Below are 72,089 nucleotides of genomic sequence, written 5' to 3'. Positions count from 1 at the left end.
TATTTGCTGTTATTTATGTTTTTGTACAAAAAATTCGTTGTTGTATTTTGTAATGTACAATGGACTGAACATATGAATACTTGGGGGACAGCATGAATACTTCCACAGAATCAAAATACAATATAAAAATAAGAACCTTTTTGAGTATCAAGTGTTCAGGTTAAATAGGAAAAAATAAAATAAAATACTAGATAAAACAAACGAACTAGCGGGAGCCATTGATATGCCACTAGCGGTCAGTCGGGCGGCGGGGTTCTTGTTCGCGTTGTCCTATGTCCTACTTAAAATTCGACATTCACAAATATTTGTTATAGACTCCCTAAACTACAACAAAATGAAGTAAAATCAGGTTGATTTAAAACAAAAGATGATAAAAGCTTGACCCGATATTTTCAACCTAAATGTGTATAAATTTGACCACAACTGTGTGACCGATCTCCCAGATGTTATGGAGATGGAATGCCTCTTAACCCACCCTTCCATTGATCTTATTGGGCAAATTGGAATAAGATCCCTAACTCTATTCACACACTTACACTTTCTCACATCACAAAAACTCCAACAAAATATTTATAGTTCCATAATTAAATTTCTCATTTTATTCATATAAAAAATTTAGATTTACTAAGCATATTATTATTGAAAATTAAAATATTTATTCCTAATAATTCATTAAAAATCCGTTCAGGAATATATTTCAATATAGAATAACAACTAAATTTCAATTATTCAAACAATGAACAATTTTTATAACAATAAAGAAATAATTTAATAAATGTGTAACAATATAAACAAATTTAATAAAATTCTTTAGGGCTGTACTAATATATTTATATTGTAGTGTAAATAAGTAACAAAAACAAGATCAATAAATGCATTGCTTAATGATCATTAAGAAAAAAAAGATCGTTGAAAAAATAAGAAGAAGGTCGCACAAAAAAGAATAACAAAATATATTATTTTATTGCTTTAATAAAAGCATGTTTAGGTAACACCTAGCCCTCGAATGACGGTATTAATTGAATATTATTTAGTAAAATTTTAATTGAATAGCAATATCATTGTTGTTGTTACTTTTTTTCTCACTTTTTAAATTAAGATATATGCAAAACAAAAAAAATTCCGAAAACTATAAAATTCACTCACCAATTTAGGGTATCTGGAGCTGCTGAATGTTGAGGCCTCGACAATCCGCTGCAGATTTCTTAAGACAAATTAGGTTGAAAGTTAAATTTTTGTTTTGCATGTACAAATTATTTCCATAACGTTGATTAACACTAATTTACTTAAATAGACACTTATTATAATGATGTTTTTGAGCTGTGATATAAATGTGCAATATTAGTTAAGGTTTCCAAATCATGTTTTGTTTTAATTTATAACTTTTTAGAATTTTGAATAGGTTTAAGAATAGTTTATAGTATTTGTTTTAACATAGTTTAGTGAATTTTAGATTTTAAGATGTTGAAATTTTAACTTATTTATTATATTTTAGAATTGAATCATATTTTTTATATTTGTTGTTATTTAAAGATATTTATTGCCAAATTGTTTTTTTTTTAATCAAACTATGATTTGAAAAACTTAACACTTACTTGATAATTTTATAATTTTAATTGATTTTGTTTTAGATGGATTTGATTTGAGACTGATTTATGACCAATACGATGAATTCATTTGGATTCAATATTATTCTTCATGGAATGTTTGAATATTTTAATATAAATTTATCTGATGATTCTCACTTTTCTTGATTTTGGTTTTTATTTGAAATTGGATCTTCACAATAATTCTGGTTTTAACACATGGATTTCTTTATGAACTTCTCTATTTATGGACTATTGCAAAATAAATCTAATGTTGTAGAAATTGATCTTTGCTTAATGACGATTTGTGTTTTTTATTCTTTCTTCCTCTTTTTTCTATTTGAGTACACAAAACTCATATATGCAAATTTCGTTTTGATACATTTTTGGGTTGCAATAAAAAAATGGTACAGTGGTGGCTTGGGCAATATGTCCACCACTGTATATTAGGGTTTATAAAATGTTCCTTTCTTTGGATGTTTTATTCTGTTCAACAATTTAATCTTCCAGAATTCAATAAATGTGTGAAAAATTTTCAAGGCGTTTAGCAATCACTTGAATGGATTTATCGATTTGAGTTGTATTATAAAAAGATGTAGTTAATTAATGTCCTTTAAGGATATTAAACAAAAATTAAAAAATTTTTATTTAACTTTATTTTAGATGTTTCTGTATTGAAGTTCGAGTTAGAAAAGAAGGAAACAAGTTTTTATAAAGACAAACCATGCTTTGGTTTATGAAAGTGTTCGGAAAAATATTAAAATCAACGCAGATTTGAGTATGAGTTTCTATGCGTTTTAGTGCGTTCTTATGCGTCAGGTGGATAATGCAGTTTTCAAAGCTGCTAACTAGTTGATCAGTGTTAAATACAACAGTGTGAGCTAAAATATCACTGTTAAATTTAAAACACATATTTAGAAATATTAACAACTTATTTTTAAGCGAAATAAATGTTCATCAAAATAATCAAAATAATTTAACAAAAACAAAATGAATAATTTCAACTTTATCAGCTAAAATCCATATGTTTATAAGAAAAAAAAAAAAATATGTAACAACATCATAAGCAAATTGTAACAAAATTAATAATCGTATATTACAATTTTCAATTTAAAATTACAATAGAAATTATTAGGATAATCGAGTAATTTTAAATTAAACCTCGATTAATTATTTGCTCGATTAACAAATTAAACCCGAATAATTGAATACCCTAATACACAGTCAAAAAGTTTAGAAAACCTTTTTGTGAGAACACATATTTCAATTACTTTAAGATATAGTTTGAGGTCCTGAATGTGCACAGACAAAACAGATTCGTAGTAGCAACCCAATTTGTTGCCAATCGAATGAGGCTGCCTTAGTGACTGAATTTTACAGTTGTGGCAACAAAATTTTAGAAGTGGTAACAAAAGTTTTGTTGCTTTTACCGAAATTCTTCATTATGTACTGATATTCTGTTGCTAGAACCGAAAAATTCTATGTGTGCAATTGAATCATTCGATTGACAACAAATTCGGTTGCTACTACGAATCTGTTTTATCTGTATGTGTATTGAATATTTAAGACAGTTTTAACACGGCAAACGTTATACCCTATGTATAATTTGTTATTATGAGTTGTTACATTTGCTCCCACCAAATACAAGGAATTATCTTAGTGCCATGGATATTCTGCTGGCTGGCCGGGCTTCATATACGATCTCTTACGCTTCGGATAATTGTAATAGATCCAGTTTTTATCGCAAGTGATTAATCCTGCTGCTCCCAAACATTTTGAAATTGCTACTTGAGTAGCTCTCAATGAACACTTTCACCATAAGCTTTGGTGATCAATCAGTGTGCTTCAGCGCCACCATTTTTACAAATTAACCCTCCGGCGGGTGAGAAGGTCCCTGGGGAACTTTTTCATTTTCAAACTGAAATCACTCCTTGATGGTCCCGCCCCCACATGTATTCCAAGGAAATTTTATCTAGAATCGTTTTAAAAAATCAAAGTAATCCGACCAATAGTTTAGTTTCTATTGAGATTTAAATGTGTTTAGTACGGGAACGTGTGAAAAGGTACTTGTACTGAAATTTCAACAATAGTTTTTTAGGCTTTTTTCATATAAAACTCATAAAAATTTTTTTTTTCTAACATTCATTATACATGTATAATTAGTAAATAATAATAAATAAAAACAAAAAAAAATTTAAAAAATGCGTTTTCATGCGTTGTCAGTACAAGGTCCCTGTGGACCTTGTACTTCTTATAATGGCAATTTCTCCTCAACCGTCGGAGGATTAAAGAAGTAAAGCTAAACATCGCAAAAAAACATTAAAATTAAATATGTATAAGTTATTAAAAAAAATCCCCGTTTAAAAGATACGCCATCTAATAACTGCCATATAAAATCAAAAAAGTCCAATATAAATGCCACCCTAATATACATACATAAGTGTGTATTTACATTACACATGCATACATACATATTTGCATAAATGAAAATATTTCACTAAAAGATTATTTATAATAGGGCAAAATATTTTTGCACGTCACAAAATGCATACATATTTACCTGCCAATAAACAAACAAACGTCACCAATACACATACTAAAGGGGTTTTCAGTAAAGGCGGGTCAATGTTGAAATGTATTTAAAAAAATTATGTGCGACAGGTATTCACGAAATTTCTTTATATTATGCCATTATATATGGAATTTAAAATGTCTTTGTTATATGACCAATTATCAGGGATTCTGCCACATAGATCCGATTAAATTTGAACGAAGGCCTTTACTTTGTTAACTTTGAGGGCATCGATCAATTTCAGCTTATTAGCAGAGAAATATATGGGCAATTCCACGAGAATGACAACCACAACTGAAAAACAAAATTTTACTATCTGAAAGTATTCAGGGCTTATTACAATATTTTAAGGTCAAAAATAATCGTATAAACTGACTTTATTTAATTTTTTAATTTAATTGGTATGTTTTAGGCTAAAATTGCGGCGAAAACTAAGCTTCCAATTAGCATGTAGTATGAAATGAATTTGACTCTGATTGTTCTTTTACAATTATCAAATTGTTTATTGAAACCGAATTCCGTTTTATATCACGTACGATATATCCTTATTTCACTCAATATTTTGGACAGTGTTTCGAAAGTACTTATTATTTTTTTTTAAATTTAGTACCCTCTTAATGAAACATAAAGTCCAAATTACCAAACACCAGTCTGCAAGTTTTTTAATTAGATAAGGATGCAACTTAAATGTTTTTGGTATCTGTAATAGTTTAGAAGCCATAATAATACCGAATTTACCCCCTAAATCATGGAATTTCCAAAAATTTCTTCTTAGTGGATCTACATAGGGAGAGGGGATCATATAGAACCTACAAAATTTTTAAAAATATTTAAAATTCAAATTTTTAAAATTTTGGATTTTCCCCATATGTAGTTCCTATATATTTGTAATTTCTTTTTTACTTTCCTGGACACATAAGTAAATACCTATGTACATACATAGTTATTCTTATTTGACCCAATATATATATGGGGACATATTTTTACACATTCACTTTACTTTTGCTCACAGATATAAACATTTATAGTTCTCATCATGGTTAGTGGCCATTCCACACTTGTGCAGACGCACACATGTAATTCTTTATAAAGTGGACCTTTAGAAAAAAATGAAAAATATGTTGACCTTAATCACACATAAACTCTTTCTTTTTGCTTTCTTTTTTTAAATATATACACTCACATACGTCTACATGACTACATGCCAGCGGTAAAAAGAAAACATTAGAGTGGCCTTATAAATGGCCTCCCTAATGAACGAACTACTCATAAAAAAATTCAGTACAGAATTAACTTTTAAAGTGGCTACAATCTAGATTAGTTAGAGACACTTATGTGAAAGTTGTTTTCACTCTTAGTACATGGGATATATAAAGTAACCAATTGACTTATTTTCAATGCAGTTTTGACAAGAAACGGGTTTTTTAAAAAAAAAGCTGACAGACATTTCTCAAATTGTTAACAGTTTTAATCTAGGTATTTTGCACGCATGAACCTTGAGTCCATATAAAAACTCAACTTTTTTCAAGATACAGTTTTCCTTATGAAGGAATTTCTGGAGTAAAAACTAATTGCGTATCATCTTCAAAAAGAAGACTGTCGGCCTTGCAATTGTAATAACAACTAGATCTTTATAAAAACAGGAGCCTTTCCAACGAAGGCCTTCAAATTTTACCCTTGTCTCTTATATTTATATTATTATTTGTAATTCTTTGGTTCTATATGAATTTATATAGAAACATACATACACATAGTCACAGTGGCTCTTTATTTTAAATTTATTATTTAAATCATAAAAGAAACTTAATGTTAGTGGTGTAAAACTCATATCCATCATTAAGGTAGCCACATTTACAATTTATTATAGTAAATTGCCACCACTAAATTATTTGTCAGGTTTTTAACACAATGCTTGTCTGCTTTGGTCTGATTTATTACAGCATTAGATCACTGAAATTTAAATAATCTAAGTAGTTAAGAGAAATGTGGTAATATGACAAGGTATGAGAAAGTATGTGCAATTTTCTTATTACTGTAATTTTCAATAGCCTGTATTTCTATCAAAAAAAGTTAACTCAGATAAATATAAACTAAGCATTTTAGGCCGCATTCAATTTACATTTTCATGTTCGTGAAATTTGGAAATAACAAATTCATTTGGTATGAATAAAAATAAATTACATTGGCCATATAGTTAGGATTTTATATAAGATAAACCTTTTAAATAATTAAACCATAAAACTTCATTATATCCTGATTGTTTGTCAATTATAATGAATTTTAATATTTCCATATATTTTCCATTGTAATATTTTTTATTTAGCCCACTATGCCATTAAGGGTTTTAACCCGTTAACGCCGAATGGGTAGAAAAATACCCAAAAATAGAACAATTTCAGAAAAATTCTAGAAAATTCTAGGAGAGCGAAATCCAAAAATAGCCCACTTTGCTAAGCTACAAGTACGATTTTGTGGATTGGCATATATGTATGTATTCCAAAGCATATAAAACATGAATTTCATTTTTCAAAAAAAAAATAGTTTTTTTTTAGAAAATGACTGTATAAAACTTGACTGTATAAAACATCCGTAGAAAAATAACCAGATAAAATTTGTCTCGGCAATATAAATTCCCTGAGTAATGTCAGTGTAAATTTTCATCAAAATCGGACAACGGATTAGAGGGTCAGGCATTAATGGCTTAACATTTTTTTTTTAAATAAATGTTCTCTTTTTTAAATTTATTAGTAAAAAAATTTGATGACAAACTAATTTTTTGGTGAAAAAAAATCGGGTTAAAAAATGTTTTTCCCGATTTTGATATTCACCGTTGCAAAGGTCTTTGAAATATCTATCAGTACATATCAATGTTGTCTATATTAATATAATCCAGATATAGATAAAAAACCGAGATTTTCCTTGTCTTTTTTTTATATTTCAGCCATTTGCTGGCCGATTTTCTCGATTTTAAATAGCAAGCGAACCGGGTCCGGTGATTCATGTATGTAAGTTATTTGAAAGCTATGGAAGTATAGCGATAAAGAATATATATGTATACTTTGTTTGGTCGCAAATGAAAAATGTAGAAACTACAAATGGACTGAAAAACTTGTATATACCATAGCCACTCATAGTGAAGGGTACAATAACTCTGCCGAAAATCATGTTTTGAAAAGTTATGTGACATAATGAAAAACTACAGTAACAAGTTTGGCACTGTTGTTTTTTTCCAAATAAACTAACATAAACATAATCTTAAAACAAAAAGAAAAGCAATCAATTAATACTTGATATTTATATGTTATTTATGCAATCTAGGTTGCTGCTTTTAAATTGAAAACAAAAACTTGTTTCCAGTTAAATACGATTAAGTGATATATTTAGATCTACTTATTGCATTGCAATTTCCTTCAATCTTTTAAAACTAAAATTATTTACTGTTTACTAGATATACATATTTTATTGATGACATTCATTATCATTTAGATTATAGCAATGATTTGTAAAAGTTGAAATCTGATGAATGTTACCATTTCAAGAGAAACTTAAAACTTAAAACCCACTGTCTATAATTATGGGTGTGTGTTAAGAAAATGAAAGTATGTATGTATTTGAAAAATGTTGTGCCCACATTTAGTTAAGTGTAGTTTAAAATAAAATCTTTTTTCTTCTAATTTTTATTGAGATAACAGAAGTTAATTATAAAACATAAGGAGTACATATGTGTAAACATTGCTTTTATACCCTTCACCAAAAATATGAGGGGTATTCAATTTCCTTCAAATATTCTTTGTTGATAATAAAATTTGGAAACTTCTTGATTTTAGGAATATCAGTCCATATTTGATCATAGCCCCATATAAGGTCCACTTAAAATCACTTAAATAAACATTATTCTAAAACAAATTTCAGAATAAGTTTGAAATTCCACATGTACACATCTACATTAGGGATATAACTTTTGACATTTTTTGCAAATATGCAAATTGGCATATTGCTCGAATTTTTTAATGCTCGAATAGAGCATTAAAAAAAAAAATTTTAAATAAGGGAGAAGAGAAAAAAAAATTTGGTTTATTTTAGAAATTGGTGTTGGTGCGTGATGTTTTTGATTCCAAATGACCTAAAAAAATAATTTTCATTACTAATACCAGAGTTTAAAATTACTACTATATTAGTCAAAAAATTGCAAAAAAAATCATAATTTTACATGAAAACTGCAACAAATATTTAACAAGATAATATTTCATTGTATACATACTAAAAATATAAATACTATTTTCCAATTCCATATATGCACAAGCTTCATGGTAGAAATATTTGTCGCAGTTTTTCCAAAAATATTTTGCCTTACAAAATATTTTACGTTGGAGCTAGAAGACAAAATGAAAATTTTGCATTTTTAAATCTTTTGCTGCCTATTTTTGGTTAGCAAAAACAAATGAAATTGCTTGTGTATAATATACAAAAAAATTACTACAAAAACATCATACATGCAAACAAATTGCAGCGTGAAAACCATAAACTGCAAACGATATGCGCAGTGAAAAATTCAAACAATGAAAATATGGAAGATGCTAAAAGTAGACTGCCAAACCATACGAAGTTGAAAAATGTAAAATACGAAATTGTGCAAAGTTAAAAATGTTTAAAGCGAAAATGTTTATTTTTAAAATATTTCCGCCGCATATATGGTTTTGTTTTGCCGCATATAGTCATTGAGTAGAAAAATGTGAAAAAAACTATGAAGTTGATTTGGGTGTACAAAATAAAAATTGTATTGAAATGTGTGTTAATAAAGAATTTTAGTGCAATAAAATAGAAGTTTTATTTTTTGAGGTATGTAATTGTATGTATTGTGAAAGATAAATTAAATTAAATAAGATTCTGGACAAAGGATAGCTATTGAATTTTTTGATTGATTGGCTTTTTTAATACGAATTCAAATGTATTCATGCTGGTGGTAATAGGAGTCCAGAAAAATTAGTAAGAAAAAAAATAATTTTGTATGTAAAGCGGTTAAAAAAGGATATATAATGCAACAACAAAATGTGACAACAACAGCCAAATACCATAAATAACAGGATCATTCATTTTATGAATAAAATCTATCATAATAAAGTGTTGTACATTCAAATGTTTCCTTTCGTAAAATTTGCAACAGGAGAACAAACAAAAAAATAAGCAGCATAGAAAATAATTGTGGAAGAACAATTTTATGTGTAAGATATAATGCAAAAAAGGCACAGGTATAATTACAACAGTAGCAAAAGGAAATTAACTGCAACAACATCAACTTATACACACAAGTAGGTAATTATGATATAAAATTGCTGGATGTGTGTACATACAACAACAATTTATGCAAAAATCATAAACAAATACATAAATAGGTTCAGTCGTGATCGTGAGTGATTTTGTAGCAGGAGAAAAAAGGATTTTACCACCAGCATGAATACATTTGAATTCGTATTAAAAAAGCCAATCAATCAAAAAATTCAATAGCTATCCTTTGTCCAGAATCTTATTTAATTTAATTTATCTTTCACAATACATACAATTACATACCTCAAAAAATAAAACTTCTATTTTATTGCACTAAAATTCTTTATTAACACACATTTCAATACAATTTTTATTTTGTACACCCAAATCAACTTCATAGTTTTTTTCACATTTTTCTACTCAATGACTATATGCGGCAAAACAAAACCATATATGCGGCGGAAATATTTTAAAAATAAACATTTTCGCTTTAAACATTTTTAACTTTGCACAATTTCGTATTTTACATTTTTCAACTTCGTATGGTTTGGCAGTCTACTTTTAGCATCTTCCATATTTTCATTGTTTGAATTTTTCACTGCGCATATCGTTTGCAGTTTATGGTTTTCACGCTGCAATTTGTTTGCATGTATGATGTTTTTGTAGTAATTTTTTGTATATTATACACAAGCAATTTCATTTGTTTTTGCTAACCAAAAATATACATATATTTAGGCAGCAAAAGATTTAAAAATGCAAAATTTTCATTTTGTCTTCTAGCTGCAACGTAAAATATTTTGTAAGGCAAAATATTTTTGGAAAAACTGCGACAAATATTTCTACCATGAAGCTTGTGCATATATGGCATTGGTTTATAGTTTGTATATTTTCAGTATTTGTGCACATTAATATGAAAACGATTCATATTTATTGCGCAGTCGGTAGTCAAATGTAAAAAACGTTTAACTAATTTTAAACCCTGACTAATACAACATTGACGTGATGGCCGTGACGGTGGTATGCCAAAAATTTCGCCAAAATTAGTTATATACCTAATCTACATACCTAATTGTTTAAAGATCGGCCCATAATTGGCTATAGCACCTATGTAAGGACCAATTCCGAAAAATTCATTAACAAAAAAAACATCTACACAAATCAGTTGTACTGCAAAGATTATAGTACTAGATTTTGTGACGCTCAATCAATAATTGGTTGAATCGTTAAAAAGTTTTGGATTAAAATAAATGAAAAACTTTGTTCGACTCCTAATAACATAGAAATGCATGAATCTTATAAAGTGAAATTTAACACTAATATTTTCTAGTAATAAAAAAGTTTAAACTACACAAATCGGGTGAACCAGAAAATGAACAGCAATCGGTGGCCGTATTATATTGTGGTGGTGGGTATATAAGATTCGGCCCAGCTGAATATAACTCTTTTACTTGTTCCTACTAGTCTGGTTACGCAGAACTAAAATAAAAAAAAATTTAGACAGTAAAATGCATTCATGCTAAGAGAAAATAGGTTACAGTGAGAATTAAAATAATTTACTAATTTAGTACGTAATTTTAAAGCTTTCAATTATTGTAACAGCTGAAATAATTTTACAATATTTATTCTAGAGTTTGCGAATCGATGTCAGGTCCATTACATTATTATTATGAAAGTATGACATGAACACGTAAAGTTCATAAACCGCAGTATGTAGTGAAGTAGAGATGGCTGAATAGTTCCAAACAGTTACATGCTGGTCATATGTTCGCTACTGTCTATACGGCACCACAATGAATTAAGCTCCTTGCTCCATTATGATCTCAGTTGTGCCAGAACGACTATAATTTTATGAGTGTGAGTCTTCTCGGCGTCTGCTACTGGTCAAGTGGGAACCTCGAAGATGTGATGAAAATGTTAGTATGACTCCTCCGATGATTTACAAGAACTGTTATTATAACGTTAACATAACGTTAGTGCCCTGAGTGATAAAACCATTCATGATGAAGAATGTGTTTGAAGATTATTAGGAATCATAACGTCTCTTAATTAGCCGAAAAACAGACTAATGTAGGTAAAAACTGCAATTTTAATTTTCAAATGCGAATATCTCGGAAAATACATATCTATATATAAATATCGTTCAAATCGAATCGATAACAAAACTTTCGCATAATTTTTCATATACCCCAGATAGCTTGATGAGGGGCCCTGAATCAAATTCAAAACCCAAATAACAAGCCATGTGAAATTTTATTAATATTGGACTATCCGTTTAGAAATTACAGATTAAATTCCACTTTTTTTGGAATTTCCCCACTGTGCAATATTGTGTTGTCCTATAAATCGCATTCAGACATTATGAAATCCCTCCTTGGAGGACATTGCAGTTGAAGTGCAATATGGATGTCACAACAAATCTTCGTTGTGAAATCGATGGTGATAGTGACGAAGGCTATTGTTGCTGCGGTAAGTATTTTAGGTGCTGCCCATGAGGTGGAGTTGTGTAGTTTTGGTATAAGATGATGACGATATCGAAGATTCCGATGAAAAATATAGTAGTTGGCAGCATAAATCAAACTAATTTTCCGACCAATGTGGAACAGTCTCTGAGGTGACACAAGTCCAACTGAGAGTTTTATATTCTATTGGTTCTAGTGTTTGATGTTCAAAGCTGTACTCAGATTAATATTGCCATTACATTTACTTATTGCTGACAGTTTTGCTCTCAACTGTAACTAAAGTTTTCATGTCATACTTTTAATTTTTCTATTCTATACTAAAGTACATACAATAAAAGAAATTCTAAAAACAAAAATAATGTCAAGTTAAAATTAAAGTTTTTTTAAAATTCGGCAAGTACAAACATACCCTCATATGAAAGGACACAAATTATATTTTTTTATGTTTGAGTGTGTGAGTATATAATAGTATTGGTTTACCAAGAAATTAAGTAGAATTTTAATTGTTTATGAGCATGTATGTATTTAGATAACATTTAGATACATACAAATATCTACAATATGTGTAAATGCATTTGAATGTATTTTATTTCCTATCTTTAGTTTTCTTTTTTTTCTCTGGCCTGTTTTTCTTTCCCTCTTTCTTTTTTTAATTAAATCCATTGTTTATTTGGTTTTTGTTAGAAATTTTGTCAATTGTTTGATTAAATGGTTTTACATTTGAATGCCTGGTACAGGATATTATAAATGGGATACATTTTCTTTAGCCTCAGATCATTTGTTTTAGTTGAATTGAATGTGGAGTAAAATATTGCAAACAGAAAAAGAAAAAAGATAAATGTCATAGATTGCTTAGCAAATGACTTGAGTAATGAATGTTGCAATAAAGATAATTGATACTTTGGAAAAATTCTATGAAATTTTTTTTAGAAAATTTATTAGAAAAATATTTATTTGATATCTTTTAAAGGTTAAATGAATATTTCCTAATATGCTGAAAAGTTATAGTTATGTGAACAAATTTTTAAAATTTTTAATATGCTTATAAATTTTAGTTAAAATTATTCGAAAATTAATATACTGTAATGACATTTTCCAAATGCATGCAAACCATACATGTGCGAGAATGAAGAGACTGTTTTCAAAATATTTTTTTTTCCGATAAACATGCAAAAATTTAAAATAATTTCGAAAGAAAATAGAGATATGTTTTCGTCAAATTACAGATACACAGAAACAGATTATAATATACAAAAAATATTTCATTAATATAAATTCATGACAATTGTAAGAATTTTTTCATATGCATTCCTTTAAAACAAAATACTGAAGGCTTCTATAAAATTACACTAGCTTACCAGGTTTTTGGTCATATACGGGTTTGTTATTTTAGGCCTTCTTACTTCGAGAAAAATATTCAAAAGAATCCAATACGACTAAATTCCGATTCATTCATATAGTTTCGTATAAATGTATCTAAATGTCTCTACTCTACATCGAGTTTTAAAAACCACTTTTTTATATTTGAAATTATGTTGTCCATCTCTAAGAGTTAGGCATGAACAATTATTTTACTGATTGGTAATTTTTTTCACAACAAATAAGTGAACAAGTTTGATCTTTTAACTCAGTTGTTTATTTATATTCTGAGGTTTTTGACTGAACTAAATGCTCAAACGATTTCTCTATGAATGTTTTGCAGACAGTGAACAAAATGAACATGAATGGAAACTAATTTTGCCAATTATTAGCATGATTTTTAATAATGATGAAAACACAAATGTAATTTAATAAATTTCAAATAACTAAATGGCATTTAAAAGCATTGAACAGTGTGAAATTTTGTATATACTTAAGAAGTTGCCCATATAAACATTAAATTTTGAAATTTTCTTTTAATGTTATTAAAAGTAAATTAAAAAATTAAATTTTCTTTAATGTTAAATATAAACCAATTTTTCTGGAAACATGGTTGTACGTTTATCTTGTTGATAAAAAAATATTATGGTTCTTCTAGCTAAATGCAAACCAACCCATTAGGGAACCGCCATCGAAAATTATCAAATATTACCAGAAGTAAATAAATATTGTATCGTCTAAAAAAAACAAAAAATTATACTTTCTTTTATAGAAAAAATATTGAAATTGATACCTGATGCCAGTTAGTTATCGTGTTCGTTTTCTACCACATTCCAATTGATTGTTCTTTGATGGATCTTAATTGTGTCGTATTCAAACCCAATTCTATCTTTATCATATAAATGCTTCGTACAGTGTTTGAAGCCGTTCTTTAAACCTTGCGAGTTCCACTCACAAAAATGACTTTGATAAATTTTTTAATGTAATTTTCGCAATCTTTTAAAAGTTCTACAAAAATACCAATTATCAAGCATTGTTTGTAAATATAATGACATTAATCTTATAATCTGAACTAAGAGTGAATAAATAAGAGAAAATGACTCTTATTAGAACAATGTTTGAGCAGCAAGTTTTTAATCAAAGAACGAGTTTTAGAGAAAAGTGATTTAAATTTCTAAGATTTTTATTTTATCTTTAACATATTGAAAAACTTGCGTATGAATGTTATTTATACTTAATACTAGCTGACCCGGTGCGCTTCGCCACCCCAATTAGAAGAAAGAAATAGTACTATTAAGTCTCCCGCTCAATCCAGTGCACATAATCTTTATTTCATGTTTCTAAATTCACTGTTGAAGAAATTACTAAAAGTACCATTCGAATAAAGAAATACTACCAAAAATTCTACCCTAGAATCCTAACTCACTTAGGACCATATATGCTTAATTTCATGATTCTAAGTCCATTGTTATAGAAATTTCAAAAAAGTATCATTAGAATCCTAACTCACTTAGCAAGATATATGTTTAATTTCATGTTTCTAAGTCCATTGTTATAGAAATTTCAAAAAAGTACCATTAGATTAATGAAAAAGTATCATGAAGTATCCCCTTGAATTTTCACTCACTTAGGACCATATATACTTGTAGTTTTCCACTTACTTGGGCCCATATAAGCTTTATTTCATGTTTCTAGGTTCATTGGTGAAGAAATTACAAAAAGTACCATTAGAATAAATAAAAATTACCAAAAAGTCTCCCCTTAGAATTCTCACTCACTTAGGACCATGTACGCTTAATTTCATGTTTCTAAGTCCATTATTATAGAAAATTAAAAAAAGTACCGTCATAATAAAAAAAGTACCATGAAGTATCCGCTTGAATTTTCATACACTTAATTTCATATCCATTATTATAGAAAATTCAAAATGTACCATTAGAATATAGAAAAAGTACCAAAAAGCAGTCACTTGTGGATTCCCACCCAATCGGGCCCATGTAAGCTTTATTTCATGTTTCTAGGTTCATTGGTGAAGAAATTACAAAAAGTACCATTCAAATAAAGAAAAAGTACCAAAAAGTCTTCCCCTAGAATTCTCACTCACTTAGGACCATATATGCTTAATTTCATGTTTCTAAGTCCATTGTAATACAAAATTCAAAAAGTACCATTAGAAGAATGAAAAAGTACCTATAGTTCAGTTCTCATGGTACCTAAATATAATCCCTTATTTCAACACTAACTTCACTCAAATACATATCAGCTAACTTTAATGTCTAAGTGAAATAATTTAAAATATTAAAAAGGTACCATTAGGAGAAAAGTACCAATTTTCCTTTTCCTCCTTGAACACCCCTCAAATTTTGAAATTTAAAAATATTTCATTTTGCAAAAGTTGTTTATGCTACAGACATGTCTCAATCGATTAAAATCTGTGTTAATGAGCCCAATAATAAATATGTTTTAAAAAAGTACCAAACTGTTTACCCGGATTTGGCCTAAAATACACCATGGCACTCGAGTTCCAAATAACAACCTGTTAGTTAATTTTTGTATGAATCCAGGAACCAATGTTAAAAAATTTATCAAAATCGGCTTAATAATTTGCAATAAAATGTATTTTCCCGATTTTATCCCCTTTTTGGTACTTTTTTATCCCCAATGCGGTGGTAAAATAATTTTCTGTATCGTGGTGGGAGCTCATAGTAAAATATTCGAATGTCTATGTCAAATTATAGAAAAACATATTTTATGAAAAAGTAAAAAAATTAACACAATTTTTATCCCTTATGGGTTCGAATTTCCAAAAAGTACCAAACTTATATTTTTTATTTTTTGATAAGTAAAGAATACGATTTAAATTTTGTGTTTATTGGTTTAAAAGATACATAGGGTGCCAAAAAAGTACCAAAATGCAGTTTTTACCCCTTTTCTCCCATAAAGAGTTCGAATTTCGAAAAAGTACGAAGCACCTGTCAGATTATTTTTTAAATGGAGTAAAATGCAATTTCAAGTTTTTTTGTATCTTTATTAGTTTTGAAGATATAAGATTACCGGATTTACTCGTTTTTACCCTTTTTTACCCCCTAAACGTTCGAATTTCCAAAAATCCCTTCTTAGAGGATCGTTTTGGGGAGGGAGGAACCCACAGTTAAAATTTCATGATTCTAGCTTCAGTCGTTTGGGCTGTGGGATGATGAATCATTCAGTCAGTCAGTAACGTTACTCTTTTATATATATAGATAAATAACTCATACGTCACGTTTGCAACAAAAATATTTACGGAAGCTATACACACTACGTATAGGTGATTTTTATATGAAAACAACTATCTGGAACTAATATCAATTTATATGGCGAGAATAATATTTTTTGTATTTTCTAGCACAGTTGTAATTATTCATGCCCAGTGATAAATTGAAATTAATAAGATATTTACAAAGTTCAAGCATATTAAATATTTAAATCAAATAAAATGATAATCAAGCACATAAAAATTGATGAACTCCTAAACAATAACAATATTATTATCATTTTAAAAACATATAGGAAATATTAAAATAACTACTAAAATCTCATTTTATAACTTTTACAAACAATTCCTATTATTTAAATATGATATTATCCATTGCTATTCATTAACCAACAAATTAAAAACTTAAAAACACCTAAAATTCGAATTACAAAACTATCGAATGAAAAAAAGTATTCAAACTCACTGCTATCCATGCCATTGAATGTCAGAAAGTAACAAATATTTATTAAAATATAAACAACAAACAATATATTGTCTATGCATGCATAAAATAATTACAACTTTCCGAACATCCAATGAATTGGAAACAAAAATCGGTTATAAATCTCACCATAAACATTTATTTTATTTATTTTGCTTTCAAAAATTGCTTCCGGTAGTAAAGTTAACATACATAAATGTACCTACATAACAGACATGGATGTTATTTTATTTTTTTTAATGGACAAAGGGCTTAAGGTAAATTGTTAAAACAATATTTCGCATTTTCGTACAATTTTGTTTTGTAATTAAAAATAAACAACACACATCTAAAACAAAATGGAATATTTGAATGTGAAATATAAAAGTGTATAATCGATGGAAAATTTCGATTTATAGCTTTCACTATTTCACAGTCATGTCAAGGTAGTAATTATGCCTATTTTCGACTCATTAAAATTAATTAAATGACCGAAAGTTACAATTACACTATGCTGCTAAATAAAATATATAACCACAATATATCCTTCAGTTACACAAACAATGAAGAACTTTTACAAATAATTTAAAATCTACAGTTGAATAAGTGTTTGCTGTAGCACAGTGTTTTTAATTATTTTTTAGCGGTCACTAAGATTAAATTATTCAATTGAATTTCATTATTATATGCAAACTGTTTCTGAGAATTCCCCTAAACTATACTACTGAAGCTTAACTGGTTATGTAAATACTATCATAATTCCTTATTATGGCTTTAAGCTGGTTTATAAGGCATTATTAACCTTAACCACCGCATTTACACCTACAGATTTATGTGGACCTATCTGCTATGTACATTGTTCAATTAATGATAATTGTAACTTGTCAACACACACAAACTCAGCCAGACATACCGGGATACATAAATAAAGATACATTTTATGTACGAATATGTGAATTTGCACTACAATGCCATGACATTATAAATACATTAAAGTCAACTTTTTGTTGTTTTATGAAATCGTAGTATTTTTCAAAATTACACAAAATAAATTCTTAGCATTACAGAATGCACTTTAGAACAAAAATCGTTCACACATGAAAAACATTCCAGTAACGTATTTGTACGACGAGCATGAGTATTGCATACAGCTGCTATTGTATTTGAGTATAGATGGATAAATACCTCTGCAGACATACGTATGTACACTAGAGTGCTCCAAAAAAACGAAAATGCGAATTTTGACCGTCCCCGCCCTAGAATTATTCTATGTATTGTAGAACCACGTTCCGTAATATATTAGGACAATAGGATAACGTTAACTGGTGGCGCAACGGCCCTAAAGTTTGGAAATGCATTTACAAGGGGAAAAAGTTCATTTTTTCCAGTTTTTGCAAAAATTTTGCTACTAACAAACTACTTTTACAATTTAATATAAAAAAATCGAAATGTGGACGTAATGAGATATAAAATACAAAAATTGGTTAAAATATGTTAAAGTTATTAAAAATTCGCCAGGCCATTAATGTGTCTCAGGCCACTAGAACAAGAAATGTAGGAACAAAATTAACATATTTCGAGAAAAATTAAAATAAAAGCTCATTTTTACTTAAAATATGTCCATATTTACTTGTGTATGAGTTTTTGTCTTCGTAGGATACCAATAACCTATTCGCAGGAATGACCAAAAAAAATATTTTTTTTTAACGGCTGTTTCAAAACTCAATTTTCAAATTTTTAAAAATTTTGTTAAACAAATTTCAGATTTTTCGATCATCACATTGGGATTTATTGAGATCAAAATAGGGAATAAAAATATGAAAAAATTATGTCAATACCTCTTACAGTTTTTCCGTACCTGCGATTTAAATTTTGCGTTTTTCAAGAAAAACTAATTTTTTGTCCATATTTAGGCGAATAAGCCCAATTTCCTTACTGTTATACATTTTAAGTAAAACTTATCCATAGTATTATAATCCTGGTAATTTTAAATATGGTCTGAAAGTTTTATTAAAATCGGAAAACGTTAACCTTTAAATCGTGAAGGTCAATGGTCAAATTTTTCAATATTTGGAATTTTTAATGAAAAGATAGCGAAATGTTATATGTTTTTGGGCCGATTTTAATGCAACTTAAGGAAAATATAACATAAAGTCCAGAATTTAAAATAACAGCACAAAAATGGCAATTAACCCTTAGCAGCACTTGGGGTCCAAATTACTCTCAACTTTTTAAATCACGAAAAACACAACCATTTGACCCCAAGTCCTCTTAAAGGTTAAAATTAATTTTTGCACTGTTGTTGTAAATGCTATACCCCAATATATATTTTCCTCAAGTTTCATGAAAATCGACACAAAAATATATAACATTTCGCTATCTTTTCATTAGAAATTCCAAATATTGAAAAATTTGACCTTCACGATTCAAAGGTTATCGTTTTCCGATTTTGGTAAAACTTTCAGAATATATTTAAAATTACCTGAACTATAATATTCTGAATAGCTTTTACTTAGAATTTATAACAGTAAGGAAATTGGACACATTCGCCAAAATATGGCAAAAAAATTTGTTTTTTCCCGAAAATCACAAAATTTAAATCGCAGGTACGGAAAAACTGTAAGAGGTATACAAAATTTTTTCATATTTTTAATCCCTATTGTAATCTCAATAAATCCCAATGTGGTGATCAAAAAATTCTGAAAATTGTTTAACAAAATTTTGAAAATTTTGAAAATGGAGTTTTGAAACTGCCGTTAAAAAAATTCCATTTTTTTGGCGATATTTTCGAATATGTTAATGATATCCTACGAAGACAAAAACTCATATATAAGTAAATATGGATATATTTTAAGTAAAAATAAGCTTTTATTTTAATATTTCTCAAAATATGTTAATTTTGTTCCTACATTTCATGTTCTAGTGGCCTGAGACACGTTAATGGCCTGGCGATTTTTTAATAACTTTAACATTTTTTAACCAATTTTTGTCTTTTATATGTCATTAGAACGACAATTACGTGTACATTTCGATTCTTTTAAACTAAATTGCAAAAGTAATTATTTAATGGCAAACTTTTTACAAAAACTGAAAAAATTTCATTTTTTCCCCTTGTAAATGCACCTCAAAACTTCAGCGTCGTTGCGCCACCAGTTAACGTTATCCTATCATCCTAATATTTTACACAACGAGTTTCTACAGTACTTAGAACCATTCTAGAGGAAGGGACGGCCTGTACCTAGAAAATTTTTTTCTTCCATACAATATTGGAGCACTCTAATTTACACATGGTCATTGATCTGTATGTTGCATGTAACTACACGTACATGTGGTTTTATTTAACGATTTATTTCCAAAGCGACATAGAAACAAACAAAAAACATAAAGCGAAGGTTTTATAGGAAAACTCTGCCAAATAAAGGGGTAAATAGGATTTATAGCTAAAGCATGATGACCACAAAACATTAACCTTTACATGACCAAGTCAGTCGAAATGCACGTATGTGCGATTTTATTGTTTTGTTTGTTATAAATAATAATGAAATTACAACCAAAGTATTTGGTAGTGTACTAAAAAAATATTGAATATTATGTATATTGCAAATAAATACACTCAAGTAATTATGATAGTAGAGAAAACAACCATCAAACTATGAATAACTTTGTATACAAATTTGATACAGAAATTGGCAAGATTTTAAAAGATTATGTTAAAACAATAGCTCACAATTTCATAAAAATCACATGAATTTTAATATTTCTAAAAAAATAATTTTCCACATTCGAAACATGCCTTAATATTTGGCACTTTATATAAGTCAACACATGAAGTTATTTGAGTGCAATAACTGCATTCAAACACAAAAGTCCAATATTTACAACATGAACGTTTTTTTTTTTGTTCGACCAGGTATTACGACAAAAAATTACTTAAAACAACAGTATTTGCAAAACAACAAACTAAGCTAACATACTGACGTAACACAAAATCATAGAACTCAATTCATTGTCTTTATTAGGAATATACCGATTACACAGGGAAACAAAATCGAAAAAATTTTGGAGGTTTTTTAAACCACTACACATTTATGATGTATTCTAGTTCCAGTAGTACAAATGTGTTCCAAATTTAAAATTCTATGGAGAGGTTTTTTTAAAAAAAAAATTAAGTAAAATTGTGATTTTTTTAGATGTTTCTCCACATAATTACTGAAAAGCGTTTAGTTCGATATTATGCTAACTCAAAAATGGTTAGTCCGATATTATTAAAATACACTTAGAAAACTTTAGATTCACATAAACTTTAATCCGTTTATATATTGCGTTTTAATCTGCTCAGTAGTTTCGAAGTTATAATAACAAATTTAAGCAAAAAATATATTTTTTACGTGAAAATAGCTAATTTTTTTGTTTTAAAAACTCATGAAAAATCGAAAACGGCTGATATTGTTCAAGTTTATTGCTTTGTCGAAAGCCACATATAATAGCAACACAATGAGATATTGGTCATAAAAAGCCATTGTTTCTTTTCGAATTTATTCACAATTAGGGCAGAAGGGGGACCATACACCACTTTTTTTAACGATCTCAAATTAAAACCACAATATATATCCCTAATTAGTTTCTTGTTTCGGATACTTAGAAATGTTCGCTTTAGTTTTGATCATTCCAATCTTGCCTATCTCATCTTAATATACATATTTTTTAACATTTCTATTATATTTACCCTACCCATGGGGTAAATACGCCATAGGTATGGGGCAGTTGTGTCGTTTGTAAAATAAGACAAAAAAAATAAAAAACTGTAAACGTATTTTACATTTTTATACCTTAATTCACAAAACAAAGTATAATAAACTGGATATTAAAGGCCATATTCATAAACGAATCTTTATTTAATTTAAAATCATATTTTGTATGGAAATTTTGCTTTAAAACATTGCTTAAATTTAAAATTTTTTACGTGAAAATAGCAAATTTTGTTGTTTTGAAAAAATCATGAAAAATCGAAAACGGCAGGACTTGTTCAAATTTATTGCTTTATTGCAAAGCCATATGTGATGGAATCAAAATGAAATATCGATCATAAAAATCGATGGATTCTTTTCGAATTTATTCACAATTATGTGAAATGTAAACCTAATTTTGGAAAAACATGTAGCGGCTGATTAAGTGGACCAAATTAGTCGAATGTTTTAAATTCTTAGATGTTACTCCATTCTTAACTAAAACTCTACAGTTGAAAAAATTAATTAAACTGCAACATAGAGAAGGACTGTCAGAAACAATAGTTATCTGAATTATTTTTTTAATTTTTGTAACGAGTGAGTTTTGCATCTCACCTTCTCATGTGCTTACAAGCATGTACTTTGAGTGGAAATTTTTACATTATTTAAGAAAAATATTAATTTTCTTTAAATCGACGACATCTTAGCAATCATTAATCCTAATGACATGGATGTGATTATGTCAAAATTAGACAATTACCATCCGTTGATAACAAAATAGCTTATCTGGATACTAGACTACACCGTGAGAACGAGCAAATTTATTTTGATTGGTACGGCAGGGAAACAGCATCTGGCAGAATCATGAATTTCTATAGTACTCAGCCTAAAAATCGAATTATCAACACGGCTAGGAATCTAATTAATAGAGTACTTACCATCAGTGATAAAAAATACCATGACAAGAACATCACAACCATTTACAAAATTCTGGGAAAAAATAGTTTTCCTAAAAATCTAATAAGGACACTAATAACAGACACTAAAACGAAAATTAGATATGAAAACAGAAACATCATGACAAATTCTGATACCGAACAGAAAAAAATTTACAGTGTACAATATGTACCAAACTAACTGACAACAAAAACATAAAGACAACAATTAAATCACGGAACATATGTTTTGCATACAAACCCAATAAGACAATAAGTGCAATATTTTCTAAAACGAAAACACCGATTGACAAACAACAACAAAGTAATGTTGTGTATGAAATTCAATGCAAGGGAAAAGACAACAAAAATTGTGAACTCATATATATAGGTACAACAAAGAGAAGCTTGGAGACAAGAATGGGAGAACATAAAATGGACATAAGAGGGGAAAAGAGACAACTGCACTTGCACAACATATTTTAGAAACGGGACACTCGGCTGATTTTGAAAGTGTCAAAATATTGGACAAAGAGGGCATGGAGAGGAAAAGATATACGATTGAGGGCTTGAGGATACAACAAAAAATTGACAGAACGATGAACCTAAAAGAGGACACGGCAAATATAAATATGGGTTAAAGGGTTGCTATTAATTGAACGAACTGTGATATTAGACTAAGTTGTACAATTGTGGTTATATGTATGTATTTTATGTTCAATATTATATGTTTAATGATAAATGTAACAATAATTTGATGTAAAGAAAATATCTACACGAAACTGTAAGTGTTCTAAATGTTTGTTTTGAAAATATTGTTTTAATTTTAAGTTTTATTATTTAAATAGACAATCCCTTGAAAAAGTAGACATAACATCTACGAAACGTCTGGAAAATTGTAATAAAAATATGATTTTTTATTTACATTAAGGAAGTTCAGGCCCTATTAGCTTAAGAAACTCAACGACCTTTTAGTTAATTTTAAAATAAATAAAGACTTTTCAGTTTTTTTCGCACATAGAAAATAAATAACAATTAAGAAAGTATATTCCGACCGTATGATACCCTATACCGAGTATGTGATTATAAACAGTTTTCTTTTGATAGTATTAAATATTATATGATTTTTGTTGAATTTTATTTGGATACTAACATATTTCAGGGATTTATGCACATTAATGAAATTTTTAAAAATTGTTCTTATATGCACTGAAAGAAAAACGCTTCGTAACCCCAATGAAACTTTTACGTTAACCTGTTTACGTTAATGCAATGAAAAGTTTCGTTAATGATATGAAATTTTACGTTGTATTTACGAAAATTACGTTAATATTACGATTCAGGCAAAATGAGTATTTTTTGGCATTTCATAGAGTCATTGATGCTATGAAACTTTTTACGTTAATATTACGTAAAACTTTAACGTGAGATTCAATGTATAAATTGAATAACGAATGTGTCCCAAATTAATTGTTTGGAATAAAAAAGGTTTAATTGGCAAATCCTAATTGTTTTTGTGTAAATATAGTAATATTTGTATGAAATACAGCACCCCTTAAAAATTCAATGAAATATTTACGTAGCCATAATGAATTTTTTGTTTTCCATTTTTTTGGATTAAATATTGAAAAATAAAAAAAATAAATTATATAAAACAAAATTATATATAAAGGAATCGAATTAATGTAGTTTTTAATATTTAAATTGCTTAGTTCTTGTTATTTTGCTAATATAACAAATTGTCATTAATGAGACGAAAAACGCCAAAAATTATGTCATTTTACATTAATATTTTAAACAAGTTTTTTAACAATCACGTAAATATGACGAACGTTTAATGAAACCATGTCATTAAATTAATGAACTTGTAATCCATGCAACGTAATGTGTCATTGCATTTCGTTGCAAACAAATCATAACGGGACTTTATGGCAAACATATTTTTAATGAAAATTTATAGTAAATACAATGATTTTATCATTAATTTAACGTAATGTGTCATTCAATAAAAAAATTAAGTATTTAATATAATAATAGTAAATACAATGATTCGGTTATCAATACAACGTAAAGTTGCGTTGTATTGAACGTTTCTTAAAGAAATAACGGGACACAAGAGAATGTTGATGCTGATGGACACAAAGAAAAATAAAATAGAGTTGGAACATAATGTGGCACGTTTAAAAAAAATACAACAACAACATAAATTGCATCATCTTCTGTTTTTGAGACTTTCTTTTTATTTAATTTTAGTTTATTTTAAACAGTCAACAAGTGAAGAGTTGTGTTAAAAATATAATTGATTTATTTGTTGTTTATAAAAAGTGAAATTGTGATCAAAATCTAATTTGGTAATAAATAATTTAAAGTGTTTTTTGTGCAAAAATGGATTGAGGAGGATTTATTTCAATCAATTGAGGAAGTGGTTTTCGATTCAAGTGGATCAATGACTCATAAGAAAGGTAAGCTATTATTAATACATCAAAAGGAAAATTTATGATACCCATTAAAGAATACGTTTAAATTTTATTTTTAGATGAAGAAACTCAAAAAACACGTTACAATATCTACTAACTTCTTGGGGCCTTGGGGAAAAAAACATGTCTCAACAAATTTTGAGTGACTCTCAGGAATCCAAAAACGTTTCATCACCATTTTTCACTATCTCAGTCTTCCTGAACCGAACATTTTTTTTACTGATATTCAATTATTTTTCATTTTAGCGGTATTCACAATGTAGAGTACTTGGCCTGGTAATGTAGTAAAAGAGCACAATATCAAAAAAATAAAAACGAAATACATTAGAAATTGAAATGTTTGTCAATAAATAGCTTTTCTGCTTTTTTACTAGGCCAAGTACTCTACATTGTGAATACCGCTTATATTTCTTGTATTTATTTATACAAATGCGAAGTAAGTATGTATATTGAAATCGAATTTAAATATAAAAAGTATTAATATATATGTACATTTAGATTAAAATCCTAATAAATTGTAATTTATTTTTGTTCATTATTATTATGAAAGGAATCGTTTTTGGAATGAAACCTTTTATTAAAATAATGATTAATATTGTTAATATAATGTCTTATAATCATTATATTTATGATATATTTCATTTCATTAATGAAGCACATTCTATTTACGAAACAATGTAGGAAAATCAATGACAAAATTCATTTTTGAAATGTAAAAACATCGTTCCATTAATGTAGGATATAATTATATTAGTGAAGCAATGTCATTAAACCAATGTCAACATTCATTGCATATATGATAAAGTTTCTTAACATCAATGAAACATGTCGTTATACTATTAATGCAAAATCGTTAAATTAATGATTTTTTTCATATTAGTATTGAAAGAGATTCATTAATTTAATGAAACCCTTTCATTATATTGACGAAATTGTATCATTGGTTTAATGATATTTGACATTGTAAACACGTACGGTGACGTTATTTATATATTCTATATTAATGACATTATTTCATTATATTTACGAAAATTTTGAGATTAATGAAACATTTTTCGTTAATGCAATGACACCGGTAATCGGACTGATTTCAAGAACAAAATCATTAATATAACGTAGAAAAACGTTGTATTTACGAAGGTTTTTCTTTCAGTGTGAGAACTATGGAACATTGTGGACCGATCGATACTAAATTTGGTAGCACGAGTTCTGCTTATATAAAACTTATTTGTCCTGAATTTGGTTTAGATATATTTATAATTAAGATATTTATGAGAGCTTAACTATTTTCAGATATGGCAGTTGTATGGGGGCTCGGAGCAATAATAAGCAATTCCAACGAAATTCAATAGGCTCTTTCCTTGGGGAAATATAAAAGTTTGTGGAAAATTTTGTCGACTTATCATTAAAATTCCGATCTGTAGTTTGATTACATGGCTCACATGGACGGATAGACTGTCGGACGGACGGACATCGCTTAGTTGACTCAAAGTGATTTATTATCTGGTAGTTTTAGAGGTATGTTTTTCGATTTATTTATATTTACCCGGGTAGTTTTTATATTTAATGTTTGTAATGTTAAAGTACAGTAATAAAATTAGGCGGGGCTTAGTAGATCATAAATCAAAAACGTCGCGTATTTGGAGGTTTTAAAAATTTTACGTTAGAGCGAAAAACAAAAATTTTTTGGATTTGTTTTAAGAAGCATTTTTAAATTTAACCCACGATTCTGGAGAAGGTCAAATTCAAAATTAAAAAGTTCTGTTTTTTAGGATCAGTCTAGTTTTTGCTACACTTTACACGCTGTCTGGTATACGTTACATGTAATCAAATTATTCGCATAGATATTTGTATAGGTTGACCAAATAGTATTATGTCTATTAAATAGTTGTAGTTAAAACCATGAAACCATGTTTTAGAAAGTTATATTTTCAATTCATTGTCTACATGAAATTCAAATACTCACTATAAAGTTATTTATTATTTGATCAAATTGTTCGTTATTTTAATTTAAACGAAAACTAAATTTTATTTCGTCACTGTGACGAATTGAATGAGTTAAAAATTGTATAAAACCATAGGGATAATTTTTTGATTTTATTATAAACAAAAAATGTTTGTATAAGAAAAATCGTTGGAAAAAAGTTTATTTATTTTCTAAACATTTTACATATTAATATATTGAAAAAAAGTAAAAATCAAATTTATTAAAGCTGCATCAGAAAATTACATTTGCACTATAAATTAAATTTTATATTTAAATAATCCTATGGGTTTATCTATATGAATTTATTTGTTTGGCTGTTTGTTGTTTTTTTTTTTGTGTATTATAGGAACCTAAACCACTGAACCGATCCTCTTGAAGCTTTTACTGTATGTTCCCCTATATCTGGAAGGAACAATAAGATACCTTTATTTTGAATTTCTATGTAGGCGAGGCACTTCCCATACAAAGTAAACTGTTATTTCTAAATATCTTTAAAATTCTAATTACGAGATTATTCAAATATATTTTCTAATGATAAATTTAATAATATACCACCCATCTTTTTTGACGGTGAATATAAAAATATTTTTGGTACTCAGAGCGCATCTCTACTTTGTATACTAGTGTTATTAGCTGGTTTAATTTTTTACACATGACATTTCAGATTACAAACTGATCATTACTCTTTCATTTATTTCCAAAAAAATTTAAAATATATGTTTTAATTTATATGTTTTATATATTATTTTAATTTAGCTAATGTTCTTTCCCAAAAGTTTTCATTAAATTTTAACCTTTTGCAAAAGTAATAATAAATTTTTATTTTAGTAAGTTTTTGATGTTTTTTACTAAATGTAAATATTTAATAAAAAAGTAAAAAAGTTTTTATATAAATGCTTTGTAAAATGTGCTTATAAATCTAAATATTATTTGAAGGTATGTTAAATTATGTAAAACATAAACTCGCATTTAAATAAATAAAGTTTAAACTCATAAAGGGTAATTTTTTGCTAAAAATTTTTAATGTTGTTTAACATTAAAAAAATAACTTGTAAATAATAAAGAAATTGTTATTACTAAATGCGTCATTATTGGAATAAATGCTAAAATTAGATAAATTTCTAGCCAATGCGAATCACTCTGGCTCAGGAAGTCCGGACTCAAAACTGTTTTTCGACCAATGGCCTCTGCCCTCTGACCATACAATGCCCTACACTAAGTAAAAGAGCAAAAATATTTGGGCGTTACAAACATCTGCACAAACGCACCTACACCACCATAGTGGGGAGGGTAAAAAATCATATCTTATCTGCATTCATCGCATTGCTAATTTTGTTCTCTGACCATTTCCTTTTTAATATTCAATCACAGCGGAATGTTCATTAAAAATCACCCGGTATAAAAATAAACGTAGTGGAATAAATTTTCCAATAAAAACTTGCATTTTAATTCACTTCAAACCTGTTTGTGCTAAAAACTAATCAATTTATCTAATGGAAAATTACTTTATCGAATTCATTTTACATACAAAATTCATATGAACGCATGCAGTTTTATTACTCAACCTTCTCAGCAAAAAGTAACAAAAGTTGAAGTAATATTTTAATCGACAGTAACGAAACTTTTTTGCAAATGCATTTCAATTTAAAAATTCAATCTAAGTGGAATATTCCTCGAAAATCAGATATAAATATAACATAGTAGAATGAAATGCTTTTTATTTCACTTGAATCAATTATATTTAAAAATATTTGCAGAAACTAATCCATTTATCTAATGGAAAATTATATTATCGAATATACTCTACAAATTGAATAAATTTCCATGTATTCTGCACATAGAATGCATAACATTATTCAACGTCATCAACAGAAACATACAATATTGTAATAAAATTTGAATAGGCAAATGCTACAAAATCTACAACAGACTCAACATACCTCCCTACCCTTCAATAAACAAAGTTGTGAAATTAAAGCATTTAAGTTTTAATTACACTATAGATTCAAATGTTATGAAATTTCCAATCTTTTTGTTTTCCACATATGAATAAAAAATTTGAATTTATTGTACCTACAAATATGGTAAAACACATTAATATCTTTTATACATAGATTTTTTCTATTATTTGATTTAAGTTTGTATTTTTCGGTCAACAGCCACAATAAACTTCGAATTTATGCAGACCAGTTAGTGTTTGCATTAACTTTTATACTCGTAAATTCAAACAGATATTATTACAAACACATCAAAATGCAGCTAGTTTCTCCAGAATATGTAAAACGCAATTTGAAATCTGAACATTGCTGAGCAACAGAAAATTTCTTCGGAAAAAATTCTCCCCTAATCCCGTCCGTTTAAACCCTATTCTCGGAAATGGATCTAATGTGAGAGGTATTGCGAATTATTAACTGATCGTCACAAAATCCTATATTCATAATTCGATATCGATATTTATAAGAAACTTATTTTGGTTTATGTATTTTCCGCAAGTGCTTTAATCCATTCTCGGTCGCTGTGACAATTTGGTAACACTTAATTATTATGGCTGTATAAAAAAACTGTTTGCACTTGCACTTTAATTTATTTTTGCATTATTAAGTGGAAAGTGCTCTGATTAAATATTAAATCAAACAATTCAACTAAATTTATTTTTGTTGTTGTAATAATCTATTGAATAACATTAAAAATAGACATGTAGAGGTAGGTTAAGGATAACCACAGTTATATTTTGTGACTAAGTCGTTATTTGTATTATAATATCAAACTCAATAAAATATATATAATCTTAGAAGGCATAAAAGTTTGGCAGTTATTTATTTGAAACAAACGGTCAAAAAATAATTAGCTAAAAATCTACACCTTGTAGACAATGTCGACGCTCAAAAGTTACAGACAAAATTTTCAAAGTACGTCAACATACTGATATTCTTATCAGAAATTTTAACCATTGGGATGTTTTCCACGAACATATTTCTATCGACGAATCCATGGTAAAATATTACGGTCCCCATTCAGCCAAACCGTATATTCCAGGCAAACCTATTGGTTTGGTTATAAAAACTGGGTCGCAGCAAGTTCCTCTGGATATTGTCACTGCTTTGATATTTATTGTGGTAAATCAACTACACCTGTTACTGAGCCAGTACTAAATTGTAGAAATGCTGCTGCAAAAATTTACCATGATTCCTGCCAACCACAAAATAACTTTTTATAGTTATTGCACAAGTTTTGAGTTACTCAATAATTTGCGCCATTTAGGTAGTACCAAAGGAATAATTTGATAAAATCGCACTAAAAAATGTGCACTGCCAAATGCAAAAGAGATGATGAAAAAATCAAGACCGACTTCAATTAGATTTTACAAAGATAATGAGTTATTACTGGTCCACTGAAAGTATAACAGTATTTGCACAATGGTGACCAATAATAATTCTTATGAACCAGTAGGAAAAGCTACTAGATGGTGTTCTGAAAAAAAAGTTGACGGCGCTGATCACGTTTCTAAGAAAGATTCCTAATCGTGTGCGTTGTGCCATTTGCCACAAGAGAAGCCGCTGAAGTTCACAAGAACAATCCGCATTGACAAAACTTGTTTAGCTAAATTTCAGTCATAAGTGGCCATTGTGCCAATTTGGGTACACCCCTCTAATGTCCTAATTTTTATTTTTTTTTAATTTTATTTTACTTCTCTGTTTTTTGTATTGTTGAAAATATACATTGAAATTTCGAAAATTTTCCTTGTAGTTTTTGTTTGGCTATAAATGGATTAATATGGGATCTGTTATAAATGTTTTTTTTCGATTTCAAGCTGATTGCGATATTTAGAAGAGATTTATGGAAATGGACCTATTATGGGGGCTATTGTCAAACACCAATTGCTCACCTATGCTTATGGTGACGGTTACAACGTTGAAAGCTACTCAAGCAACAATTTCAAAATGCTTCCGAGCAGCAGAATTCACCTTAACTCAAGGAAATTGTCCACCATACGAATTGAAGCCGAGAAACCTTGAAAGACCATTTTTCATGTCCAAAATGATGCTTATAGAGTAACTTCGGGTATTGTGGACTATGCGTCTAATGTGGACCAGTGTCTTTTTTCAGAAACTATTGAAGGTATGATAAAACTGATTTGTCGTACATTTTACAATTAGTTTGAAACAACAATTGCACATTTGCTTTCATGAGTAATTGATATGTTGGCTTTTTATTCTTGTATTGAAATTAATGCGCGTGCTCAACATTTTTTTCGGCTCAAGTAAGAAACAAAATTTGGTACAGTTACTTGGTAGAATTTAATGTTTGGTTGTTTTATATAATTAAAGTGGACACGTAGTTTTGCATATATTTGGTAAGAATTTAAGCAAATTTAGATTATTAGGTAAAAATAATTTTTTACCACTGTAACCCAAGTTCGTGTAATGTGGACCACTTAAATTACTTGATTATGTACTACTGGTCCATATTACCCGACAATAACTATGTACTTTGTAAGCAATCTGCCTAAGCCAAGAACGCGACCTTTTAGTTTGTATTCTTCTTCTTCTTTTATTTGCAAATTCGTTATTCGGATGTAAGCGATCATACAAATACAAAGTTTTACAGTTTTTTTTTAAAAAAACAAACATATTTATATAAATATAAATTAAACTGAATTAAATTAAATGTATTTATTTTTTATTGCAGTTCATGAATTATTAACTCTCTATTTTTTGCAGCATTTAGTAGATTTAGTTCATCACGATAGCCTGTCCATTCTTGAATATTTCCTAGCCATGAGAGGTCTCTTCTGCCTCGCGCGCGTCTTCCTTCAATTTTACCTTTAAGAATTCTTTGGAGAAATTTGTATTTATCGTTTCTCAATATGTGTCCCAAATACGAGATTTTCCTATTTTTGGCTGTCTTAGTTAATTGTCGTTCAAGGTTCATTCTTCTCAATACTTCATTATTTGGGACGCGGTCATATCCACATTTCAAATGCTTCTAATCTTTTCTCGTCCGTGGCTTTAATTGTCCATACTTCCACCGCATATAATAATACTGACCAAACATAGCATTTAATAAATCGTGACTTTGTTGCTAGACTGATATCATGGCTGCTAAGTACTTTCCTGTATTTATAAAAGGCATCTCTCGCCATTTCTATCCGACATCTTATTTCCCTGGATGAGTCCCATTGATCGTTTATTAAAACTCCCAGATATTTAAAGTTTTTCACTCGTTCGATTTCTGTGTTTCTTACTTTCAGTGTCGTAGTGATTTGTAAATTTTTCCTGCTGACAATCATATATTTTGTCTTCTTAATATTGATTTTAAGGCCATATGATTCACTTACACAGGTAAGTTTGTCCATCAGTTTCTGTAAGCCAGATATAGTACTTGCTAATAATGTTGTGTCGTCAGCATAGCGTATGTTGTTGATAAACATTCCATTTACCCTTATTCCAATTCTTTCTCCTTCAAGCGATTCTTGAAATATTTTTTCGGAATATATATTAAATAATAATGGCGACAATATACAACCCTGTCTTACTCCCTTTGAAATGGCAATTTCCTCAGTGAGTGCGCCATTGATTTCAATTCGCGCTGTCTGGTTCCAGTATAGATTTTTTATACATCTTATTTCCTTCTGGTCAATGCCGATAGATCTTAATACTTCCATTAGTTTGTCATGTTGGACAGTATCGAAGGCTTTCTCATAGTCGATAAAGCAGAGGAAGACATCTTTTTGGACATCTCTACAATTCTGAATGAGTACTTGAACACCAAGTAACGCTTCCCTAGTACCCATTCCTTCCTTGAAACCAAATTGGGATTCTCCCATAGCTAATTCACATTTGGCATATATCCTCTTGTGTATTATCCTAAGAAATATTTTCAGAGCATGACACATAAGGCTTATCAACCTATATTCATTACACTTTCTAGCATTGTTCTTCTTCGGTATGGTAATAAATGTTGATTTAAGCCATTCCTGTGGGAATAGGCCTGTGTCATAAATACAGTTGAAAAGTGTAACAAATAATTGCGTATTGTCTCCATCTATTAGTTTTAAAACTTCAGACGGGATTTCATCTGGACCTGATGCCTTCCTGTCCTTTAACGTGGTGATTGCGCACTCAACTTCCAATCTGGTGATTGGACTTCCAGTCATAGGGATATCTGTGCTACATTCATAAGCCGACCTTTCTTCATCGGTAAATAATTTCGATACATAGTCTTTCCAAATGCGTTTTTTATCCTTCATCTCGAATACGGCCTCATTATTGTCGTCATATAAAATTGATGCAGATGATCTTTTGTATACTCCAGCGGCTTCCTTTAGTTTCTTGTGGAGGTTGAAATCGTCGTGTAGGTTTTGCAGTATTTCGATTTCCTGACATTGACGATTCAGTAGTGCATTCTTTGCAGCTCGGGTCGCAGTTCGGATCTCTTTGTTTAATTCCCAGTAGATTTCATAGTTTACATTCTTGTGCCTACTCCGTTCTATTCGAAGTTCTCGAATCTCATCTGTCATCCATTTTTCCTGTCTTGTATTCATGCAGTTTCCCAGTGTGTCCTTGGTAGTTGTGCTTACAATGTTTTTGACGTTATCCCACAAATTTTCAACATCTTCTCCATTGATTTCTCCTAGTTCATTATTAATGCGTTCCTTAATTTCGTTCCTTATTAGTGGATCGTTAAGTTTCCTAATGTCAATTTTATGTTGTCGTTTATGTTTTCGAACAATAGCAAGTTTGGTGCGGACATTTGCCAGAAGGAGGTTGTGATCAGAAGGTACGTCTGCTCCAGGGTACGTAGAGCATTTTGTCACACAGGTGCAATATCGTCTGTTTATTAATATATAGTCGATTTGGTTTCTCACAACGTTTTCTCTATTGTCCTGTGGAGATTTCCAAGTGTAGAGTCTTCTGGGATGTAGGCGAAAAAGGGTATTTGTTATTGTCATTTTGTGTTCTTGGCAGAATTGGACGAGTCTGTCACCCCTCTCATTTCGTTCGCCCAATCCATATTTTCTGGCGACACGCCTTACTTCCTCATGTCCGACTTTTGCGTTAAAATCGCCCAGTACGATTGTTATTTCATGTGGTTTCGTCATTTTTAGTAGCTTCTCAATGTCATCGTAAAATTTTTCGATTTCTTCTGCACTTCCATCACATGTAGGGGCGTAGACTTGAATTATATTTAAATTAGTTGGTTTTCCGATAATTTTTATCAGCATTGTCCTATCTGATATTGGAACGTATTCAGCTACACAATTAGCTATATGGCTCTTTACAATAATTGCCACACCTCTTCTATGGGTTTTCTCATTCCCTGAGTGATACACCTTAGTGTTTTCTGACTTGAATTCGCCACTTTCCTTCCACCACGCTTCACTAACACCCAATATGTCTATTTTAAGTTCGTTCATTTCACTTATGGTGTTGTTCAGCTTTCCAGCTTCATAAAGGCTTCTCACATTCCATGTTCCGATCTTAAGTTTATGCTTTGTTTTACCTCTGGGGATTCTTAGCACCCTCGTTTGGCCGGAGATTGAGGGCCGTATGTTGTTTGTTGTATTAAGCATGTTGTATGATTTACAAGGGATGTTACTTCAGTGGTTTCCCGTTGCCTTCTGAAGCGTTTATAGTTTTCCTTCTGTTTTTCAGCCGCTCCTTTGGAGTACAGACGCTGTTTGCAGCCGCCCAATATGGGAGCAGACGCTGCTACCTGTTGGTCCGCGGGAGGTATTTTATTTCCCTCCTACCACCCATATCTGGGAGGCGTTCCCCGATCCGCCATCTGGGGACGCGTCCTCTAGGGGTTACAGGTTCCCCAAAGGATTAGTTTGTATTAATAAAAATATATTGAAATTTAATTTTTTAATCATTCATGATTAGCTGGTTCATGAATTTTATGTATTAAATACTAGTCCACATTACCCTCATATAGTGGTCCATATTACCCTCCATTTTTTTTAATGCTGGTTTTTGGGTTCCTTACAATATTTTCACATAAACTTTTTATCCTTTGACGGAAAAAATTTTCAACTGCAAAAACAATTAGAGAATACATTAGCTAATTTATTGCTTCACAACTTTTTTAATATCCATATATATTGTGGCCAAAATTTAGAAAAAACAAAACGGTAGTCCACATTACCCGAAGTTACTCTAATGATGCTATAAAAGAAAATAACTTTATCAACGAATCATTAATTGCGATGAAAAATTTATCGATTACAACACCCAAAAAGTAGGAGATCGTATGTAAAGCCCGACCAACCAGCCGAATCGACACCAAATATTCCATCATGACTTTTTCGAGGATCGTTGCTTTGCTCACTTTGCTTTTACTCAAACCTATTTTTTTTGTTTGAATAGTTCTTGTGGGGGTTACAAGCATCCAAATTTGGTGTGTAACTTTTTATAGGGACGAGATAACTTTTAGCAAGTTGTTTTCATTTTATTTAGAATTTTATCTTTCTAAATCACTGTGCAACGCTGTCTCTGGGATTCGATTCACTTTGGAACAGAGTATCCGATATTGGATTGATTCATTCTTGGCTTCAAAATATGAGCACAAGAAAGATGAAAAAAGGTAATATCTAAAAATGATAAATACTTTATAAATTTATATTGTAAAAATTTTTCGAAAAAAAAAATAATAAACTTTTTTAACATTTTGGTCTATAGCTCTGGCTCTACTTAACCGACTCTGTCCATTTTGAAAACTAAACTTTTCTAATCCACAAAGTATATTTGTTGACCCATAGTTTATAGTTTCTGATTCTACGACCAAATCGATATGTTACGTAATGGTAAAATCAATATTTTTGGTGGTGTGTTAATACGGAAAACTTAAAATGTTGTCCTGTATATCTTTTAAACTTCGTTTAATAAACACTAATTTCTTCTGTACTTTCTTATATGTATGTCCATATTTGTTTAAGTAACAAATTTTCCTTACCAAGGGTGGGCGGATCTGATAACCTGTCACAAATTTCATTTTCTTAATTCCTATATTCTCCTATACGATACGTTCATACATCAATTTGGATCGGGTCAGCAGTTTAGAATACCCGGATTTATTACTATTTTTTTGTCAATTGACGCCACTGTGTACTGTATGAAGATAAATGTGTAAGTGTTTTATGCATTTATATAAAAGTGTTTATGATTTTCTGTTTGAATTTGCATATGTGGAATGTTCTTTTGTATTATTTTTTGTAGGGGCGCGTGAATATTGGTTATATAAAATATGATCACTTCACCAACCACTTCCTACATTACATGCAGTATGAAATAATTGTGAAGGACAATATGGGGTAGTAATGTTTATAGTATTCAGAAATAATGTAAAACTTGCTGATGCAACCACATAAAGGAAATCAAGAAAGGAAAGATATTTTTAAATAAAAGAAGCTGAGTTTTGTTCATTAGATTTCCTTTGCGTTCGTAGTTATTAGTAATTGATACACGCATTTTTATTACATATGAAAAACATAATATGACAGTTGCTACATTTTTACCTATTTTTTGAATTTTAAATATTTGTTTTCATCAAATAAAAACTCACCAGACAAAACAAATTACTTTTTTTTTAAATTTAATAAAAAAGTCTCTTCGGACATGATGTCTCAAGAGCTTAAATATAAAATGCAAAATTAAATTTATAAATAATTAAAAAATATAATTTAATACACATGCAATTTAAAACACAAAAACAGAAAGAATAAATAAAAACCGTAGAGATATTTAGGTTGTTATTTGCAACAAAATACTTTTGCAACCCACTGTACGAGGATATGTATAAATTTCTGTCAATTCATATAAATATATATAAACCAGCAGTCATCGTACTTTACAGACATGTATGTTAGGGTGTCCTTTTTTATTTAATTAAACTTTATTATCAACTTTGTTAATGTCTAAATTATTCTCAGTCATCTAAAATCCAAATTACAAAAATTTTATCAAAATCGGAAAACGTTACTTCTAAAAGTTTTTATTTCAAGTTTCGAGTTTTGACTTCAATAAAATCATATTTTGTATGCATACAATCTAAAAACTACATGTGGATTTCCTTTTATAAATTGTGTAAATTTTCATGGAAATAATATTACAGAAAATCCGTTAATTTAATCACAAAAAGGTTTATAAATCTAAATTTTCAATACAAAATTTGTGTGTGTATGTTTTACACACAAAGTGTGTAATACCTACACTAAACGTAATTAAGAAATTGTAAAAACTAGTTTCTCAAAAAATAATAAAAACTAGTTAGGAAATAAGTACGAAAATAATAATCTATATACTTAAGCAAATCATCATTATTCTATTAAAATTTCAATATTTTTTTTCGTGAGTGATTTTCGTGACTTGTTTATGTTGCATTTTATGTGGATACCAATATTTCTAAGAATTTTATGATGGTTAAAGTGACTTCTGGAAGTGGGCTTTATATGAAAGCTATGGTCAGTTAATAATTGGTCTGAAAAAATAGTTAAATGTGATTTCATTTTATATAAAACTTATTTGTTGAGGAATTTGTATGGATACTATCCATTTATTTTACGAATGCGAACGTACTTGAAAAAATAAATTCACTAGAATATTTGATATGTAATTGAACTCTTTCAACCACAGTTTTGTGTGTATAAATTTATAATCAAAACAATTGGATTTTTACTTTAACTAGAGTTCATATATTATGAAAAATAAGAAAAAAATAGCAAAAATGCTTTTATAGAATAAGGTGGTTAGTTTATTAAAAATTTTCGTAGAGTATAAACTTGTTTGAAAACTTATCATTTTGACTACATTTTTTTAACAAAACAGAAGAAACAGCTGTGTACGTGAGACACTCTCCAATTATTTTATATAATTTCATATACCCCCACCTTCTATGTAATCTAACGGGTCTTCCAATCGACAATTCCTTCACCATTTGGGTTCCACCACAGATTTTTAGGTAGATAAGACACTAACACATTTATCACATTTTAACATCATATTTTAATTGGACCCCCGAAGGTATATCAGCAAGCACCATCATCAGATCGATTTGCTTTTAATATTTCACTTCTTTGTAGGGTTCAAGACTGCAGACACATTCCCATCCAAAAGTATACCTTCGAACAAAATATCTTGAATTTAATGATCATTGAGTACACGCACCATCCTTACAAAATAACATAATATTATGTAGAGAAACACATTATATAAAACCTATTTTAGTCACACTGGTTAGTAATCTAACCACTTTGTTACCTACGTAAGTCAGTAACAAAGTAAAACTGAATTTGATGAACAATAAACACTCTTACCTTTTTGAATGCGGGAAAACTCCTTAGAAAAACTGCGGTTTACAATATCTCCTAACTGCAAAGTTTTGCTAAAAAACGATGACTTAGAAAAATGTAATTGTTTAGCAAAATTCCAATAGATGTCTCTAAAATTGTTTTAAAGACTCTAGAATAGGTGGTTAGAAAAGTAACCACTAGCCGAAAAGAGTTAATCAGTTGTGGTTTAATTTTAATAAAACATCTCTCAATTTAATAAAACAAAATATGTTGTACATTGGATATTTTATATATTGAAATGTAGGATCATATAATATGTTTAATACAAAACATTTTGAATGTGCATATACATATTAGACGTACAGTGAGCCTCAAAAGTGAGTATACACCAAAAAATATTTGATTTTTTTTAAGATAATGAAAATCCATAATCAGTAAAACCTTTACACTTAAAATTCTCATTTAGAATTTATTAGATTCAATTTTTTGAAATTTCGTTCAAAAAAATTTTTGAAAATGTAATATTTGGGATTCGAGATATGCATGAAATTTTATGATTATTTTTCTATTCAAGTCATAATAAGTTATCGTTGTGAGAAAATGTTTAAATTTTACATTTAAACATCTATGGGTAAATGAAATTCAAAAATTATTTTTTTTCACATTTTTTATTATTATTATTATTAATATTTATTCAATGCAAATTTAATTTGCAAAAACAAAAAAAAAGGACTGGCTGCCAGGGCCTTCGCCTTTTTTTACATTTAATTTATTTAAATATTTTGAAAATTTTGCTACTTTGACCCAAAAAATTTAGCTACAAATAAAATGTGAAACCTATGAACTATGTCCGATTTTACTAAAATGTTCAGCATTTTGACGGAGAACAAGTGACCTTGGGGAGTAATATATAAGCACCGCCCTAATGTACAGACGATATCCATACAATCCGCAATCCATACAAACGTATAAATAAATTAATGTTTCTGAGCAGTTGTTTGTTTTTATGTCCTCTACCACCACAAGAGGAGAATGTGGGTCTATATAAGTTCATCATTACGTGTGTTATATTTTAAAATATTCATCTGAGACCCAACAAAGTATATTTACATATTATTGATCCTTATGAAATTGAAAGTCGATTGATCTATGTACATCTGTCTGTCTGTTTTAAACATTTAATTACACGGTCCACATTTGTTCCATAAGTTCCACTTCTGAAGACCACTTACGTACTCATAGATCCCTTGCAGATTATAGAGATCATATTTTATTAGACTTATTAATATTTTGATACCACCGGACAATATTGTTGAGGGCTCAGAAAGATTTAGCTATTTATTATTTAGCTTTTCAACACAAAATGTTGTGTTGTGAAACACTCCACCATCCGAAATTCGCCCATTGGCTCCAACGTCCACCATCGGAATTATCGTCTACGACTGACCCTAAAACAATACTAAACGTTTTGTATAATTAAAGTATTGTGACCCGGAATGATCTGGCTTCTTTATTTTTATTAAATCCCGCTTTACTTATTAATAAAGCCACAATGTCATCCATTTAGACGAATATGTATTCTCTTAAATTTTTTTTTTCAAATCAATTAGTACGATTTATAGTAACGTCTATCACAAAACCAAACTTTAACTCATACTACGATTAGTATGAAATTTAGTATCGTTTATACCCAGCATTTATTTTTAATATCCACACAGTTATCGTTGAATTTCAACATATTCGATATAATTAATCCACATATGGGGGACTTCGTGTCAAGTGAACCAACTTTGAAATCGATGTCTTTCGATCGGAATGAAATTTGGATAGTAATTTGGACACAATTTTTCAATAAGATGGTGGAGAACTCTCTGAGTTAGAGGAGCATATAAATGCACTGAAATAAGACTGCTTGATTTTGTGGTTATCAGTCCATAGCTACGATGTAAGCTCCACTTCCGAGAATTACTATTACTATAATTCATGGATTTTTGCCATGGAAACTTCATATGTGTGTACTCTTTTCTGCACCCGATTGTGAGCAAATGCGGAAAGCTTTCTCATACCCCAATAAACATTAAAAATTTAAACCACTGATGTGAGATGCCTATGCCTATCGGTTAACATCATATCGTAATATTTTTGGCCACAAAAGTTCAGTAAACCTCTTTTTTACTATTGATGTGCATAGTATTTATCAAGCTTAGCCTTTATTTGAGTGATGTTTATTTTCCGCAAAAAGTAATTCTTAATGGCCAGACGAAATTCACTTTTGGCTGTCAAACTAAAACTAAATGACGCAACTTTGACAAGAGTCAAATGACAGATGCATGTTGACAGCAGTGGTGTTGCCCTTTCAGCTAAGAGCCGAAAAATTAAAAAAGTTCCAGAATAATTTACACATTCTCTTACGTTGCCCGATTCCATATAATTAGCTAAGTCGAAATAAACACTGAAAGTGTACTATCCATCTATAATTAGGTGGAAGGTATTTAAGATTCGGCGCAGCCAAATATAGCACTCATGTAAGAGTATTTGTATTTGTAGAGTTAAGCATTAAAAACTAAATAAATAACAGTGGCAGTTGCAAAAAGATGGAAAAAATATGCAAAAAATAAATAAACGTTGTAAAATGCATACATTTTCATTTCACTGCAAACAAATAGAAAATTGAAAAAAATACAAAATTTATTGCAACAATAAATAACACTTTTACAAATACATGAAATTCAATTCACTACAAAAATACCAACAACAAAAAATCAAAATTATTTTGATTATATGAGAGAGAACCAGATGTCAAAACAGAGATTTTTACCCCCTGCATACGAGCAAATTTTTGATTTGATAAAAATAGTGTTATAAGTTGTAATACATACAAATTTGTTTAAAAAATATACATATGTAATTTAAAACTTTCGAATTTTATATGTATTTTAAATAAAAATATCAGAACTCATCCATTTCTTCTAAGAAAACTTGAAAAAGTTATTATGGTTTATGAATATTATTCTGAAATCATTGACCTTAATATTTTACATGACTAATGATTTCAGCTAATAATTTTTAATTAGAGAATTTTAATAAATTAGGTGTTCACTATTGCTTAAGGACACTGATCACTGAGATTTGAAAAGTCGTTGGATTAAACCTAATTAAGTTGATGAATTACGACCAGTCAAAGTTGAAATTTCCCAAATAGAAGGTTGAAACGAACTAAAAACTTGAAATTCTTTACAGTACTTTGCCCGCATACTTTAATGAGAATCATACACAGAGAATACAGATTCGTGATAGCAACCGAATGTGTTGCCAATCGAATGATTCGGTTGTACACATAGAATTTGTCGGTTCTATCAACAGAAAGACAGTTGACAAAGAAGAATTTCGGTTAAAGCAACCAAACTTTTGTTACCCCTTTTAAAATTCTGTCGCCACAACTGTAAAATTCGGTCACTAAGATAGAGTCATTCGATTTGCAACAAATTCGGTCTGTTTTCTCTGTGTATGAATTACGAATCTGTTTTCTCGGTGTATGAATTACGATAAATTTATGTGCCACTAGGATCACCCGGTGGCCGATATAAAATTAATTTTCCAGAGAATAACTTAGACAACACTTTCCTCATATTACTTTAAAGTTGATGGTCTTGCGCTAATCAAGGCAAAAGTTCCAACAGTACGTTGCAGGATACGTTTCAGAGACGTGTGTTTTTTATATGAGAAAAATCCGTTAAGAGTATGAGAAATTGTCACCCAATGTATTTGCCAGAACGCTTGAGAATGCTATAAGCTAATGCTGCAAGGTCTATATTTTTTATTTAACCTCTATCTCTTAATGTTCCAATGTTTATATTATATGTTTTGTTAATCAGTATTTTAGAATTAAAGCAATTTTGAACCAAACTATATATTCTGTATAAAGTTGTCATGATGAGGATGAGGACGAAACGGTTGATCATCTCCTCTATCGAGTGTGGATGTTAAAAGATTGATTTGTTTATTCCTGTGTCATTGTGGTTCGGCATTGAACCCCATTCCGACATGTGAATAACCTCTTTTGGACCTGAGCAAGATCCTTATAGTGCATTTACACCTACGCCATAAACATGTTATAAGTTGTTTATGGTGATAAACTAGTTTGAGAAAACTAGTTACTAGTTACAAACAACGAGTTTTTGCCAATGCAACTCTGTTTTTCAACATTTTTCTGGCAACGCTGGTAACATTTGACATTTGCTCAAAAATATAAAAAAATCTGTTTTCTTTAAAAAAAAAGCCAAACTTTAAGAAAAAGTTTAAAAAATTTATTAAAAAGAGTTTTTTATATAATTTGGACAACGAAAATAAAAGGTATGTTTATATGTACATTAGGGTGGCCCTTAATAAACGAAAGTTGGATTTTTGGCATTTTCACCCACTAGTTTGGTAAACATTAGTAAAAAAATCATCCTGAAAAAATTTTAGGTAAATCGGTTTTGGTTAAGGCATTTCTTAAAATCGGAAAACGCTAACCCTTAAATCGTGAAGGTCAAATGTCAAATTTTTCAATATTTGGAATTTCTCTTGTAAAGATTTCGAAATGTTCGAAATGTTGTATATTTTTGGGCCGATTTCGATGAAATTTAACAAAAATATAACATAAACTCTAGGGTTTATAATAACAGCACAAGAATGGAAATTAACGTTTAATGGGTTAAAATGACCCCAAACTTTTAAAATCATAATTTTTTTATGGTTTTAGAAGTTTGGGGTCATTTTAACCCCAAGTGTTATATAGGGTTAATTTTAATTTTTCTGCTGTTTTTGTAAATACTAGGTTTTGTGTTATATTTTTGTTAAATTTCGTCAAAATCGGCAAAAAAAATATACAACATTTCGAAATTTTTCCAAGAGAAATTCCAAATATTGAAAAATTTGACATTTGACCTTCACGATTTAAGGGTTAGCGTTTTCCGATTTTAGTAAAAGTTTCAGAGTATATTTAAAATTATCTGGACTATAATATTCTCAATAGATTTTACTTAAAGTTCATAAGAGTAAGGAAATAGAGCTCATTGGCCTAAAAATTGCCAAATAATTGGTTTTTCTCGAAAATTTCAAAATTTAAATCGCAGGTACGGAAAGACTATAAGAGATATTTTCATAATTTTTTCACATTTTTATTCCCTATTATATTCTTAATAAATCCCAATGAGATGATCAAAAAATTCTGAAATTTGTTTAACAAAATTTTTAAAAATTTTAAAATGGATTTTTGAAACTGTCGTTAAAAAAATGTTATTTTTTTGTTCATACCTAAGAATAGGTTAACGGTATCCTACGAAGACAAAAGCTCATATAAAAGTAAATATGGACATATTTTAAGTAAAAATGAGCTTTTATTTTAATATTTCCCAAAATATGTTAATTTTGTTCCTACATTTCTTGTTCTAGTCGCCTGAGACACGTTAATGGCCTGGCGAATTTTTAATAACTTTAACATTTTTTGACCAATTTCTAGTTTTTATGTCTCATTAGAACGACAATTACGTACACATTTCGCTTCTTTTAAATTAAATTACAAAATTAATTTTTTAATGGCAAAATTTTTACAAAAACTGAAAAAAATGCATTTTTTCCCCTTGTAAATGCATCTCAAAACTTCAGAGGACTTGCGGCACGTCTTATCCCCAACCGATTTACATAAAATTTTTTCAGTATGATTTTTTTACTAATGTTCACCAAACTGGAGGGTGAGAATGGCCAAAATCCAACTTTCGTTTATTAATGGCCACCCTAATGTACATAAATATGTACGTGCAGCAACGTTTTTTCGTAACAACGTCCATTTTTTTATTAATTTTTTTTTACATTGAAGTCAGCTGTTTTATAACTTGTCAAAAATAAACCACTTAACTGTCTAAAATGCTGATGTAAACGGTATAGTTTATGAAAGTAGCTTATCATCATAAATTAGTTTGAAAATTACAAGTGTAAATGCACTATTAGGGTATCACAAAGGAGCCAATTCATGGACCCAAGTAAGCTGGAAATACTGGATACCTTTATAACCTAACATATAACGATGTCTATAATCTTTATATATATAATTCTTCTGTACGTGTGTTAGTAACTGAACTCCTCCTTAACGGTTGGGCCGATTGCGATGAAATTTGTTGTGTGTGTTTGTGTGGCTCCCTGGATGGTTTAGATTCACAATTGACCTATACAGGAACAATGGGCATGGCACCTCCCATACAAAGTAAAAATTTATTGTTGCGTATCTGGAATACTATTATAGTGGGAGTCTTCAAATTTGTGTGAGCTATGGCAGAACAACGTTTGCCGGGACATCTAGTTGTTTTATATATTTAGTGATATATTTGCGAAATCAGAATAGTGATTTATTTAGGACGCACGTCACAAAAAAGTTTGGTTTAAATGTTTGTTTATTTTAACGCTTTTTAAGATAATTTGATACAATTTCAAATTTTTGAAGAACATTTCCATAATAGCATATTTTTAAAACATATAAGGTAATCTTCCGAAAATCATTCACGAAAATAAATTACTGAAATAACTGGTCGGGCTTGACCGACCATAGTTTCTTATTTCTTTTGTATTCATTTTGTAGTCTATAGAGGACACAATTATTTTTCAATCACCTTAAGACAATCAAGTCCAATATGAGCTTCATTAGAATATTTGGAGTTAAAACACAAATAAATTTTCTTGATTTTTTAAAAAAAAAATTAATTGTGAATAAAATCTCGAGTTTTTCGAAATTCAAAAGAATACAAATGGAAATGTTAAAAAGACTCCAAAGGGATTATGTTTACTGCATAAGGTCAAAATCGGAAGACCCATGGCTAAAAACTTGTGTGATCATTTGTGTTGAATTTCAACTATTTGTGATGATAATAAGAGATTTATTTGTATTTATATATAATCATAAGTGATTTTCGGAAGCACATAATCATAGGTGATTTTTTTTACTAGGATTTTTGTATGAATCCTGCTATTCTATATGCATCTATGTACTGTAGGCGAATATTCCGGTATGAAGATTATACGGGATATCATAGATCGATCATTTTCACATTTTGTCATATGAATCTCATGGTATTATCCGCAATATAGTTAAAGAAAATAACTGGTTTTTATAATAATGTGAACGTATGATTATTGTTTTGTTAGTTTTTATTTAATACTCATATCCCAACGGACTGCTATTACAAATGACTAAAGGTGACAATTAAAAAAAATATGTTTGTTTATCAATTGTATTTAAACAAATAATTTAAGTATTCATGGCCTTTGGTCAGAAAACAAAGAATTCGAAATAATTATTTTTATTCAACATTCCACAAAAAATTTTGATATCAAAAAAGTTATATAAATTTCATTTTAATTTGACTTTTTCCCAATTAAATTAGTTCATGGTTTTTAATAATTAAAAGTCTGTGTTTACATTAGAGTGCTACATATAAGCATAAATAGAAACAGCTCAAATATTCTAATAGAATTGTTACTAAAGAATAATTTACATACATACCTATGTATTTAAAGAGTGAATCAGAAAAAAATTCTACTTGTATTAAGTTGAATATACAACTGAAAATGTATTGCTATTTTTACATGTTCCAATTTTGAGAGCGTGTAACTTATTATAGTGATGAGATAACTTTAAGCAAGTTGTTATGTTATATAGCTATGGACATAAAATAAAATATACAAAACCTATGACTTTTGTCAAAAACTTATGGGCACTGCTACACGTTCAATATATATTGACCGCGATCCAATATCGCGATATTTATTGAACGTGTAGCATGCAGTATTAATGGAAAATCGATCCAAATCGCAGAATAACCTAATTTTTCGTGATCCATCACAATGGATCGCGATTCAAATATCACAATATATATTGAACGTATAGCAGTGCCCTATATCTTGCAACAACAAAATGCATGTAATCAATGTATTTTATTGTTGTGTCAGCCATAAAATTTGGGAGAGAGTAATTGTTTTTACTCGGTGTTGCGACTTTAGTTCTACCTTTTGTCTATGGGTAAATTAAATTGGAAATTTTTTCAAAATATTGCTACTTTAACCCAACCTCTAACAGATACCCGAATTTACTGAAGTTTTGTGCATTTGATGTTTAGATAAAGCAAAACAATCTTTGACCTTGGAAACATCGAAAATCTTAAAAGTGAAAAATAAGCACCACCCTAGTGGGAGTTTTAATTGTAATTGTTACAAATGTATATTATTTTTCAATGTCCAAGCCTGTTTGCAATACAAATGCAATAATAGTGAAATAATTACATGAGAATCAGAATTGAATTATCAGAAAATTAAAAAAAAATATTAAAACAATAATTAATTTAATTAAAGTATGCATTATAATGACAAATATTTTTAAATATTATGTCATACTACAACAAAAATCCTAAATTTACTCATGTTTAAAATGTTATAACCATAGGGTACAGCGAGAGGCGCAACTGAGAGTAAGCTAAAGAGTAACAATAATTACTCTCTTCACACGTACTTGTGATATGTGAATTCAACATATCTGTGAGAGAATTTAACACATCAAAATACTTGAAATTTTACCTTTGTTTTTCCGACTAAATACAGACCGAACAACTTTATTAGACTTCTAAACAATATTTTGTGATTTTTTTAACAATTTACAGAACACTTTTATATCCGAAACACGTTAATTTTGCTCAAATGAAAAAAATATTTTTTTATAAATTTTTGACACTTAATTTAATTTGTGATAGAATTTAATTTATAGAACAGAGTTTCAATTTTTGGTATTGAAAATAGAAGAAAATTTAAATAAATTAAAATTTAAACATTTTTATAGAACTCTGTGTGTCTGGTGAAAATTAAAAAGGCACCAATACAACCTCAACACTATGTACTAATACATTCTCACGACTTAGGTTTTTGACAACAGACTTACGTTTTTTCCCTCTCAGTAACGCTTCTATGGATATATTTTTCTATGGTTATAACCTACAAATTATTGATATGTTCTAAAAGCCAAAATTTATATAAAAAAGTTTACTCCTGTTCCAACTTGTGCATGAAAACAAACATAATTATAGTTATTAATAAAGAATCAAAAGGACTGAAAAGGAAAACTTAAAAAATCAACCACTTAACATAAGACCAACACTCCCCTCTATTATTTCTTTAACACGTTTCTGCAAAATTGATTATCGCATCATTTTTTGGGTCAGTATAATTATTTAAGAAAGTTTGAGGTTTTTTATTCCTTTTATCAACAAAACGAAAAAAAATCAAAAGAAAAGAAAATATAATCACTCCTGAATAGCATTAAAAAAGGTAAATCTTCAAAATTCTCATCAAGCACAACAAACAATTGAATAAAATTATTTCCATTATTTTGTGTGGTAAACATACAAATTACTAACAATATTTACTTACAAAATAAACGGAATCCTTGTATTAAGTTTTCTTAACTTTATACGGCTGTCAGATCTAACAATGTCTTTCAATAGTGTGAACGTTGCCTGGCAATATTGTCAGAAAAAGCATTGTTAGATAATTCATAATAATATTACCAGATATCCGCCAATCGTGTGAACACATTTCCTTGTCATTGTCAGATCATTTTATATCAGTTACGCCCAAGAACGTACCTGTCCAGTAAATAACAAATTTTCCATATCGTTCGATAAATCATCTTCATCGATAGCTTCAGAGACACTCGAACAGCATATCGAAAGATTAGAAATCATTCGCTCTCAAATGGCTCGATCAAGAGAAGGAATCGATTTAAAGTTGGCAGCATTCATTACAATAAGGATGATGGCTACAAGAATCGCAAGACGTACAGGTTGGCGCAATGAACAAACTTTACTTACATTGCAGCGTTTTGAAGTTCCCTAAGAAATCTGGGGGAATGTGCTGTTCGAACGGTAAAGTTATTCTGCCACCAACTATTAAGCCACCTGAGCCACTTCTAGGTAACATTTCCGGCACCACTCCGATTTCCAAGCACTTCCTTCAAAATATCCGATAATGGAACTCATGATTTCAAATGGCGTCCTTCGGTACTTCTGGGCAACATATAACGTAAACAACATTGGACTCATGCCCACTTTTAAAGCTTAAGACTACAGAATTGCATCATAGCTCCCACTTCCCGCCACAAATGGGATTTCTTTCCCGAACTTCTGCGAAATGCAAATGAATATTCAATATGTTGTCGACATAGTATTCCCAAGTCTTACAACCAACAACAAAAATTCGGATTGGCTGTGAGAAAGTGGAATTTTGATGTTAACAAAATTATGATGTTAACAAGGTGAAACAATGATATACAAAACGATTGACACTGTAATAAACGAAGAACAAGCCATCAATTATCCTACTAAAATTTTGAATTCATTGGAACCAGCCAGGATCAGCGACTTTTTCCGACACTGTATATTAAAAGCGAGATGCAATATAAAACAGATGCTTTCTAAGGTGCAGCAACGCGGACCGGATTCTCAATAAATAACTAAATTCTATATTCTAATACTAATTTTCAATTTGCTTGCTAATCAATTTATTAAGTAGATAATTCAAACTTACCTATTTATCTTCTTCCAATTTAATTTTCTTTGGCCACAAATTAAGAGACTTTATTACTTGGATTACAAGTATATAAATTTGCTCATACATAACTAACATAACGAACATTTATTTCATTATGCGGTAACAATTTCAGTGTCAAACATTTAAAGAAAATTACATAAAATTTAATTCTACAAATATGCCTTTTAAAATGCACGATAGTAAATTCCACATGAACCAGTTGGAGTTGCAAAACACAAAATTTAATATTAAAATATGACATTATTAATAAGTTTTAGTAAGTTTTTGGGCAATTTAAAAATGAAACAATTTATGGCAACTATATTAAAAACATAAATTGTTGCAAAATTCCACTTTATGTGAAGCTTTGTGAGTGTGTATTTCTTATAAACATACACTTCCTGCAGTTCTTGGTGACTATCCCGAACTAGTGAATTTACCTATCCCTTAGAGTGACATCTAGTTACATAAGTAGTTAACTGTCCAGTTATTATATCACGTGCATGGCCTAAGGAGGCTGTAAAATTATCCTTTTGGATTACAATGAGACTTTGTAATAGTTGGACCAAAGTATTCAAAAGTATTCACATACCGGTTACTTTGAGTCAGTTACCTTACTAGCTACCCAAATGGATACTTGATCTACATAACTAAATATTTTAACATTGATAGTCCACTAACCGAATAAATAAAACTTCCTCCGACAACTCTCCAATACATTAATTCTGGTGGGCAAAAAACAACTTTCTAAAGAGTAGAGTTGTGTAGCTCATGAACAGCGTTGCCACTCATAAAATATTTTTCCTACCAAATTTCAGATTAAAAACTACCAAAACCTACCAAATTTTAAATATTTGTGAAATGCTATTTGGATTCCTTTCAAAATTAATAGTTAAATTAAAATTATATTATTGCTGCTATAGCATTACCCTGAGGATGAATATTATTTAATTACACTACAATCATAAATATATCACATCTAAAAATTGTGTGTGAATCGTTTTATAATTGACCATAAGCCCCATATAAGGCCCATTTCTAAAACTTATTTTAAGGAGCATAAAACTCCTAAAAGTGTTGGTATCTCGACAAAATTCAACACAAATAAGTTTCATGGCGATCGGTACATAATTGGTCATAGCTGTCCACTTCTGAAAATCACGAAAATAAATTATTGAAATTTTAAAAGAAAAATGTTTTTGCTCACTACTTATTACTTCTTTCAATATAAATAATATGTGTTATAATTTTGAAATATTTAAAATGTGTAAATTAAATGTATAATACGTTAAAAGTTTTAGTATTGCAAGGTCTTTGGCATTTTTTGAACTGAACACTACTAAATACGTACACATTTACTTGACTAAACTAAAAATTTAAGATAATTCTGTCTTCATATTTTATAAATAATTTTATTATTTTGGATAACATAGTTTTTTTGTTAATTTGTTCATAAAAACACATATTCAAAAAACCTACCAAAATGCGACAAAAATCGGAACACACCAACCAAACTACCAAAAGTCAAATTTTTTACTTAAAACTACCAATTTTGGTCCAATTGGACCAAAGTGGCAACGCTGCTCATGAATGACCTAGTTCAATTGAGCTATTCACTCAACTGAGCGAAGTGAATCATTCATCATACTGAGCGTTTTCAGCTCAGCACTGAGCGTTTTCAACTGAGCGGTTTTGTTTTATGCTCATGTTTCTTTCAGTACTCATGAAAGAGCTGCACAAGCACATTCATTTGTCATCTTCAATGTTTCACATGTTTCACATGCTTCACTTTACTCGTCAATTCTGTAACATTCTTTCGCTCACTGACATTGAAAAGTGAGTGATTATTGTATCCTACAAAAATAAAACGATCATTCGAATGTAGGTTTGTTATATATGTATATGATCGTATGTTTCAAGAATTATTAGAGTAATTCAAATTGTTTTTTTTTTCATGAAGGAATTTTTATATGTGTGCTATTGAATGAATGCGTATTTATTTATGATGTAGAATGAAATAAAGAAAGAGTATTGCTACAGTTTTTAAGTAAATTTCATAAAATAATAATGAAAAAGGGAAATACATAATTGTTATTGTTAAAATAATAATTGTAATTGAAAGTATGTAATTAGTAAAAAAAATACTATTTCGAAAATACATTAGTGGGATTATATCTACCAAAAAACAAAAATAAAAAAATACAAAGTATTAATAATCTTAATTAAATTAGCAATATTATTTATCACTTTTTTTAGAAAACATATATCTTATGCACTTTTTTACTATACTGCTACATCAACAGAACATTTGTCAGCTGCCATGAGCGACCTATCGTGGGTTTTCGCTGTTTTTTGGAATGACAATTTTACGTTATTTTTTATTTCGTAAAACAATAAAATCTTATTCCTTAAATTCAGAAATTCTATTTACATATATATTGTTATATCATAAAATAATTAAGTTAATGTTGAAAATATTTTTATACAAATTGTATCACTAAACTATTTGGCTTTCGTATTTTTAGTAGAAATGTTGTTGATCATATATATATAAGTTGTAAAAGTCAGGTAAAAAATATATATTTTGCCAATTGATAACTAACATTATGTAAATGGGAAAACCTCCAAAAAATTGCAACAATATTCATTTTTGTTTAGTTATTGTCACATTTCTATTTTGGATCACAATTATCAGATCATCAAAATATTTTTCCTTTTTCAAATTCCAGTTAATATCTTGAGATTTTTGGTAATTTTATTATTTTGTTGTAAAAGAATACCTTATAGTTAGTGAATGTTCTGCTTAACAAATATTGTCTAAACATTTGGTTAGCAAAAAATTAACTCTTTTTTCCGCAAAAATATTAGTTTAAATAAAATACAATTTAATTTTTTAAAATTTTAATCAATTATTTCACGCATAAATCTCTAATTGTCAAAAGACTGTGTGTTTTTACAACTAAAAACAGAAATAATTGATTTAATTCACTACAAACAATTCTCAAAATGAAATGGTCATTATACAACATACTGAGCTAATGAGCTAAAAGAGCGACCTAGTTCATTTCAGTGAGCTGAGCTGAAAAGAGCGGTCACTTCACTGAGCTAGTAAACCCAACTCTACTGAAGAGCAGTACAAAATAATTGTTTAAAGTGACTACACTCTAGATTACTTAGACACTCTAAAGTGATAGTGTTTACACTCTAGATTACATGGGACTAATAAAGTAACCAATCGACTTCTCTCTGCCCAACACAGAGCATATACTTGTAAAATGATGCAAAAATATAAATTGGTATAAGGGATACATTGACTACTTGCTGAACTGATGGGTGGTACTTCAATTGTTGGCTGTGTGTGAGTATGGCTGCAGTAACAAAAAAAAACTTTTGAATTTTAATGTTTGCAAAATCACTAAATTTTAATGATCAATTATTTCGTTGTCATATAAAAAACACGTACCGAGCATGAATGCAAAAATATGGAGAAAATTTCTGTTAAATGGTCTGATATTGCATTTGCAAATGACTAATGTAAATATATGTATGTATATATGTATGTACGTACGAGTAGTATTAAGTAGTTGCCTTATTTTCAGTGCTTTTCTCATTGCTGTTTTAGCTGTTGCAACACACTACAGCAATTGTTTTCGAATTGGGTTTGCATTTTTTTGTTGTTGTTGTTGCACTTGTTTTTGGCAATAATACAAAATTTATACGTGCCACGATGTTTAGAATAAATTAAACCCCTCGTAAAGTAGTCAGAGCTAAAAGCACACATTTAAAACATCAGAATTTTTTGTTCGTATTTTTGTGCAAACAAAAACTCAATAAGGGTCCTCATGTAAACGCTTAAATGCCTCGCAAACTGTGCAATCTGTGCATTTTTACACTCTCGCAAATGAACTGTCAAAAAATGTATGGAAAATCGTTTGCACAACTCCGATAAGTTTGCGCGACAATTTAGACTCGCACACTTGAATTTATTGTGCATTTGATGAATCAGCTGCTTTTGTTTACTTTTATTTATAAGAAATAAAAATCAAATAAAATATAAAAATTTTGTGCATGTGAAAATTGTGTAACTTTGGAACAGAATGATTGTATTAAATGGCATTGTGTATGAAAATATTAACTAACAGCTAGAATATAAACAAAATCTTCCAAACTATATATACCACCATTTGTTCCAAAGATTTAATTTTCATTCAACATTTCTAGAATTTAAAATTATACAATTTGAAAAACTTTTTTTAAAGCTTTTGTTGAATTTATTTTTATTTGACATTTTTATCAAATAGAGAGAAATTTAATGTATAAACCAAAGTATAACAAGTAGTCCAACTCTTTGACAGCAGTACCTAACTCTATACATGTGTTAGTGAAAAAGTACCTAAGTCTAAATATGTGTTAGTTACAAAAATGTATATGTGTTGGTTCGTTTTGAATTTTCACCATACACACAGAGTTCTAAAAAAATGTTTAAATTTTAATTTATTTAAATTTTGTTCTATTTTCAATACCAAAAATTTAAACTCTGTTCTATATTTTAAAACCTACCACAAACAAAATAAAACGTCAAAATTAATAAAAAAAAATATTTTTTAGTTTGTGCGAAATGGACTTGCTTCGGAAAAGAAAAAGTGCTAAATGTGTTGAAAAAAATTATAAAATAATGTGTGTTAGTGAATTTACGCGTATCAAACTATATTTATTGGACAATTTATAGTTAAAATTTCGAGACTTTTGATGTGTATAATTCTCTCACAAGGGTGTTGAATTTACACAGTACCCGTATATGTGAGAGAGTAAATTTATAAAATAGAGAGTTGGACTACTTGGTATACTTTGGTATAAACTTGCACAACATTTAAGAGGTGGGTTCATGAAACACGTCGCGCAAATTTGCACAATTGAACAAATGGGAAACTTAAGCGTTTAAATGAGTACCCTTAATATTTTTTTTTTTGGAAAAAAAACGAGAGTCAAATTATAGTGTTCTATTTGGCTTCACTTGAATTTTATCTGGCCTACACCAGCGCTACTACAAACAAAATGAACTGTTGTTAACTTGCTCACAAAAAAAACTAAAAAAAAATACATATTTAATGGATTTGTAACGAATAAAAGAAAATCATTCAAGTGATGAGAAATGATTTTTTAAATACACTAACATACAATTACATACGCTAATATTAAAAAAATGCCAAACCAAAAAGATAAAGTTTTCAAGAGTACAAAACAAACTATTTGATTTGCGAAATATTTTACAAATAAGCCCTTTACCTGCTATAATAGGAACGAAATGAAACATTCGATAAACAAAAATTTATTTTTGAACCTTTAGTTTTAGTTTAGTTTTTGTATATGTCCAAAGGTCATATTTATACCCTATACCACCATAGTGGGGTGGTTATTATGCTTTTGTCGTGACGTTTGTAACACTTTAAAATATTAGTCTTGCAACCTTAAATTTATATATCGATCGACTCAGAATCACTTGCTGACTCGAAGATATTTCGATAGTGGTACATGCATTTTGTTTGACGCAAGAATGAAGTCTATTGAAATCGGTCCTATATTTCACATAAACCTCATACAAATGTCCTCCCGAAATACTATTTTATAGATCAAAAATATTTCATTTATCTACTCAAATTTTCAAATAAATTTCATATATACGGAAGTTATGTCATCTACTTTGATGATTACACTATGCAACAAATGAAGACTTTTGGAAAAGCTCAAGATCATGACAGTATAGGTTCGACTCTACTACCAAAGGGTAGTAAAACCCTATACTCAGTTTGCCCATTTTGGTGACCGATTTTTTTATGGGCCCCCAAAGTTTCTGAAAATCAGTGGGGCCTCAAAAAAAGGTGTCATCAGTTTTTGGTTAACAGCTAATTCAGACTTGTTACGCGTCGTATATCAGCAAAAGAATAACAACATTTGTCAAGAATTTGTCTTTAAATTGAAAAATATACAATTCATTGGAATACACAGTTAAGGGGCACAATAAGGTCTACAGCTAGCTCACCCATTGGTATATAAAGTTCTTAACCCAGTTTCCTTAACGCATAACATATAGTATACTCTTTTGCCAAAATTTACCACAGAGTATATCTAAATATTTCTAAATTTTAAATATAATATAACAAACCAAAATTATGGCAATATATTGTGCCAATTGGGGTACATTTTTCCCACCCTACTTGACTAACAAACTGTCAAACGCCTTGACAGAATTTGTACCCAAATTTTTACTTCTGTCCCTAATATTGACATGATTAGTTATTTAATAAAGAAACATTTTATCTTGACTATCCTTCCCTTTGAATAAAGAAATTAAAATTGCATTTTGTTTTTTTTTATGTTTTACGATAACAATTCAAAAAGATATTTATTTATTGCTTTAAAATCAAAACAAAGTAAGAAAATCATTATATAAAAATAGTTAAAAAAATGTGTATAAATTCATTCATAAATGAGGCAAAATAAGATGAATGAAAAAGAAAGAAAAAAAAACTAGAATTTACAAACGTACATATTACTTTCGTTATTGAATGAAGGAATGATATGGAATCGGACTAACGATCAAAAAAAAAGAGAGTATTTATACTTAGAGTAATAAAAAAGATAATTACAAAAAAAATAAGGTGTTTTAAATATTACTCACAACAAAAATTTACCATCGGTGTTCCATTTCTCGTTGTTTCGACTGTAGGGCCCAGCAATCAATACAAGATGATGGTGATGTTTTGGCTTTTTTAAAAAAAAGAACTTTTAATATTTTTTTGGAATTACTTAAGATATAAATTCATAAGAAAAAATATTAAAGATATTTAAATTATACTCATAAAAATACAATAGTTTTATATATAATTTAAATAATAATTTTAGGAAATTTAAAAGTATTAAACAATTTTATGTTTTAATTTAATATAATTCATTTAGGATTATTTAGGTTTACATTTTTAAATTCATTTTCATTAATTATTTTAATTATTTATTGCATGTAAGTTGTATTGTTTTTGTTTAAGATTTAATAATATTAATACTTTTAAATTTTTACATTTTAAGGTATTTTAATTTATATAAAGAAATTTTAAGAATTTAATGTTAAATTTTACATTTTTTAAAAAAAAATATTTTCAGAAATAGATTTTTTTATGAGATTTTATGCTATCAATAGTACGTTTAGAACTTAGACTTAGACCACGTGTGTGTAATGTATGGAAATATTCTTCTAATCTTGGGGAGTATTTGGTCCTGGTTCGCACTTATGTGGCTTCCCAAAATGGGATTAATTGGAGTGTGGAAAAATCCACGAGCAATTTGAAGGCGATTTCTTTAAAAAATATAAAAATAATCTTTGTAATGACAGCCACATGCCTATTTTTCTGTAAATTTAGGTCTTACCTGAGACAATATTAGTCTTGCTTATACATTTATTTTTAGAAAATAAAATTAACAATTTCATTTCTCATTTGCTCCTTTGAAGAGTTTTGTGTAACAAAATAAGTTTTTAAAATGATTTTCACGTTGATTATATATTTATCACTTTTGAAAATATTTAGTATTGGAAAAAAACTATTTATGCACTTATATATTTGGTTGATGTCTTTTTACCAAGAGTATCATCAGTGTTGCCAGGAGCTGGCGAAAAAGGAAGCTATATTGGCTTCAAAAAAAGGCCAGAAAAAGCTAAACCGCTTTAGAAAAAAAGCCAAAAAAAAGCTAAAATATTATAAATTAAGAATTTTGGTTTATATTTATTTTTAAATAAAAAATTAGATAATATGTTCATAAAATTCATCTGCTTTACTTAAAGGAAGTACTTAAAAGTTAAATACTAGATTAACCATGTCAGAAAATGGACATTGTTGGTTCTATATTTGTCTATTTGTTGTTTAATATATTCTGCCCCTGAGCCTTAAGCTTCGTAATTTTATTACCACTTTAATTTTTCACTATCAATATGACATAATATATTTTTTTTGGTTTTACTACTTTATTATCAACGGGAAAAAAATTGATTTTGCGTAGAGTTTTCATATGGTAATCTTTGTCGCAATTGCTCAATTAGTTTAATTTGTCGTATTATTTTTGTCATAAAACAATTTTCAATTGGCGACGATAATGGATCAAATTCCTTGAATTTTAAATCAGAAAACAGCAAATGATTTATTTTTTTTTGCACTTTGTGCAATACTGGTTTTAAAAAAAGATGGTACGCCAAATTATAATCAGTGTATTAATTACTTAAAAGTTTGGCTTTTTAGAATTGCTGGTTTGACGAAATTAAAACAAAATGGGTTTTAACTCGAAGCATAGATCCACAAGACGTTTAACGGCTATTGATCGCCATCGAGTATCACAAGCCTTCAAGAGTTTGTGGGACTCTTGTCCATTATATAATGATGAATATAATGTGTAATAACAATCTTGTCTTGAAAGAGAATTTGCTAGACATTTAAGCTTTCAGATATAAAATACTCTATTTCATTTTGAACCACTTGATATTGGCAATTGCTATTTGTTCTTTTAATACTGCACAATTCTTGAGTATGTTGAAAATAAAAAGTAAATAAAAAGGCTAAATTTAGCCTCAAAAAGGCTAAACTGGCAACACTGAGTATCACTATGATTATGAAATTGGTTAAGCTAGTGTAAGAGACAATTTCATATTTACAATTGTTTTGTCTTAGATGAGAAAAAGACAAATAATGTTGCTTAGTCAAACTTAAAATTATTACCATATATGGTAATAAAACTGATGATATTAATGAGTGTAATTGTTACATACATACACTAATTGAGTGAGAGAATCTGAACAAACTTGTAGGGGAAATAATCCGCATTAGGGTATGTAAATCTTTGTACGGCAAAGTAAGTATTAAGTTTTTAAAATAGAAACATTTTAACAACTTATATACATACACGCAGAGAAAAGATATAATTGGGCATGGTTACTGTAACCATTTATATAGTGTTACAAGTTTTTTAACTATATTATAGTCACAGTAACCATTTACATGATTGTGGTAACCACAATATGGTTAACTTACGATTCAAATGATTGTCTCAACCATATATATGGTTACAGTAAACATATATATGTTTGTGGCAACCATATTTATGATGAATAATTTTATCATAATATGTTTAGTGTTTATAAAAAACCGACTTTTTAAAAAACCGGTTTGTCGGTTAACCGAAAATTGGGCTTTTTTAGAAAACCGGTTTTTCGGTTAACCGACATCGAAAAAACCGGTTAAACCGGTTAACCGTCATATATATGTAGAAAACATAAAATGTCCAATAAAGTATATACAGCTTTAAAATTTGTAGTTTTTAGTAGTCAGGAATGGTTAATATTAAATACCTATGAATATACAAAAGTGCTAAGTCCATTTTATTTTGTAAAAATTTCAAAATTATTATGTCAGTCAAATGGAATTGAGTATAAATATGTTACTAAATATATAATATACTTGTTTTAATTATTGGTTTATTCATTAAATTTTTCTGATATGGAATCAGATTTCAAAATATTTCAAATTATGGATTTTGGAACGTTGTTATTTCTGAAAAGGACTTTGTACACTAAGCTAACGAAATGAATAATAAAATACAATTTTAAGAACAAAACACACTAATGAAGTCAAATGGATTGAAAGAAGGTATGCACATCAAATTCAACTTGACGTTTGGTAAAATAATCACTAAGTTTATAATGAATCATTATTAAGATTTTGCTTAACTTCTAGAATTCTGCGGAATTTAATTTTTATAGTTTGATTATGTAAACTCATCGTAAAATCAAGCTTTTAAGTAAACTCATCGTCCTCTACTATTTAGAATCATTTTACTTCTTAAAAATATCAATCTAAATAGGTTTATATTGTAAATCAGCAGTTTAGGTTTCAAATCAGACCAATAATGTTTGTACAATGAATATAAAAAATACACAAAACCATGAGATTTCTTAATTTTAAACCTAAATTTTAAAAACCGGTTAACCGAGTGATAAAAACCGGATAAACCGGTTAACCGAAAATCAACATTTTAAATTAACCGGTTCGCAAAAAACCGAGATTTCGAAGAAAAACCGGTTTTTCGATTAACCGGTTAACCGGTTTATAAACACTAAATATGTTGTTCTGAGATTATGATAAGCCTTAAGCCGAGAGCACCATAATATGATAAGTCCTTCATCATATAAATGGTTGTCACAAACATATATATGTTTACTGTAACCATATATATGGTTGAGACAATCATGTGAATCGTAAGTTAACCATATTATGGTTACCACAACCATGTAAATGGTTACTGTTACTATAATATAGTTAAAAAACTTGTAACAATATTGAAATGGTTACAGTAACCATGCCCAACTATATTTTTTCTCTGCGTGTACACAACAAATATTTAATGTTTTTATACAATATTATAAAATCGTAACAGACTTTGTGATACGGCTTAACTTTATATGGCAATAATATAGCTAAGAGTCCGCCAAATAAATTTTGTTAACACTCTTTTTCCAAAAAATAGCTTTTTCGTGCACTTTTGTTTAAAAAATATAGGAAGAAAAATTTTTTTTTTTACCTTTTTTAGAAGTAAAAATTTTTCAATAACAATATTTTGCAAAGTTGTAGCTACGGTAAATCTGAATAACTCTTGTGAACATATCAATGCAATCCGAACATATCTAGGCATTCTAAATAGCTGTCAAAAATCATATAGCTTAAAAATGTTAGTTTTTTACTATTTTTTGACCCTAAAACAAAAATTTTTTGTTAAAAATGTATGTTCGAGTAAATACTTGGAAACTGATGACACCTTTTTTAGAGGCCCTACCGATTTTCAGAAATTTTGGGGGCCCATAAAAAAAAATCGGTCACCAAAATGGACAAACTGAGTATAGGGTTTTACTACCCTTTGGTAGTAGAGTCGAACCTATATAGTCATGATCGTGTGTTTTTTTCACTGTTGCTTTTTCCGGAAAACACTTTAACGAGCACAAATATCTTAAAAATTTTGGTATCTATATGAAATTTAATATTTTACACAATAAAATTTATAAAGATCATAATTGGTTATAGCTCCCACTTGATCACACATTTCCCACATCAAAATTCTAAGATTGATCGACAATAGACTTAAGGTTTATTAAATGGCTGATAGCCTAAGAGCCAGTTTTTCACTGGTTGCTTAAGTCAGATCATCATGAAACCTGTTCCTAAAGGCTTTTGGTAAGTACCAGAGTTATATCACTTTAAAGTCTGAATTAATTTATGAGAATTTAAAAAAATACAGGTTTTCAAGTGGCATATCCACAGACTATACATAGGACATTTCATATCAAGTAAACCAACTTTTGAAATCGATGTCTTCCGATCAGGATGAAATTTGCACCAAGGTTAGTTCTATTGGATATAATATTTCAACAAGATCGGTCAAGAACTCTCTGAGTTAGAGGGGATCAAAATTTGACATTTTGTCCAAGCAGGTATTTTTTCTTATCCATCCATGTAACTTATTACCTACTGTTCTAAGCAAAATGTGTCCCAAATAGTTCAGATAGCTTTTTCTTCAATCTTTCGAAAAAAAATATTTCAGAAAAAATAAAAAAAAAAATTTAATATTTTTTCCGAAATCAAAAATTTTATTGACTTTTTTTAAAATGCGCCCTTTTTTCAAAAAAATATAGCCCAGATATTTTTCTTGAAGACCTATTTGGTCGCTTAGTAGGATGCGAGTTGGATATCTCACAAAATAAATATTTTTTTATTCAAAACATACAATTTTTGACTTTTTTTTTTTTTTTTTTTTTTTTTTTAAAAACAAACACAAACTGCGAAGCGTTTTGCTTGTCTGCAGTTACACCCAGAGTCTATGGCGGGAATCGAACCCGCAACCCTCAGATTAATAGCTCAGCACACTATCGACTGGTCTATCGGGGCACCCCGAAAAAATCAAAAACTTTGTTGACTTTTTTTTCAAAATGGATCCTTTTTTTAGATTAAACAAAATCTTAGATATTTTCCTTGAAGACCCGCTTTGTGGAATGCGAGTGGTATATCTATCAAAAAAAATATATTGACTTTTTTTTGCAAAATCTAACTTTTTTCAAAATGGTCCATTTTTCTAAATTTTTTTTTTCTCAAAAGAAAGCTTAGAATCAGTCCTTTAAGATATTTCTGGACCCTTTTGTAACTCAAGAAATACAATTTTTGAATTTTTTTAACATTTTTTTTCTTCAAAAGAAAGCTTAGGTCAGTTCCTTTAAAATGTTTTTAGTCGCTTAGTGAGATGCAAGTGGGATATCTATCAAAATAAATATTTTGTAATGCAAGACATATTTTTTTTTTGCTCAAAAGAAAGCTTAGGACTTTTCCTTTAAAAATCACAACTTCTGAAGCAAACAAACCATCCCTCGCAGGTTGAAAAGAATGGAACACATTCACCATATGATTTGGTGAGCACTCGGTGTGCCTTAGCGGCAGTTCCCGCATATGTCGCTTTGTTGGCACAAAATTTAACATTTTCGAAGCAAAAAAAAACTTTTTTGTTTGCACTGTAGTGTTCAATAACTAAATGAGAATAAATGACCAATATCTACCCTTCAAAATGACATATGATTTATTAGAAACCGCTTTCAAAAGATATGCCATCTATTGTAAATCCCAAAAAATAAGGAAATTTTCTGATATTTTTTATGTGTTGTTAGCCATGCAATAGCTTATGATTGAGGAACATCATTCGAAATTGAAAGATATATTTTTTAAGATATCTTTTATTTTGGGCCAATTTTTTGGTTCAATATCATGTGTTTGAAATATGAGTATTTCTAGGAAAATGTATACAAAGTGGATAAACGATAAAAAGTAATATACAATGAAAATTCAACGAATTGAACCTAAACAACTCATGAACCCTGAAACTCATTTACATAGGGATAAACGATTAATCGAATAATCAATCATTCTGATTAATCTTTCTACTGGTTAATAAATTAAATAAAATTTCTTATTAACCAAACCTATGATTAGTTTAAATTAGAAAAAAACAACATAAAATATACAAATAAAAAAAATTCAAATAATTTATTAGAAATTAGTCAAAGTTCTAACTAATCTATTATTATTTGCTAAAATAATCAAAAATGTTCTACTGAAACCAATAGCTTAAAGATCAACACCGAAGAAACATATTGATTTTTGATGGTTCATCTTTGCGCCTTTGTCCAATTATATTGCATCCAAATATAACAAATCTTTACAGCAATAAATTAGTAATTATGTATTAACACTGAATCAAGTATCCAGCTTCAAATGATAAACGGTAGAACTTAACTACGCTCAATATTAATAGCTACCTTTGAAATTTGTTTAGCACATAATCACATTGAAATTATTTAGCAATTTTATTCTTAAATTATATTTCACTTAACCCTCCTCACCATGTTTATAACCATAAAGTAGATTTACACTTTCCGTTTATATTAGAAAACAACCACAACTCATTAATATGCAAAGATGACCCTAAAATATGATTTGCAATCATTTCCAGAGAATGAATGGATATGTTAATTTAAATTTAAATAAATAAAATTAATTGTTTTTTGTTTTGTTTGTGTTTTGTTAGAATTTGTTTAAAATTGTGTCCTGTTTAATATGCAGCATGTGGTTTAACAAAATCACAACAAAGACTTGTGGAGCCTTTAAAAGTAATACATACATATGTAAGAATTTTGGTTACATCATTAATATTAAACGTAAATATCAAAAGTAACATAAGTCTATGTTTTTGTTTTCTTTTTTCAAAGAAGAGTTTACGAACCTTTGTGTTTTCAATTTCAATTAATTTGTTTTAAATTCACTGGGTCATTGTAAATCATGAATGAATTCTATTTTCACTAAAGGAATTATATTTAAAATGGCAAATGGTTTTAAATTACTTGAACATTTTCTTCAATTTTATATCAATGCCCAACATTCTATGACAATCGCCCCTTAATAGGTTACAACTCCCCTAAAATTATATTAACTATGCACGATATTGATCAACCAAATCGGGTGAACCAGATTAATGTGGTGGTTATATACGATTTTCTGTAATAAAATAGTTGTCATTTTTATCTTTTGAGCAAATTAAGTATTGATATAAAACTATTAAAACTTATTGCATGTATAGGTGTAATATTTATAGACAATTTCCTTTGAAATTATAAAACATATATTTGCTTGCTTGAAACATTTTTGTCTGGGTTTGTTAGTTTAAATTAATTTTGTAAACCCAAATATTGAAAAAGACGTCATGCGACATATGGTCCTGAGCAATTATCTTTAACAAAAGTCCTCTCACTCTAACTAACCCTTGTCAAATTAACAGAGCAACATATGCCACTTCTCAAATTAACGTTTGGTATTTTAAAGAGTTTTTAAATATTCGTTAAAATAGTCTAGTGTGTGTCTTAACCAAATACGTTTCTATATATTATACATCTCTATATACACTAGGGTGGCCCTTATTTAGTTTTTTTTGGGATTTTCGATAGTCAAAGATTGTATAATTGTTCTCCCTCATATAAAAAACAAATGCTCAAAATTTTAGCAAAAATTGATTTCGTATGGAGTGCACGTTTTATTTGAGTTTTCGGCCAAAGTAGAGGCCGAACACTTTAACAGGAAGTTTTTTCCAAGTACGGTGTGTAGTGTGTTGTGCGGTCCACTGGAGAATCGGCTACAAATATATGAGTTCTTGATGAAAAACATGTAATACATATCAATATGCGGCTACCAGGAACACTAATCAGAGTAAAACTATGATAGGATTTTTTAAAAAAATTATTTTACTAATTTAATAAAGATTTGCCTGATATTATCTAATAACAAATAATCGATAAATAGTTAATGATGTTAATAATACCGTCGAACACCCATTGTTCTGGTCTTCCTTTTTAGACTGTAAAGAAGTAAAAAGAAAAAGTAGCAACAATATTTTTTTTCGTTATAAAAAATTCAAAAAAGTTCTCGCCATGTTTGATTTTAACTTCACTATTATGTTGATAAGTTTAATAATTTAGAATATTCAAAAACTACCATAATTTATATTTTCGAACAAAATAAGGTTTCCCGTTTTTTCAACATTTTGGTACTTTTTTAACCGCATTGAAATTATACAAAATTTATTTCAATAAATGTCTACTGTAATCTAATCAATAGAAAAATATTATTTTATGAAAAAGTACCAAATTAGTATTCGAACTTAACCCATTAATGCCTGACCATAGATCCGCTCATACGATTTTAACTAAATTTTTATAAATGTACCTGGTGGCCCGTAGAAGTTGTTTGGAATGAAAAAAAAAATTTTACCTCGTTACATACCAGGGATAGGACATGGGTATTTAAATACCCAACAGGCTTTAAAGAGATATTTTTTGAATATTTTAAAAATATTTATCTTAGTAAAGCGAAGTGTAAAAGTGTATCTCTGTGTAAAAAAGCGAACAATATAACTATAAAAAGTGAAAAAATTGTAATACTTGTTATATTCACCCTTATCCTGGTTGGCGTACTTATGTGTTTTACGACTACTACAGTTTCGTACTAGATGAAAGATAAAATGTAAACTGCTTCTTTAATCTAGTACGAAACTGTCGTAGGCGTAAAGCACAATGATTCGTCATCAGTAAATCCTTACTACTGCCGAATTAATAGACATTATTGAAAATTGGTCTGATGCAGAAGAAAATTTTTGCGAACAACCAGATACTGTTGATATCAATATAATTCCACCTGATGATATCGATGCCATTAGTGACAATGAGAAATTAAATGACAATGTGCAATTGTTGCACGACGAACAAAATCTGACTCGCGAAATTGGAATGAGGAAATGCGGTCGAGTGAAAGAGAGGATGATGATGTACCAGTGACCTCAACCTCTAGTAATGTTGGACTAAGTCGGCAAGCAGCTCTAGTAATGCGAAAAAACTAACAGTTTTACAAGGTGCTTTCTCATGATACGATGACATCATATAAAACTTTGTATGAAAATATCGTATTCGGGTTCGGTGAAAGAAGTGGTATTGGTCATTATTACAAATTCTTTCGATGGTTAATGCATGAAAGCAACATTGTTTTTGTCTCAAATATGAGAAAAAGTCCCAAATGTCGCAATTTGATTTTCGAGTAGAAATTAAATCATCAAAATCGCGGGAAAATGCTGACTTCCGGGGCAAAATGGGGCTTAGGTATGATCGCATTGATCATTTAATCGGAAAACTATCCACTCGTCATCGTTGTCCACATTACAATGGAAAACCGAATATGGATGTTTGAAATGCCAGGTGAATTTGCACCTAGTTCCATGCACACAGCACTACCACAATGGAGCAGCCCCAGATAAATCTAAAATATTAAAGGCTAAATAATTTATAATTTTACTTAAATAAATAAAAAAATACAAATTTACTTTTTTTTACGATAAAATATTTTTTTTTGATATGGACAAATTTTTTATATTTGGAACTCATTAAGGTCTGTTGGGTATTTAAATACCCATTTACATTATACATGGTGTGTGGAGTAAGTGTGTTAACAAACTACTTTTTACTTTTTTACATTATAAAAAAGTGAACGTCTTCTCTCCGCTATAATTCGTATGTTTTTTCAGTGGGCAAGTTTCGATCTAGTCCCTTTTTACTTAAGCTACTAACAATGATACGAAAGTAATTTATAACAAGTCAGATAGCTATATTTGGCTGTGTCGAATCTTATATATTTTTAAATTTATTAGAGAAAAAAATGTTTGGTTAATAAATTCAGGTTTAAAATATTTTTCCCGATTTTGAGCCATTGCAGACTTATACGTCATTGCAATGGTCTTTCAAATATCTATCATTTGATATCCATATTGTCTATATTAATGAACAGACATACATTCATTTATATATAATTTCCACTGACTGATTTGAAATCTTATAACTTCCAAAAAATGTAAAACTCGTTTAACTTTTTTTGCTGCAGGTAATAAACAATTTACTAAAATTTTACAATATCATAATACTCAACGTGTAGAATTTTTATACCCTTCACCATGAGTGGAAAGGGTATATATAAGTTTGTCATTCCGTTTGTAATTTCCACATTTTTCATTTGCGACCCCATAAAGTATATATATTCTGGATCGCTATAGACAGCGGAATCGACATAGCCATGTCCGTCTGTGTGTTGAAATCAACTTTCCGAAGCCCCCAAATAACATACATACATGATTCATATATCAATATCTTCGGAATTCTTCCGGCTCAGTTGCTATTTAAAATCGAGAAAATCGGTCAACAAAACCGGTCAAAAAAACCAGGACAACCTCGATTTTTTACCTATATCTGGATTACTAAGTCGTTAATGGATATCTAATGATAGATATTTCAAAGACCTTTGCAACAAAGTATATAAGACCATTGTAAGTTGCACCTACAATGGGTCAAAATCGAAAAAATATTTTTTAACCCGAATTGGTTTTTTTACTAAGTTTAAAAAAAAAATAAAAAACTATTTCGAAAAAAACAAATTCCAAAAAATTGGAAAAATAAAATTTAATTTTTGTTTACCTAAAAATATTTAAAATTTTTATTTTAAAGTATAATTTGGTGATGGGTATTTAAGATTCGGCACAGCCGAATGTAGCTCTCTTACTTGTTTTTATTTGGCTTGCTAGAGAAAATGACAACTTTTTGAAAAATCTCATTAGAAGCGATGAATCACATTTTCATTTAAATGATATGTTAAAAATAAAACTGCTGAATTTGGAGCACCCATAATCCTATAGCGATGCGTCAGCGACAATTTAAAATTTTAAATTTTTTACAAACTTTTTTTCAGAAAATTTTTTTTAATATAAAGAGAACCTCAAAAGTGAGTAAAAACCACAAATTGTTTTACTTTTAGTTTTTAAGATAATGAAAATCCTAAAATCTATTTGTAAAATTTTGTTACTTTTATGCAGATATCGTAGACCCACAAAAGTGAATATATTCTGGGTCTTTATGAAATTCTAAGACGATCTAGCTATGTCCGTCCATCTGTATGTTATAAATACTATAGAGCCCAAACGAAAGGAGCTAGCTGTCTGATTTTTGTCCCCATATACTCCCTGTTATAAGGTTTGTTTGGTATTAGAAATGGGCAATATCGGTCCATAATTTCACATAGCTTCCAAACAAATGTCCCCCCGGAATACTGTTTTTTTAAAGTTTTTCAAAAATTAGTTCTATGTGCTTCGAAAATATACCGTAAATTATAGCGAAAATCGGGTAACATTTGTCCCTAGATCCTATACAAGGTCCTCCTCTGATAATGACTTGAATGTTCATTATTATTATAATTATTAATATCGTGATGAAATTGGACATAAACAAGTTTTACATGAACCTAAATCCTTCTACCATCTTTTGAGAGGATCGGTCCAAAATTGACCCTACCCCTGACATAACCCCTATATTAGAAAAATATTTTATTTTCACATTGTTGGTGGATACATAAGATTCGGCACAGCCGAATATAACACTCTTATTTGTTATATTTTATATTTAAACATCTATGGGCAAACAAAAACTATTGTTAATTGATTTTTTTTATTTAACATGATATTTATTAAATGTTTTTGAAACTATGGCTACTAAAATATGCCACCCTAATACAAATACGTATACATAGGTGTATTTTATACAAAATATACAAAACAAACATTTGTGTGTTTCTATATGTATGTAAACGAATGTATTATTTTATACTTGTCTATATGTTTACATGGAGATTGTTAACAAAAAAAGAAGTACCCATAATGGAGATTAACACGTTTTTCCTTTTTGATTAACATTTTTTATGTTCCTGCTAAATACAAAAACAACAACACAAGAAAAGTTTTAACAAACCCTTTTCTCACTTTGTTTTTGTACAGCTTTTTTGCAGTTTTTTTTTGCTTACTCCCATTTAATGCTGGTATTGAATAGTGTTTTCAAACAATCCATGAGAGCAAAAAACTGAAAAAAAAACAACCAACATAAACTACAAAAAAAGGTTGTGTTTTTCTAAAGAAAAACTAAATTGTTAAATAAAATTGAATATAGAAATCAAATCATAAAAAACACACACGTTTTTATATTTTTCTACTCTTTATGCAGAAAATTTATTTTATTTATTATTTAAGGAATTTTATTTGACAAACTTAAGTGAAATATAAAAAATACTTATATTAAATTCATACATACTAACACACATACTATTTACACTCCCACACATGAATTCATTCCGTTAGACACACACACACAAGCATTTCCATCTACATAAACCACACCTCCTGCCTCCTGCTTATTGTCTCTTTAATGGGTAGTAAATAGATGTAAAGGAAATAAAATCACTCTAGTAAACTAAACTACATAATTTTATATGAATATTATAGTTTATGTCTATAGTATTCATCTATATACAAATGTGTGTCAATGTATATTGTACAAGGATGTAAGTACATGTGTGTAAGCGTTTATATATATTTTAAATAATTCAAAGTTTGTACGTTTGCAGTTTATTTATTCATATAAATGAAATCTTATATTTCTTTAACATTTAAAATGTCATTTCAGTTGATTTTTATGAATGGATGATTGTATATATTTTGCCAGCAAGTGGTTTGGTTGACAATTCAATCGTTAAGAAATAATCTTAAAACTGATTTCAGAAGTGTTTATGTTATGTTCATAGGAATGTTAATATTTATAAATTGACGATACTGGTCACAAATAAATAAAAACATTTTGTATCAAGCTTCTGTTAGTGGTTTTGTTTTATATGCGCACTGTTAAATCTAATAACAATATTAGTTTTAAATTTCAATCATTTATGTATATTCGTGAATGATTTTCGGAAGTGGGCCTTATATGGGAGCTATGAACAATTATGGACCGATAGTCCTGAGATTATGCCATTTGATTTACACACAGCATCAAAAATGAGTAAACATCAGTGAAACAATTGAGAGAACGTCCTGCAGTGATCGAAACAAATAGTAGTCGGTCGGGACACGATATGGACTATAAAGCAGGTGAGGCAAAACTTTAGTGCCATTAAAATTTGACTTTCGTATCGATTCAGTTGGTTTGCCGGGCTTCACATACGATATCTTATGCTTCGGCTTATCGTAATGGATCCATTTGTCATCCCAAGTAATGATTCGGAGTTCAAGCGTTATTGTGGACTTGCAAAATCGGTTTACAAGGTCTCTCGTCTTCAACTCTTATAGTACCCAATGGATGAATCCTGAATCCTACTACAGTATCCCTTGTCACCTTCCACTTAAGACTTTCTGCCCCTAGGCTCAAATTGAAATCCTAGACTTTCAGTCATCTAATTGCTTTTATTGAGTTCAGCGCTATTAGTAGGTGTTACTTCTACTTACTATTGAATTATATTCTTTTTATATCAATCATACGTCACATAATAAAAATTGCATAATGTAGGTTTTTATCATATGTGACGTATATCAATATTTATACCCTACACCACCATAGTGGGGAGGGTATAATGCGTTTGTGCAGATGTTTGTAACGCCCAAAAATATTAGTCTAACACCCACCTTAAAGTATACCGATCGACTTAGAATCACTTTCTGAGTCGATTAAACGATGTCCATCCGTCCGTCTGGTCGGCTGGCTGGCTGTCCATGTAAACCTTGTGCGCAGAGTACAGGTCGCAATTTTGAAGATATTTCGATCAAATTTGGTACATATTAGTTTCTCGGCTCAAGGACCAAGCCTATTGAAATTGGCTGAAATCGGTCCATTATTTCACCTAGCCCTCATACAAATGTCCTCCCGAAATTGGACTTTATCGGTCATAAATGTTTAACTTATATATATATATCTCCACAAATTCCACTCCAAATAAGTTTTATATACACAAAATTCATGTCACCAAATTTTGTTACGATCGGTCCATAATTATTCATAGCTCCCATATAGACCCGCTTCCGAAAATCACTTTAACGTGCATAAATCGCTTAAAAATTTTGGTATACACACAAAATTCAACATAGTTAACTTTAATATCGACATAAATCACACGACCTAATTTCATGGTGATCGGTCCATAATTGGTCATAGCCCCCATATAAGGCCTACTTCCTACTTTATGTACGGATCATCATAATATTACGTGACATGACTTGCGTATATATAAAACATATTTGGAGCAAAATTTGTGTAGATACCTATATAAATTAAACAATTATGTCCGATGTAGTCCAATTTCAGAAGCAGATTTGTATGTTGGCTAGGTGAAATTATGAACCGATTTCAGCCACTCTCAATAAGCTTTGCCCTTGGGCTGAAACAAACGTACATATGAACCAAATTTTATAAAAATATCTTTGCGACCTGTACTTTGCGCACAAGGTTTACATGGATAGTCAGATGTACGGACATCATTTAATCGACTCAGATAGTGATTCAGAGTCGATCGGAATACTTTAAGGTGTTAATTAGACTAAAATACTAATGATGGTCATGATATGTGTAACTACAATCATAATCATATGTGTGACTAACCATCTCGTGGACAACACTCTCAATAGATTTACACCAAGTTTGACCTAAATAAAAAAGTGCATGAGATATATCACTAATTTGACTTTTCAGCCAACCCCATTTAATAACATCCTGAATAGTTTTAGACATTTTAACCAGTCAGTTTCGATAAAATGTTAAATAGTGTTAATTCATAAGAAAATAACAAGAAAATAACAAAATAATGAGTCAACATTAAAAAATATCAGTGGATAAATTGTTTAATTTAATTTGGAACCCTCTTTAAAGTTTTGCAAACAAAAAAGAGTTCTATACATAGATTTATTTAATAGTTATTTAATTTTATTTGACCTTTAAATTTACTTTAGTATAATAATTATTTAAGCGTAAGGTATTTTTTATAAAAATATTTAATTTTTATTTCAATATTTCGCTACAACAATGTAGCATCTTCACGAAAAAATGATTTCAAAATTTTTGTCATATGAAAAAGTATATGAAATTTTTTTTAAACATACAAACAAAATTATTAAAATTAGTTTTTTAAGTGAATATAACATAACAAACAAAAATATTAAAATAAAATATTAAGTCTTAACGAATCGATTAGCTACAAAATCGGTTATCCTACTAAAAACTGTTTTCTCTTTGTAAGTATGTTTAATCTAATATAGGCATTTACACACTTTTTTATAAATACTCCCCAATCTCCCATCCTGTAACTTTTTACAGCACTTTAAGCAAACATAAAACATAATTTATCTACAATTAAAACGTGCGTCCCTAATGAGATCTATAAATTGAATTCCAATTACATACACTTCCACTCAAATCTATATACATTTGTATGTAGGTGTGCGTAAATAACAAGCTGGTTACTCGTAATATTATTATAATTTTATTCTTTGTCTAATTAATTTTGTTCATCATATATAAATTTCATTTAGTTGCACATTAATTTTAAGTAGTAGAGAGAAATTGTCTGTTACATCTAAAACAATTTAATCACTGTACAACACATTAAGCAGTAAAATATGTTGGCAACTGTCTTTAAAAGGTATTATAGTTGTCAAAAGTTATGACAGATGTTATGACTCGTACACGCACTCACAAAGGGTTTGTATAAATTTCATTGGCATAAAGTCCATTCGGTAATAGTTTTAGGGTTAAATTATACATCTACTCACGTAGTCACACTGCGTAAGATGTATAGAATATTTATACGTACACAGAGAAAACAGATTCGTGGTAGCAACCGAATTTGTTGCCAATCGAATGATTCGGTTGCACACATTGAATTTTTCGGTTTTATCAACAGAAAGTCAGTTGATAAAGAAGAATTTCAGTTGAAGTAACCAAAATTTTGTTGCTCCTTCTAAAATTGTAAAATTCGGTCACTAAGATAGAATCATTCGATTGGCAACAAATTCGGTTGCTATCACGAATCTGTTTTCTCTGTGTATGGTTACTAGTACATTCAATGTGACTGTCAAACTTTTAGAAC

Source organism: Calliphora vicina, chromosome 4, assembly GCF_958450345.1.
Source record: "Calliphora vicina chromosome 4, idCalVici1.1, whole genome shotgun sequence".
Taxonomy (NCBI): domain Eukaryota; kingdom Metazoa; phylum Arthropoda; class Insecta; order Diptera; family Calliphoridae; genus Calliphora; species Calliphora vicina.
Note: the sequence above shows the minus strand (reverse complement) of the source record.